The following is a 72089-nucleotide window of genomic DNA, read 5'->3' as shown; positions in this document are numbered from 1 at the left end:
TTCTCTGTGCAGCAGCTCCCCCAGCCCCCCTAATACTCACCTAAGCCCCCTCTCAATCCAGTGATGTGCACTGAAGTCTCAGCTATCCCTGGACTCCTTCTTCTGATTGGCCAGTGAGCCAATGAGAAGAGAGAGGGGGCATGGCCGAGCCATGAATGGACACATGGAGCAGCGGATGCCCCCACAGCCACCTGCATGCTGTGGGGGCACCCGACAGGAGGGAGGTGCCAGGGGAGCCTGTGGGAGACCCGAGAAGAGGAGGATCCAGGCTGCTCTGTGCAAAACCACTGCACACAGCAGGTAAGTATAGACATGTTTGTTATTTTTTTTTTTTAAAAAGCCTTTAGAATAACTTTAATATATCACAAAGAATAATATTTTATAAAATTATTAAATATATATAAATGATGTAATTCATTCAAATTTTCAAATTCAGTATAAAAAAAAATAGAGAGAAAGAGGTTAGTTTTTTCATTATATTCTCCAATCTAATTCACCCCAAAGGTGTTCTATCGGGTTGAGGTCAGGACTCTGTGCAGGCCAGTTAAGTTCATCCACCCCAAACTCACTCATCCATGTCTTTATGGACCTTGATTTGTACGCTGGTGCGCAGTCATATTGGAACAAGAAGGGGCCATCCCTAAACTGTTCCCACAGTTGGGAGCATGAAATTGTCCAAAATGTCTTGGTATGCTGACGCCTTAAGAGTTCCCTTCACTCAAACTAAGGGGCCAAGTCCAACCCCTAAAAAACAACCCCACACCATAATCCCCCCTCCACCAAACTTTACACTTGGCCCAATGCAGTCAGGCAACCACCAAACCCAGACACGTCCGTTAGATTGCCAGAGAAGCATGATTTGTCACTCCATAGAACATGTCTCTACTGCTCTAGAGTCCAGTGGTGGAGTGCCTTACTCCACTGCATCCAACGCTTTACATTGCACTTGGTGATGTAAGGCTTGGAAACCCATTCCTTGAAGCTCTCTACGCACTGTTGTTGTGCTAATCTGAAGGCCACACAAAGTTTGGAAGTCTTTAGCTATTGACTTTGCAGACAGTTGGCGACTTCTGTGCACTTCAGCATGAGCATGAGCTGATCCTGCTGTCATTTTACATGGCAAACCACTTCATGGCTGAGCTGCTGTTGTTCTCAGTTGCTTCCACTTTGTTATAATACCACAGCAGTTGACCATGGAACATTTAGTAGCAAGGAAATTTTACAGTTGGACTTATTGCACAGGTGGTAACTTATCACAGTACCACGCTTGAATTTACTTAGCTCCTGAAAGCAACCCAATCTTTCATAAATGTTAGTAGACGCTGTCTGCATGCCTAGGTGCCTGATTTTATACATCTGTGGCCATGGAGGTGATTGGAACACCTGAATCCAATGATTTGAAGGGGTGTCCCAATACTTTTGGCAATATAGTATACAGTATATATATATATATATATATACACACACACACAAACTCACCTGTGTCCATGAACTTTTTAATCACAAACTCCTTTAGCTTGCTTGCAATTACAGAAACCTGGCTTTATGAATCTGACTTTCCCTCTCCTGCTGCCCTCTCCCATGGTGGTCTCCTCTGGACTCACTCTTCCAGGCCTAGTGGACGGAAAGGAGGTGGAGTAGGAATCCTCCTATCCCCTCAAAGTACTTTTCAGGTCCTTCATTCACTTCCCTCTCTTACCCTCTCCTCTTTTGAAGTTCACTGTATTCGTCTGTTCTCTCCAGTTTCTTTAAGAATTGCTGTGATCTATCTGCCTCCTGGACCGGTATCAAGCTTCCTTGATGACTTCGCTGCTTGGCTGCCTTATTTTCTCTCTTCTGAAATTCCCACTATCATTCTTGGTGACTTCAACATCCCTGTTAATCTTAACACTCCTGCTACCTCTAAACTTCTCAGCCTAACCACTTCTTTTGACCTAAAACAATGGACGCATGTTTCTACTCACGCCAATGGTTAGCGCCTCAACCTTGTATTCTCCTACCTATGCACTCCTTGCAACCTCACCAACTTTCCTCTTCCTCTCTCTGATCACTCCCTTATTAGATTCACTCTCTCCTTGGCTTCCTCCTCCTTGTCTTCCAACTACCAGTTACCCGTAGAAACCTTCATTATCTTCTTAATCTTCTCTTCTTTTTTCAGCAACAGATTGTCTCTATGACAAAATCTCAGCCCTGTCCTGCGCCAACCTGGCCACTTCTGTCTACAATAGTTCACTGTCATCCACCCTGAACACCCTGGCCCCAACCGCTACAGCCCTGGCAAACAGACGAAACCAGATACCTGAAAAAATGTAGCTGTGCTCTGGAGTGTTTATGGTGTAAGGCTAGGACCCAGCAAGACTTTGACCAATATAAATCTGCCCTTCAAAAATACAATTCTTGCCTCCACACTGCCAAACAGACCTGTTTTATCACTCTCATTAACACCATCTCACGCAATCCCCGTCAACTCTATTCTACCTTTAACTCTCTACTTCGTCCTTCTTTACCTCCACCCACTAACTCACTCATTGCCCAGGAGATCGCTAATCACTTAAAAAATGAGATTGATACAATTCGTAATGACATCTCCACTGTACAGATAACTCCCTCACCCTACACTCCTTGTCCATCTGCACAATCTATACTTCCCTTGTTTAACCCAGCTACTATAGAGGAGGTTGGTAAACTGTTTTCTAAAGCCCACCTAACCACCTGCCCCCTGGACCCTGTTCCCTCGCAAATACTACGGTCACCCTCTGGCTCTATTCTTAATTCTTTAACTCATATGTTCATTCTCTCCCTTTCTACTGGCATCTTCCCCAACTCTCTAAAACATGCGCTAGTCACCCCCATACTTAAAAAAGCCACACTGGACCCTGCCAATCTTAGCAATCTATGTTCCATCTCCTTACTGCCTTTTGCCTCCTAACTCCTTGAACATCTAGTCTACAACCGACTGACGTGCCACGTTATTGAAAATAATGTTCTCAATCCCCTTCAGTCTGGATTTCGCCCACAACACTCCACAGAAACTGCTCTCCTAAAACTCACATATGACTTACTAACCACTAAAATCAATGGTCACTATTCTGTACTCTTGCTCTTGGACCTCTCCGCTGCCTTTGACACAGTTGACCACTCCCTCCTCAAAAAAAAACCTCTATTTACTGGGTCTCCATAACTGTACTCTCTGTTGGTTTGAATCTTACCTATCTCACCACACCTTCAGTGTCACTTACAACTCTACTTCCTCCTCTCCAACTCCTCTTACTGTCGGGGTCCCCCAAGGTTCAGTCCTTGGACCTCTCCTATTCTCGATTTACATTTCTTCCTTGGGTCAGCTGATAGCTTCCCATGGTTTCCAATTTCATTTCTATGCTGATGACACACAAATTTATCTCTCTGCTCCTCAGCTCACCCCATCAGTTTCCTCACATATCACCGATTTACTAACAGACATATCACACTGGATGTCACACCACTTCCTAAAATGCAATCTATCCAAAACTGAGCTCATAGTATTTCCTCCCTCACGTGCCTCTTCCCCTGATTTCTCGGTCAGGATCAATTGCACCACTCTCAACCCATCCCTGCATGCCAGGGTGCTAGGGGTAACCCTGAATTCTGAACTATCCTTTCAGGTCCACATCCAATCCCTGTCCAAATCATGCCGCCTCAACCTCTGCAACATCTCCAGAATACGCCCCTTTTTAGCCAATGATACCACAAAGCTCCTAATTCACTCCCCGGTCATCTCTCGCCTCGATAACTCCCTCCTCATTGGCTTAACTGTACATAGGCTAACCCCCTCAAGTCCATCATGAATATTGCTGCCAGGCTCATCCACCTTACCAACCGTTCAGTGTATGCTACCCCTCTGCCAATCCCTCCACTGGCTTCCACTCGCCCAACGAATAAAATTCAAAATACTAACAACTTACAAAGCCATCCACAACTCTGCCCCCAGCTACATCACCAACCTGGTCTCAAAATATCAATCAAACCGCTCTTTTCAATCCTCCCAAGACCTTCTGCTCTCTAGTTCCTGTGTCTCCTCCCCTGCTCACCTTTTCCCGAGCTTCTCCCATCCTATGGAACTCCCTACCCCAATCTGTCCGGCTGTCTCCTAATCTATCCACCTTTAGACAATCCCTGAAAACCTTTTTCTTTAAAAAAGCCTATCCTGCTTCTACATAGTAAACCACCATTTATTTCCTTCATCAGCTTATCCCCCACAGCTATTACCTTTTGTATCACTCAACCCCTCCTCCTAGATTGTAAGCTCTCATGAGCAGGGCCCTCTGTTTCCTCTTGTACCAAATTGTATTGTAACTGTAATGTCTACCTTCATTTTGTAAAGCACTGCGCAAACTGTTAGCGCTATATACAGTAAATCCTGTATTATAATAATATATACACAGTTCTCAGCTCACTGTGCTCAGCTCAGCTCAGCATAAATGAGTACATTCCTTTTTGAAAAGTAAGATTTTAATCAATATCTCAATGAACACAAGAACATTTTCCAACATTTTGACAAAACTGAGTATAGTTTATAGAAATGTTATAGAACATTTGTTTAGCTCATTACATGAAAGAAAGCTTAATAATATAACTTAGATTACAAAATCTTCAGTTTTACTCAAATTGGAAAAATGAATATACCCCACAACAAAAACTACTACATCTAGTATTTTGTATGACCTCCATGATTTGTAAGACCTACACCAAGTCTTCTAGGCATGGTATGAACAAGTTGGCAACATATTGCAACATTAATCTTTTTCCATTCTTCAAGAATTACCTCTTTTAGAGTCTGGATACTGCATGGAGAATGATGCTCAACTTGTCTCTTCAGAATTCCCCATAGGTGTCCGATTGCGTTCAGATCAAGAGACATACTTGGCCACTGAATCACTTTCACCCTGTTCTTCTTCAAAAATGCAACAGTGGCATTAGATGTGTGTTTTGTATCATTGTCATGTTGGAAAAGTGCACAGCAACCAAGGGCACAGAGTTATTGTAGCATCTTCTCTTTCAATATAGAGTAGTACATCTGTGAATTCATGATACCATTAATGAAATTCAGCTCCCCAACTCCAGCAGCACTCATGCAGCCCCACAGAAGGACACTGCCACCACCATGTTTCACTGTAGGCACCATGCATTTTTGTTTGTACTCTTCACCTTTGCGACGCCATACAATATTGAATCCATCAGTTCCAAAAACATTTACCTTGGTCTCATCACTCAAGAGTACAGAGTCCCAGTAGTCTTCTTTCTCAGCATGGGCCCTGGCAAACTCTAGGTGGGCTTTTTTGTGCATGGGCTTTAGGAGAGGCTTCCTTTGTGAACGACACCCATGCATGCCATTCCTCTGCAGCGTACACCCTACTGTGTCATGGGAAACAATCACCCCAGTTTGGCTTTCTACTTCTTTACTAACTGCAGTGAACTTGCATGGAGATTTTCTTCATTATTCTTTGTTTAATTTTTGCATCACTTTTGATACAGTATTGTGATTGATAAGGAACCCTTTGCTGATCTTTTTGTAGCCTCCACCTTTCTTGTGTAAAGAAATTATTTTCTTTCTCAGGCCTTTTGACATTTCCATGTGGTGCCATTGCTGACTACATGAAATAGGAAGGGTTTTTTTTGTTAAGTAATGCCCTTTTATAATCAGCTGTCTGCAGAACACCTGTTTAATGAATAATTAGACTCACCTGTAGTTGAATTCTTGTTAATTATATTGTAAAGCGCTGAGCAAACTGTTGGCATATATAAATCCTGTATAATAATAATAATAATTAGGATTTTGTTGTCTAAAATTTAGCTGTGCTCCTAAGACTTTCATTAGGGTGTATTAATTTTTGCAACATGGTCTTGAATGAATTTGTTAGGAAAAAAACGTATTTGTGTGTGCAAATGAACAAATCTTGTGTGTAGTCAATGGCCCGCAATTTTGGGAGTATTTTGTAGTATAGTGTTGCATAGAAAATGTTGATTCTTAAAGGAAAGTAAAGGTTTTCAAATCTGTTGGGGGGGTACTCATTTATGCTCAGCACTAATATTTATATATATATAAACGTCACCATTAAACTCAGTAAATATATTTATAAAGGTGCTATTGACATGAAATTTTCAGCACATTGGTAACAATCCATGCAATCCATATATACAAAGAAACCAAAACAAATAAGTTCAGAAATTAAGTTATGTGTAATAAAATTGAATGACACAGGGAAAAAGTATTAAACACGCTAGCTGAAATTTATTTAATACTTTCTACTAAATCCTTTGTTGGTAATGACAGCTTCAAGACATCTCCTGTATGGAGAAACTAGTTACATGCATTTCTCAGGTGAGATTTTGGCCCATTCTTCCACACAAACAGTATTCAAATCTTGAAGGTTCTGTGGGCCTCTTCTATGAGCTCTGGACTTTAGTTCTTTCCATAGATTTTCTATGGGATTCAAGTCAGATGACTGGCTGGGCCATTCTAGCAGCTTTATTTTTTTTCTTTGAAACCAATTGAGAGTTTCCTCACGTTTGTGTTTGGGATCATTGTCTTGCTGAAATGTCCACCCTTGTTTCATCTTCATCATCTTGGTAGATGGCAGCAGATTTTTATCAAGAATGTCTTGGTACATTTTTCCATTCATCCTTTCTTCAATGACATGAAGTTTGCCAGTACCGTATGCTGAAAAACAGCCCCACACCATGATGTTCCCACCTCCAAACTTTGTTGGTATGGTGTTTTTGAGGTGATGTGCAGTGCCATTTGACCTCCAAACATGGTGTGTATTATGGCATCCAAAGAGTTAAAATTTGGTCTCATCTGACCAGACTATATTCTCCCAGTATTTCACAGACTTTGCTACATGTTGTGCAGCAAACTTTAAATGAGCATCCACATGATTTTTCTTCAGCAGTGAAGTCTTGCATGGTGAGCATGCATACAGGCCATGGCGGTTGAGTGCATTAATTATTGATTTCTTTGAAACAATTGTACCTGCTAATTCCAGGTCTTTGTGAAGCTCTTAAAATCAATAAATGTTGTGCCGAGTATAAATGATAAACGCTCAATAGTGAAATAGATTAATATATGTTATGTCCAAGCTAACCACCATATACAACATTTTCATGTGTCAAATTAAATCTCCTGTGAAAAAGTGTCCATGAATCAACTTAAATCAGTAATCAGAAAGTGTCCATAGGTCTGCGACTAAAAATCTGTTTGATTATTTTCAACTAATTTCCATGTATTTTGGTGTGCTGAAAACAAATAAAATATTGAAAAAACTCCTAGACATCATGATTTGCCACAAAATGCAAAATTGTCTTCAAATTTATCAAATGTTTTTAATTTTTGGTATTTTTTTTATATTATGGGTTTTTAACCAAATTTTAAGTCCAAACTACTATTAATTAATTCACATAAGTGCATTTAAGATATAAAGCCAAAAAAACCTTAAAGGGGTTGTCCGAGTTATGTAAAAAAAATGATAGCACTGTATATCTGATGGTCAGCAATATATACATAAGCTAAGCAAGTTTTAGGGAAAAAAAATTCTATTTCCTCATTTCCCTAGTTCTCTTGTGGCCCTTTGATGTTATTTGCAGGTAAACAACCTCTGCCCCTCCCCCCCTGCAAAGGGGGTGAATACAAGTGCAGCTCTGAGTGACATGTCTGACTACTGGGATACTCAGCAGCATGCTGTATGTGTAAGCCTCAGCCCTGAGTCTGTGCTTCTAATGGTAGAAGGGGTTAATCTTTCCTGAAGAATGAAGTGGGAGGGAGACACAGGGCATATAGCAGCAGCTCCGGTCAGTGCAGGGGGGCGTGGCCAGCAATGTGACCTCTCGTGTACAGACACAGAGCTGCTCTCTCCTGCAGTCCACACTTGTGCACGAATCATCATCAGGTTCTTGGTTCTAGGCTGTTCACACTTTTTCATCGCAGTTCGTGTTAGCTCGTCATTCTTCAACCGTTATGTTATGGCTCCGCGAAAGTGTATTAATTCATCAGACAGTTTCTGTTTCATCTGTGGTGAATATACAGTGTTGAAGCAACAGCAGAATATTACAGACTTTGTGAAAAAAGTATACTTTGCATACTTTGGACTAAAAATTGGAGATCAAGAAAAAGTTTGGGTGCCTCATAAAGTGTGCAAATGGTGTGTTAAGGACCTCCAAAACTGGTTCAAGGGTAAGAAAAAATCTTTCCGTTATGGGATTCCTATGGTATGGCGAGGGCAAAAGAACCATAGTGACGACTGTTGTTTTTGTTCATGTGATGTGCAAGGGTTTAATTCCAAATGGAAGCTTTCCATTTCATACCCCAATCTTCACTCAGCAATTCGTCCCATCCCCCATGGCACAGATATACCAGTACCCAAGCCCCCTGCTACCTTGGAAGAGATACCTAGCTCCGATGAAGGTGAAGCCATACCTGAACCAGATGACGAATCAAGTTCTGACTTTGAAGATGATGCAAGACCAAAATTGTTTTCTCAGGAGGAGATGAATGATTTGGTAAGAGACTTGAATCTTCCCAAAGATGCCTCTGAGTTACTCAGATCAAGGCTGAAAAGCAGGAATTTATTGTTGCCAGTAGTGTCATCTTCATGGTTCAGACATCGTGAAAAGGAGTTCGTTCCTTACTTCGCCCAGGAAGACAAGTTGGTTTATTGCATCGATGTTGAAGGTCTGATGGGTCAATTTAAAATTCAATATGATTCAGAGCAATGGCGTCTTTTTATAGATTCTTCAAAAAGAAGTCTCAAAGCAGTTTTACTCCACAACGGTGGTTTTTACGCTTCCATACCTGTAGGTCATTCCGTACACTTGAAGGAAACCTACGAGAACTTGGAATTGGTTCTTCGTAAACTTAAATATGAAGAGCATGGTTAGCAAGTGTGTGGAGTCTTGTGCATGCTGCTCGGGCAACAAGCTGGGTATACCAAATACCCTTGTTTTCTGTGTCTATGGGACAGTCGAGACCGACAAAATCACTGGACCAAGAAGAGTTGGCAGCCGAGGGTGCTAACAGTCGGTGAAAAAAATGTCCTCCGAGAAACTTTGGTACCTTTCCATAAAGTTCTTCTACCACCTCTCTGAAGGAATCAGCCTTTCAGCATTACCATACCGCCATTTTGTCCCTTAGCCTAAAAGTAGCCATCTTGTGCTAAGAATTAGTAAAGGCCATCTTGTTTAAATGATAGCTTAAGTTAAGAATTATTTCATATTTGTTAAAACATTGTATATTCTCTGTCTTTAACTTAAAAACTAACTTCCTCTTTCTATTGTATGTTATCTTTTTTCAAGAAACTCTAAGGTTCCTCTTTTGTCTCATATTCTCAAGAAACCTAAAGAACTTCCTTTTTCTCTTAAACTCCAAGTTCTCTTTTTTCTTCTTATCAGGTTAAACTGAAAAGTTAGTGGTGAGGCAGCATCCTGAGTATATGTTAAAAATAAATATTTCTTTTTCTTAAGAACTTGGAATTTACATAAGTGTTTAAGAGTTCAAATATGACGTATATCAAAAATGATTGGCCATGACTGACGCATGTAAAACTTGATTGGTTTATGCATATCTGATATTTGATTGGCTTCTATATTTTATGCATTGTTTGAAGTTTCTTATATAAGCTGAAACACGGAAGAATAAATTCAGTTCATTCTGAGATACCACCTTGTGTCTGCGTTTCCTGTGTGTCTCAGAGTGGGCTCCAGGCCTGAGGACAGTCACTGATCAAGCCTGGGACTGATGGGGGTCAGTGTCTTGAGAGGGATGAGAGTCTAATTCCTTTCAGCTGGGGGCTCGTATCCGGGATGAAATAATCACCCTTCGGTAGGTAATCAATCTGTCTTGCCGTAAGGCTGTGATAAAATTTCAGGCCCTTTGTTGCACTGGACCTCGCATCATAAGACGCCAGTGGCCAGGCGCAGTGTGCTTTTTGGAAGCACCAGGTCTTTTGGGAAGACCAGAGCACTTTGTAGAAGTGCAAGTCTCTTAGAGAAGGGACTAAAGGAGTTTCTTTGAAAAGAAACCAGGGAAAGTCCGGGTTGATCAGTTTTCTCCTGCAATTCTTTGCTTTTCTTCCTATCGCATAGAAGTATAAGATAATTTGTTTGTGTGACACAAGTGTCCAGGTGGTAAGTGTATGGACCAGAGGTCACTGAAGGTTTTGTCAACTTCCGTGTAACACGCCCCACCCCTCCAGCTAAACCTGATTGGTTGATGACCTGGGGAAGGTGAAGGTATGGTGACACTGAGTTGGGTGCCTATGTAAATGTCTTGTTCAAATTGTGTTGTAGGCTTATTGTTAGAAAAAGTTGGACATAGTCAAAGTCAGGATATTATTAGAAGTATTGTATATCCAGGTTATAATCTCCACTTTTGGTCAACCACTAGAGAGAGACCAAATAAATACCTTAAGTCCAGACATTTTTATAAAGTAAATTGTCATTTGGAAGTTGACCCCTGTCTTTTGGGACAGCCTATAGGACAGATTTGTAACACAGACCTTTGCAAGTGTAAAACATGGGGAGTAGTCAAAGTAAGGATAAACTCCCTCCCCCAAATGTTGGTGAAACATGTAAAGATTATGTAGCCCGTATTTGTGGGACAGATTACTATCTAATTAACCCCTGGGTGGATAAATTAGCGGACTGGAGTGAATTAATGGGTAGTGTTGACCCGTTCCCCCGTGATGGGAGTAATAATACTTTTCATATGGATATGGTTAAGGGTCTCTGTTTATTAGATAAACAGGCGTTTCCATGGTATGAGGGAGATCCTGCGTGGGACCAAAAATACATGACCAAGGGAGGACAAAATTGGATAGAATTTGCTCCTCTTTGGTTTCATAGACAAAATGGGAAACAAAATAAAGCCAAAGTTAGAAATATAAATGCAACAAAAATACATGCATTGGAGTCAGAAATAGACAGACCCACACACCCCCTCATGCCATCTCCTCCCCCATATGTCCAACGGCCCACAAAACTTTATCCATCTCTTACTGAAGAGGATATTGATTTTTTAGCCGGACATTATGCAGTCCAGAATCCCACTGCACCTCCAGCACCTCCAGCACCACCACTTTCACAGATCTACCAGATACCTAGTGCAGTTCACATTTCTGCCACACAGCCTAGTACAGTTCAAACTCCCGCAGACTCCCAGGGTGTGGTTCAAATTCCTACCACACAGGGAGCGACAGGGGGAATAGCTGTTTCTTCAACTACTGAAGCAGGTGACTCACTTGTTGAAGAATCCGCTAGTTCAGGCTCTCTGCTGTTCAGAGCAGCTAATAGTCTAGGTATAGTGGACATGCTAAGTCCATCACACACACGCCATAATACCCAATATGGTATTGATTCCAATACACAACAAATGCCCTTCATGACAATAGGAGACAATCTATTGAAGAAACCCATTGAGATAGAAGACATAAATAGGATTGTCAAACACTGTCCAAGACCCACTGTTTCTTCAACGGCTACTGTGAGCTATTTGAAGAAAGCATGTAAAGGTAGAAACTACACACAAGAGGATATGCGCCTTATCCTCGATGGAATATTGGGACAAACGTCCCCTTGGAATTGGGGTAATGTTATGACCATATCCATCTTAGAAGCAGGTGACACTACTGCCACAAATTATCAATTAAACACAGAAGATGGTAGAAACAATATGTGGAGAGAGATTTCTGAGGAAATGGAAAGAGCTTTCCAATCTAGATCCTCCCTCCCTACCGCAGTAGCCTGCAAGCAAAAGTCAGGAGAAACTGTGTTAGATTTTTGGAAAAGGTTTAATGAGACATGGACACAAGAGGCAGGACTGACATTGCAAGACACCATGCATAGCCTACTGATTCAGACTTTCCTGTCCAATCTTAAACCCAGTGTCATGTTAACTGTAAAACAGATGATTTCTGAATGGCCCACTTGTACCAGAGAACAATTTCAACTGAAATTGACTGAGAAAGATGCTGCTGGATGTCTCGAGATACCCAAGGCGGTGGCCACTCATTTTCAGGAAGATCCCTTTCCCCGCAGAAACCCACAGTACAAGAGAAGGGGTGGTTTTAATAACCGAGGTAGAGGCCGGTTTAGGGGAAGAAGAGGGGATAATAGGGGACGAGACACGGGTTGTTTCAATTGTGGGGCTGAGGATCATTGGAGAAATCAATGTCCATATGAAACTCAGGACCACGCCCAGCATAGCCCCTCCCCAGGCCAACCACAAAGGGACCTCCCACAGCAGAATGTGAGGTTTCCTATCTCTTGGCAGACACAATCACAAAATAAATGAAGGTGCCCAGAAGGTGGTATCCCAGCATTCCCGCTTGTCTCTCATTCTTATAAGGAGCAACCCCTTGTATCCTTACATATACAGGGCAAATTAATCCCATTCCTCCTCGACTCCGGGGCCACTCGTTCGAGTCTGAGTGAGGATTATTATAAGGGAGAGGTAATGAATGCTGAACCTTCCATGGGAATAAATGGGATACTTACCAAAACTTATAAAACACTGCCTCTTCCAATTTTTGACCCCATACAGGGGATCACTCTGCTAGATCACTCATTCAGAATCATACCCAATTGTCCAGTTAATTTGTTAGGGAGAGACCTCCTGGGAGAGTTGAACATCAACTTGAAATCCACAAAGAGAGGTGGTATTGTGGCTCACTCTGCCAAAATGCCAATCATCCCTGCCATGACAATGATTACTCAGGATGACCCATTTCCTGCTGGAACAATTAATGACAAAGTTTGGGCAAAAAGTGCCTTGGATGTGGGATCCATTTCCTGCACTCCCTACAAGGCCACACTGAAACCATGGGCTCAGCCTGTGTTTCACAAACAATACCCTTTGTCAAAAGAAAAGGAGGAAGGAATAGCGCCCATGGTGGAACACTTTCTCAAGGAGGGAGTCCTTGAAGAGGTGATTTCACCATACAATAGCCCAATAAATCCAGTTAAGAAGCCGGACGGCTCTTACAGATTTGTGCAGGACCTGAGGGCCATTAATGATCTTGTGATTCCCATTGCCCCAATAGTGCCTGATGTACCAACACTCATTTCCTCCATCCCAGCTGATGCTGAGTTTTTCACAGTGATTGATCTGACAAATGCATTTTTTTCAATCCCTGTTGCCAAGGAGACACGCCCAATCTTTGCATTTCATTACAGAAAGAAGACCCATGCTTGGTGTAAATTACCGCAAGGGTATGTAGATTCGCCTGTGGTCTTCTCTGTTGTCCTCCAGGCTACCTTAAAGCCATGGACTCCTCGCCATGGTTCAGTTTTGGTTCAATACGCAGATGATTTGCTTCTCTGTAGTGTTAATCGGGCAGCCAGCCAGGGGGACAGTGTAGATCTCATGAACTGGTTATGTGAATGTGGTCATAAAGTGTCTAAGAAAAAGCTACAATGGTGTCAGAAAACTGTTGAATACCTTGGTTTTGTTCTCACAAAAGGTGAAAGGAAAGTCAGCCACAAAAGAGCTGCGGCTCTTATGGGTCTGCCCCGCCCATTGACCAAGAAAGACATGCTCACCTTTCTTGGCATGATTGGTTACTGCCGCCAATGGATACCTGACTGTTCCTACTATGATAACATTTTGAGACAAGCCACAGGTTCAGAAATGTCAGATCTTGTAAAATGGTCAGATGATATGTGCAATGCTTTTGTGTATCTGAAAAATGCTATGGTAATAGCCCCTGGTCTTGGTCTGCCCGCATATGACCAAATGTTTCATCTGTATGCTAGGGAAAATTGTAAAACTATGGCAGGAGTCCTAGCTCAGGAGCATGGAGGAAAACTTCGCCCTGTTGCTTTTTTCTCAAAAATGGTTCCAGTACAGGTCCAAGGCATGCCTGCGTGTCTCAGGGCATTAGCATCATGCGCTATGGTGGTCCAAATGGCTACGTCACTCACTCTGGGACATGAGACTACCTTACATACCACCCACAATGTGTCTATTCTACTCAAGAATATACATACCCAACACATGTCAGCCCAGAGACTTAGTGGATATGAGGTTATACTGTTGTCAAACCCTAAGTTGAGAATAAAATATACCTCTCCCACTTCAGGTCCAGCTCCAATTTTGAATGCCTTATTAGGCTTAAAAGGAGAGCAGGATGAAGTTGTTCCACAGCATGATTGCCTGGAATTGATTCATCAGGACACCTCCCCAAGACAGGATATGTCTTCTGTGGCTCTTCCAGAGGCACAGAATGTTTTTGTAGATGGCTCTTGCTCGAGACCCACTGACACTGTTTACCATGCAGGATATGCGGTGGTGCAGTTGCCAGATAAAGTACTTGAAGCAAAACCCATCCCATATCAATCAGCTCAGGCCGCTGAGCTGATTGCCCTTACAAGAGCATGTCAGCTTTTTGAGGGACAGGATGTAAATATTTACACAGATTCCAGATATGCGTTTGGCGTGTGCCACGATTTTGGAATAATTTGGGAAAAGAGAGGATTCATAGCAGCAGATGGAAAATCCATCTCACATTCATCTCTGGTGAAGGCTTTACTCAAAGCCATACAACTGCCAAGATCCCTTGCTATCCTACACTGTAGGACACACACAAATGAACAAACTGATATTGCAAAGGGAAATGCTCTAGCTGACAAAATAGCAAAAGAAGCGGCCCTTACCCAGCCTGCCATGATCCAGATGCCAATGCTCACCCCTGAAATGCCACTGTTGGATCAAACATTGCAGGATTTACAGACATATGCTACCTCCGAAGATATTAAGCAGTGGAATGCAGCTGGTGTGACCAAAGATCCACAAACTGGACTTTGTGTCACAGAGGGGAGACCATGCATTCCAAAGGCCAGTGCACCTCTGTTCATCTCACAGTATCATGGAGTAGGTCACAGGGGATGGCAGGTTACATGTGAACTGCTGGACAATGATTTTTTCATCCCTGGCCTCCCCTCTTTGGTAAAATCATATGTGTCTAGATGCATTACATGCATAAGGAATAACCCAAACAATCCTCACAAGGCAAGACATGAACACCTGACATACCCATCAACACCTTTTACCCACCTACAAGTAGACTTTACACACATGCCAAAGGTAGGGAAAAGACAGGAATATCTTTTGGTAATTGTGGACATGTTTAGCCGCTGGGTAGAGATTTTTGCAACCACAAAAGAAGATGCCCAAACGGTAGTGAAGATCCTCACACAGGAGATCATTCCTAGATGGGGATGTCCACTCCAGATTAATTCTGACAACGGCCCAGCATTTGTGGCCAAGATATGTCAGGATTTGGTGAAAACACTCAAAATTGAGTGGAAATTTCACATTCCTTACCACCCCCAGAGCTCAGGTATAGTGGAAAGGATGAATAGGACCATCAAGGATAAAATTAGGAAAGCTACTGGAGGTACCTATGCAAATTGGAAGAAAGTACTGCCTGCAGTCTTGGCAGACGTAAGAATGACTCCTTCTAAAAAGACAGGTTACTCCCCCTTTGAGGTTCTAATGGGTAGGCCATTTCCCACTCCCTGGGCCAGACAGCCACTCATGGTAGAAAGAGGGGACTTAGAATTGATTCAGGAGGAATATGTGAGAAAACTAATTGAAACTTTGGACAAAGTTGAAAGAAATGTCGCTCGCACCTTTCCTCTTTCTTCACAGGAACCAACTCACTCTTTCCAAGTCGGGGACCGTGTGGTGATACAAGCCCTCCATAGGAATCGGAAGCAAGAGTATCCCTTTGGACCCCCCACTTCTGTGATCGCTGTCACCAGGACCGCTGTCCTGACTGAGGATTCCAAGGCCTGGATCCATGCCAGTCGTGTAAAAAGGGTGAACCAAGCCCCTAAGAAGCAAGACAAAGGCAAAGACACAGATACAGAAGAAGAAAAAGGAAGTGAAGCCGGTGTAAAAGTCTTTGAAGAAGATGACCTTTCGTATGCTCTCACAGTACTCTGGGCAGACATTTTGCTTCCTTGTACTAGCAACCCTGATTGTGTTTCTCCCAGTATGGACAATAACTAACTGTATTTATCACCCTGATGATTTTGGAGGGATTAAGAGTATATGTAATACCTCCATCCAAGCTAGTGACCCAGATAATGCAGAATCAGTGCACACACAAAACTATAGTACACAACATCCTAGTGTCAGAAAGAAACGAGGTCTAACCCGCACTAAGAGAAGGTTGAGAAGAGTGTCCTTTGTACCAGATAAGGGATGGGGGGTACAGGAAACACCAGTCTTGACTACTGAGGATTCAAACCAGACCATAGTGTTTACTCTGACTAAGAACCAGGTGTTTGACCCGACTAAAGTTACTTATGATCTTGGACCTCATAATGTATATATGTGTGGGAAGGATAAGTCATGTGGTGACTGGGAGAATGTATGGTGGACAACAGACCCCCATAAATGGGAGACCAAATCAGCTAGAATTTCCCCAGATGACGTAGGCACCTATCAAAGAATCTCTATAGCAAAAGGCCAAGGGAATATTATTTTCACAATAAGAAACCCAGAGGTCAGAGATAGTGGGGAATATAGGTTGGGAATAACTGTGTCAGGAACAGACCCCTGGGCCAAAGTCATATTACAGGTAAAGCCCTCTCCTAGAATCCCTGTCAGTACCATAGACAATTCATTCCCCAAAGTTAGGGATCGACTGGATAACGAGGTGACAGGAGTAGTGATGCAATCAGAAGACAGATTAAGCATTGAAACTGGTTACTCTGACAAAAATGAATGGATAGAATGGGTGAGATGGACGACTAAGAACAAGGGCCAGGGAGACTGCATTTCATGTGCCAACCCTCGCCCCTTACTTGCCACAGTTCCTTTTTTAGAAGAAGAAACTAATATGTCCTGCCTAATTAGAATGTATAAAGATAACATCACTGAGAAGGAATGTTCTGATTTTGTTAAGAAGTTCCCTGTAACCGGACTAAGAAACTTACCTTTAGCCTCTAAACCGGTACCAGGAAATTTTACCTGCTTTGAACATGATGATGCTAAGGGTAAAGATTTAGGTACATTCCCACCTAATTACTGTATTAAGACCATCCGCACCTCTGCAGAAGGCTACCGGAAGGAATGGTTTCAGGACCACCAGCAGCAACTGTCAGATGTGTGGTGGCTGTGTGGAGATATGAGACTCAGAGCCAGACTCCCCAGCAGATGGAAGGGAAGCTGCGCTCTGACCCATCTTCTCATGCCTTTCTTTATGGTCAAAGTGGAAAATGGGATAAGAAGCTTGCCCATCTTGGAAAAATCCGGATCAAGAAGGCATAAGAGAAGTGCACCCCGTGGTTCCTTTGATAATAGAGTTTATATAGATTCTATAGGCGTACCAAGAGGAGTCCCTGACGAATTTAAAGCTCAGGATCAGATTGCTGCAGGGTTTGCTTCTATCGCTTTATGGGTACAGCCTAACAAAAATGTGGATTGGATTAATTACATTTACTATAATCAACAAAGGTTTGTTAACTATACTAGGGATGCTCTGAAAGGTGTTTCTGCCCAACTTGATGCAACATCCCTTACTGCTTGGCAAAACCGTATTGCTCTTGATATGTTATTAGCTGAGAAAGGAGGAGTATGTAAAATGTTTGGTTCCTACTGTTGTAGTTTTATCCCCAATAACACCGCTCCTGATGGAAGCATTACTAGAGCCCTTCAAGGCCTCCAAATGTTATCTGAAGAATTGGCTGAAAACTCAGGAGTAGAAAATCCACTAGCCAGCCTATTTGAAACCTGGTTTGGTAAATGGGGAACCCTGATGAAAACTATGTTAGTTTCTATAGTAATGGCTGCTGCAGTATTAACTCTGTGTGCATGCTGTTGTATTCCCTGCATCCGAGGTTTATTGCAGAAACTTATTGACGCCACCATTACTAAAACCATGTGGAATCAGTGTCTTGATAAAAGACGTACTAAGGGCCTCAGGTACAAACCTGTAATTAAGGTGTAAGGTCACGTGCGTGACCTAAGAGGGGGTTTGAAGGAATCAGCCTTTCAGCATTACCATACCGCCATTTTGTCCCTTAGCCTAAAAGTAGCCATCTTGTGCTAAGAATTAGTAACGGCCATCTTGTTTAAATGATAGCTTAAGTTAAGAATTATTTCATATTTGTTAAAACATTGTATATTCTCTGTCTTTAACTTAAAAACGAACTTCCTCTTTCTATTGTATGTTATCTTTTTTCAAGAAACTCTAAGGTTCCTCTTTTGTCTCATATTCTCAAGAAACCTAAAGAACTTCCTTTTTCTCTTAAACTCCAAGTTCTCTTTTTTCTTCTTATCAGGTTAAACTGAAAGGTTAGTGGTGAGGCAGCATCCTGAGTATATGTTAAAAATAAATATTTCTTTTTCTTAAGAACTTGGAATTTACATAAGTGTTTAAGAGTTCAAATATGACGTATATCAAAAATGATTGGCCATGACTGACGCATGTAAAACTTGATTGGTTTATGCATATCTGATATTTGATTGGCTTCTATATTTTATGCATTGTTTGAAGTTTCTTATATAAGCTGAAACACGGAAAAATAAATTCAGTTCATTCTGAGATACCACCTTGTGTCTGCGTTTCCTGTGTGTCTCAGAGTGGGCTCCAGGCCTGAGGACAGTCACTGATCAAGCCTGGGACTGATGGGGGTCAGTGTCTTGAGAGGGATGAGAGTCTAATTCCTTTCACTCTCCACATAAAATTGGGATTGATGAATCAATTCGTAAAATCACTTCCAAGAGATGGAGAATGCTTCAAATACTTGGTCACCAAGTTTCCAGGCCTGTCGGAGGCAAAATTGAAGGAAGGTGTGTTCGTCGGACCAGACATTAGAAGGCTTATAGTTGATCTAGAGGTTGTCAATACCATGACGGATCCTCAAAAAGAAGGGTGGATTGCATTTAAAGAAGTTGTACAGAAATTTTTAGGCAATAACAAAGATCCTCACTACAAAAAGATCGTCGGACGAATGCTGAAAGCATTTCAAGCTTTAGGTTGCCTGATGAGTTTGAAAGTGCATTTCCTCCAGTCCCACCTTGACGCCTTTCCTGAAAATTTGGGAGCTGTGAGTGAGGAACAAGGTGAACGATTCCACCAAGACATTAAAGAGATGGAAAGGAGATACCTGGGAAAATGGAGCATTACAATGATGGTAGACTACTGTTGGATGCTTCAGAGAGACATTCCAGATGCTACTCACAAGTGTAAATGCACCAAGAGGAGCCTCACAGGGAATTAGAATCGAGTTTAGTGTGTGTAGGTGAGCTCATTTCAGTTCAAAAAAGGATTTTCATGAAAAAATTGTAATAAAACTTTAATTTTATAAGTCTATTTCCATTTATTTTGAGGTATTGCCTTATTTAACATAGTTACCTAAATTGTCAGGAAACGTGATGTTCTATGACAAAATGGAGGTCATTTTCGGATTCAGCGCACCAAAAAGCATAAAGATTACGTGGAATAACCAATAGCTCTTGAAAAAAATTTTTTTGCAGACTTGTGAAATCAGCATGATCTGTGATAAGTGCTCCACCTATAACCACAGCCTCTTACCAGAGAAATAGACCCCAGGTTATAGGAGGTCTATGCAGGCATATACAGTAGCTGTGTGTAATCCACTTTGTTGCCACTCATGTGGTGTTCCAATGCTCACATGTCTTTCCACTATATAGAAGGACCTCAAATACAAGGATAGGTCTGCATAGTGAAGTTTCACAATAATTTATTAAACAAAACCAAAACAATTCTACTTACAAAATGATCGGTCAAAAATCACATTCAGACAGTAAGCTGCTGGTGCCAGCCCAAGCAAATGACGGTGAGCTCAGCATAGACTCCTCCTCCCCGATGTACGTTTCATCCAAACAGAGTCTATTCTGATGACACCTTCGGTTACTGGGGCCGGCACTTTTGGTGTTCTGTCCAATCACATGGCAGCAACTCAATGCATTTAGGCATCTAGATGTGGTGAAAACGACTTGCTGAAGTTCAAACCAATCATTAGAATGGGGAAGAAAGGGGATTTAAGTGACTTTGAACGTGGCATGGTTGTTGGTGCCAGACGAGCTGTCTGAGTATTTCAAAAACTGCTGTTCTACTGAGATTTTCACGCGCAAACATTTCTAGGGTTTACAGAGAATGGTTCGAAAAAGAGAATATATCCAGTGGGCAGCAGTTGTGTGGACAAAAATGCCTTGCTGATGTCAGAGGTCAGAGGAGACAGGGCAGACTGGTTCGAGATGATAGAAAGACAACAATAACTCACATAACCACTTGTTACAATCAAGGTATGCAGAATAACATCTCTGAACACACAACACGTCGAACCTTGAAACAAAAGGGCTACAGCAGCAGACCACACTGGGTGCTACTCCTGTCAGCTAAGAACAGGAAACAGAGGCTACAATTCTCACAATAACTCACATAACCACTTGTTACAACCAAGGTATGCCGAATAACATCTCTGAACGCAAAACACGTTGAACCTTGAAACAAAAGGGTTACAGCAGCAGACCACACTGTGTGCTACTCCTGTCAGGTAAGAACAGGAAACAGAGGCTACAATTCGCACAGCCTCCCCAAAGTTGGACAATAAAAGATTGGAAAAATGTTGCCAGGTCTGATGAGTTACGATTTCAGCTGCTACATTCGGATGGTAGGGTCAGAATTTGGGCTTAAACAACATGAAAGCATGGATCCATCCTGTCTTGTATCAACGGTTCAGGCTGGTGGTGGTGTAATGATGTGGGGGGATATTTTCTTGGCACTCTTTGGAGCCCTTAGTACCAATTGAGCATCGTTTAAATGCCACAGCCTACCAGATTATTGTTGCTGACCATGTCCATCCCTTTATGACTGCAGTGTACCCATATGATGGCTATTTACAGCAAGATAATGCACCATGGCACAGCTCATATCATCTCAAACTGGTTTCTTGAACATGAGAATGAGTTCACTGTACTGCAACGGCCTCCACAGTCACCAGATCTCAATCCAGTAAAGCACCTTTGGAATGTGGTGGAACGGGAGATTCACATCATGGATGTGCAGCTGACAAACCTGCAACAACTGCATGATTCTATCATGTCAACATGGACCAAAATCTCTGAGGAATGTTTCCAACACCTTCTTGAATCTATGCCACAGAGAATTAAGGCAGTTCTGAAGGCAAAAGGGGGTCCAACCCAGTACTAGCAAGGTGTACCTAAAAAAGTGGTGGGTGAGTGTATACATTTGTTTATTTATTATTGTAACCTTTCTCTCTCTCTCTATAAAAAAAACATATATATATATATATATATATATATATATATAAAGTGTCAATTTCCTCTGATAAAAGAACATTCACTGCACACTGAAGCCAGTCATACATGGACTGAAATTCAGTCAATTCAGCAGGGACTGGCTGAATTTTCAATTCATAAATTTGCAAGCTGGTAGTACAGAAGCTGATCTACCAAGCTGGTTGTACATTTTTCCTTTCAGTGACACCACTGGCACAGAGAATTTTCATTCCTGTCAGATGACTGATTCTGGTACATTTGTTAATTTCAGTGACAAAATTAACAAGGGACATTTGTTTCCTTTCAGTGACCCACCAACCCAGAGACAATTTGACACTGTTAGGCCCATATCTGTGCACCAATTTTAAACCTTTCAGTTTGCTGCAGTGTAGCACAAATATTGGTACTATTTAACCACTTTAACCACAGCTCTGGAAGATTTACCCCTTTCCTGACCAGGCCATTTTTTGTGAAACGGCCCTGCATGACTTTAACTGGCAATTGCATGATCCTGCCATGCTGTACCCAAATGAAATTTATGTCATTTTTTTCCCACAAATAGAGCATTCTTTTGGTGGTATTTGATCACGTCTGCGGTTTTTACTTTTTGCATTATAAATGAAAAAATACAACAATTTTGAATAAAAAAACAATATTTTTTTATTTTCTAGTATAAAACATATCCAATAAAAAAATTTAAAAATCTAATCTCTTCTAATATGTAGGCCAAAATTTATTCTGCTACGTATTTTTGGTAAAAAAAATCCCAATAAGTGTGATATTGATTAGTTTGCACAAAAGTTATAGCATCTGCAAACTATGGGACATATACTAGAATTTTTTTTTTATACTACTAATGGCGGCCATCAGTGACTTATTGCAGGACTGTGATCTTGCAGTGGAAATTTTTACACTAACTGACACTTTGTGGGAACCAGTGACACTAAAAATATACACTGATCACTGTACTAATGTCACTGGCTGGGAAAGTGTTAACAAAGGGTTAGGTATGTGCCTAACTATGTGCTTGGTGTGCACCAGATTGTGCTGATACAAGGGGAAGTGATGGTTTATGTACCCAGCTCTACTCTTACACATGACCGATCGCTCTTCTCTGTCAGAACAGAGCTCTGCCCATGTAAACATAGGCAGAGCTTTGTTGTTCCTCCCTGCCCGATGATCTGAGGGTGCCGACGAACATCCATTCGCAGGGACTTGCAGATCAGTTTCTGCTGTGACATATTTATATACATATAAACATATTCATATTGCAAAGAATTGTGGGAAAAAATTACAACTTCAAAATAAAATGATCATGCCTCTTACTAAATCCCTCGGCATGTCTAATTGTCAAAAAGGGGTCATTTTGGGAGTATTTGTACAGTCCTGGCATTTCAGGACTTCAGGAAATGAGACAGGCTGTCAGTACATCAGGATTGATCAATTTTCAGATATATGTAACATAGTTTGTAGACTCTATAACTTTCCCACAGACTAAATAATATATACTGATTTGGGTTATTTTTACCAAACAAATGTAGCAGATTAAATTTTAATGAAGAACATTTATTTATTTGCAAAATTTTACAACAGAAACTTAGAAAAATTTGCATTTCAAAATTCTGGGCATTTTTTTGTTCATTTAGTAAAACGTAAAAAACCCAGTGGTGATTAAATACCACCAAAAGAATACTATATTTGTCTCAAAAACATTTTAAAAATGTAATTTGGGTACAGTGCTGCATGACTGAGTAACTGTCATTCAAAGTGTGAGAGCACTGAAAACTGAAAATTGGCCTGGGCAGGAAAAGGGTGGAAGCGTTCAGTATGGAGGTAATAAAAACACCTTTACATTTCTTTTTGTCACAGCTGTATTTTTATACAGAGAATGCATTTTATGTTTACACTAGTGGCCATTTTATTACAAAGAAAAACTACCTGAACTAGCATAGAGATATTTTATATAAGAAAAACCCTTCTGGCAGGTACATACACCAGCAAGATATCATAAAATAACAATAAACTGTGACAGATGACCTTTGAGATTTTTAAAAAACAAATATTGGAGTGTACTAGGAGATGCCTAAGTCGTGCACATGACTAATACATGTGGGAAAGCTTTTGATGTATTGCTTTGCACTGCAAATAGCTGACAACTGTAAGCAACATCAATATGAACTGTTAAAATATGTATGGATTCCAAACACTTAAATGTACTACCACATTTTCTTAAATTACATATAAGAAATAAATGACTAATCATTCACCAAAATATATGGGCACAAGCAATACCCAGGTTTCACATTGTATGAATGATGTGGAGAAAACAAACCTTTTGTTTTCCTTATAATCGTAAAGTGGTTCTAAAGACTGAAGGTTTTTTTATTTTCCAAGAAGTTTATTAATGTAGCACATACACAGTAATCATATAGGAGGTTATGCTGCACTTTATTTATGGACTGGACCAGTTGATGTGGAAACACATATCAGTGTCACAGCTGCAACAGGGAGAGGCAAATATTTGCATTTTTAACACTATGCACAGTTGGTGAGCTCAGAGGAGACAATCTTAATAGTAATAATACTTTTGGACTAGAAAGAAGACTTTTAGGACTGACAGATTAGGCAGAGAGCGTAAATCTAACTTGTAGGCCATTGAAATTAACTCCAGTACTCCCTGTCCAGGTGTTTACATAGACCTATAAACATCTCATTCTGAAAATTGGGGCTCCCTTCATCCTGTAGAGGATTTGTCTTGTTCACGAGGACTTGGAGTATTTAGAGGCCTAAGGTTTGTGATTGTTCTAGGCGTTAGGTTTAACCACTTTACTAGCAGGCACTTTTACCTCCTTCGTGCCCAGGCCAATTTTCAGCTTTCAGTGCTGTTGTACTTTGACTGACAACTGTGCGGTCACTGCACCCATATTACATTTTTATCATTTTGTTTTCACACAAATTTTTTTTTTTGATAAATGAAAAAAAGCAGAACACTTTTGATATAAACACGTTTTTCTTCATTTCTGTTCTAAAATTTTGCAAATAAATAACTTTCTTCATATATTTAGGCCAAAATGTATTCTGCTGCATTTCTTTTTGTGAAAATAACCCAAATCAGTGTATATTAGTCTGTAGGAAAGTCCACAAGCTATGGTATATACAGTGGGGATCGAAAGTTTGGGCACCCCAGCTAAAAATTTGTATTAAGGTGCATAAAGAAGCCAAGGAAAGATGGAAAAATCTCCAAAAGGCATCAAATTACAGATTAGACATTCTTATAATATGTCAACAAAAGTTAGATTTTATTTTTATCATTTACACTTTCAAAATAACAGAAAACAAAAAAATGGCGTCTGCAAAAGTTTGGGCACCCTGCAGAGTTAATATCTTGTACTGCCCCCTTTGGCAAGTATTACAGCTTGTAAACGCTTTTTGTAGTCAGCCAAGAGTCTTTCAATTCTTGTTTGAGGTATCTTTGCCCATTCTTCCTTACAAAAGTCTTCCAGTTCTTTGAGATTTCTGGGCTGTCTGTCACGCACTGCTCTTTTAAGGTCTATCCATAGATTTTCAATTATGTTGAGGTCAGGAGATTGTGAAGGCCATGGCAAAATCTTCAGTTTACACCTCTTGATGTAATCCCCCATGGATTTTGAGGTGTGTTTAGGATCATTATCCATTTGTAGAAGCCATCCTCTCTTTAACTTCAGCTTTTTCACAGATGGCATCAAGTTACCATCCAAAATTTGCTGAAATTTTATTGAATCCATTTTTCCTTCTACTCGTGAGATGTTCCCTGTGCCACTGGCTGCAACACAACCCCAAAGCAGGATTGATCCAACCCCATGCTTAACAGTTGGACAGAGGTTCTTTTCATTAAATTCTGTGCCCCTTCTTCTTCAAACGTACCTTTGCTCATTCTGGCCAAAAAGTTCAATTTTAACCTCATCGGTCCACAGAACTTGTTTCCAAAATGCATCAGGCTTGTCTATATGTTAATTTGCAAAGTTCAAACGATGATTTTTGTGGTGAGGACGTAGAAGAGGTTTTCTTCTGATGACTCTTCCATGAAGACCATATTTGTACAAGTATCTCTTTATAGTGGAATAGTGTACCACAACTCCAGTGTCTGCCAGATCTTTCTGGAGGGATCGTGCAGTCAAACGTGGGTTTTGAATTGTTTTTCTCACAATCCTGCGAGCTGTTCTGTCTGATATTTTTCTTGGTCTTCCAGATCTTGCTTTAACTTCCACTGTTCCTGATGACTGCCATTTCTTAATTACATTCCGAACAGAGGATATTGACATCTGAAAACGCTTTGCTATCTTCTTATAGCCTTCTCCAGCTTTGTGAGCGTCAACTATTTTCAGTTTCAGTTTTCTAGACAACTGCTTAGAAGAACCCATGGTGGGGCAAGGTCAGATGAGTCTGGGCATTTAAAACCTTTGAGATTGACATCACCTGGTCTTCCCAGACGATGATTGAGAACAATCCATGACACTGGCAGGTCTCAGCTTGGCAAAGGGGGCAGTGCATGCTATAAATTCTGCAGGGTGCCCAAACTTTTGCAGACGCCATTTTTTTGTTTTCTGTTATTTTGAAAGTGTAAATGATGGAAATAAAATCTAACTTTTGTTGACATATTATAAGAATGTCTAATCTGTAATTTGATGACTTTTGGAGATTTTTCCATCTTTCCTTGGCTTCTTTATGCACATTAATACAAATTTTTAGCTGGGGTGCCCAAACTTTCGATCCCCACTGTATCTAGTTTTTAGAGGCCCGAAAACACCAGGACAGTACAAATATCCCCAAATGTCCCTAAAAAATAGACAATCTCAGGTATTTAGCAAGAGGCAGGTTTTTTGAAGTTGTAATTTTTTTCACAATTTTTTGGATAATGAAGAAATTTACAAAAAAAAAGTCACACTATTTTTTTTATACATATTATCACCAGTCCAGTACAGTGTTATCATATAACTAGTATGGCATTGATCAGGGACACTGAGTGGTGACAGTATGTAAAAAATATATATCTAATTTTTTGAAATTTTTTTAATTTTTAACATTGCACTACTCTGGGGGAGTGATTAGGATTTTGTTTTCACATTATGATTGTTTATACCAATTAATTTAATTGATATAGCAAACCATTTTTACTGAATGACACTGTGATTAGCTGTGATTGCCCAAAGCTAGTCACATGGTACAGATGGGCTGTGATTGGCCCTGTCTGTACCATGTGATCAATGTAACCAATCACAGTTAACAACACAATTGAATACAATGGATGGCATGAAAGGAATCCATCCATTGTTTACAATTGTCATGTGATCTACAGTGAGTCACAGCAATCACATGACACTGGCAGCGGGCCGGTGTAGTGATCAGTCATTGGCTGTGTCTGGTGGGTACAGCTGGTGACAGATCCTACCGCTATGAGCTCTTTTTTTAGGGCCTAAGAAGCAGGAGTTGCACCAAAGAGATATTCGCCATCAAATGGCATACACAGCAAGCATTTTTTACACATGCTCTTCCACATGCTATTACACATTCAAGAGAAGAAGAGAATATCAACTAAGCTGTCAACAACAATGTGGGGCTGAAGGCAAAAAGCTCCAAGTGCTCTACAACTAAGGGTCATTTAGGACTACAGCAGGATCCTTTGGCATAAGCAAAGTTCATTCTCCTAAGGTTTGCCAGACAGATATCACAGCTATGGTAGATTTAAGAGTGAAAATAATAATTGGAAAGGGCTTCTAAACATTTGTCAGTGGGGTCCTTCGTCCTCTGGAGCCTTCTTAGTAGGTACAGTCAGTAATTTCTTAGGGTGGAATATTTCCAGATCCACAGTGGGAACAGCCCACTAATTAGGAAAATCCTCAACAACTGTATATTGGAGTTAAAAGAATTTGGAAGGAGTAAAACTATAGATGCACCAAAATTTCGGTCACCGAAGCATATCGGCCGAAAATAACCCCATCAGCATTTTGCCGTTAGGAAAAATGTAGCCGATGCAGGTGCCAATACAGGACACCAGCTTTTTTTTCCTTCACTAGAGCTCACAGAATTAGCTGTCACTTTCCTCCCAGCTGAAATAAACAAGTTTACTTTTAGTTTATTTCTCAAGATAAAGTTTCCTTTAGCTCCGGGGAAAGTGACAGCTAATTCTGTGAGCTATAGTGAAGAAAAAAAAAAAAGACAGCAATTGCATTTAAAAACCGGCACTGACATATAGGGGTTTATTTACTAAAGCTGGAGAGTCCAAAAGCAGACTCCCTTCTGCATAGAAACCAATCAGCTTCCAGGTTTCATTGCCAAAGCTTCATTGAACAAGCTGAGGTTAGAAGCTGATTGGTTTCTATGCAGAAGGGAGTCTGATTTTGGACTCTCCAGCTTTAGTAAATAAACCCCATAGTGACAGCCAGTGAGATAGCCTCTGTGTATACACTGCTCCCTCACTGTATACACTGCTCCTCTCCTTGTACACACTGCCCCCTACAAAGAGGACCTGTCACTCATATGCTATCACACAGGGGACTATTGGTCCCCTATGTGATAGCAATAATATCATGAGTTAAAAAAAAATAAAAATATACATGAAAGTAGAAAAAAATACAAAGTAATTTGGAGCCTCCCCACCCCCATATACGCAGACATTTCGGATTCAGTTCGGTTTTCAGCCACATGCATTCTGAATTTTCAGTATCAGTTTCGGCACCAGAATTTTCATTTCGGTGCACCACCAAGTAAAACATTTATCAAGAGTAGTCCGGTCTCCATACAGAACAGTAACGTAAGGAGCATACTGGAAGAGTTTAGATGCAGAGGCTGTTCTATTTTAAAGGTGGCTTGCACAGCATCAATAAGTGCTGATATGGCATCTTTAAGACTGGGAGAATAACCAGCTGACTGAGACTCCCATGTAACTAATTCATCCAACAAATATTTGTGATACTCTTCATCAGACAGTACCTCTACAGCAGAAGGATCAGAGACTTATACAGCTGCAGGAATGTTTGAAAAGGGATTCTGAAGGGAAAAGTGTAAAAGTTCTCTTACAGCTTCTGCATTCAGTGACAGTATTTATAGTTGCAAGTTTTGTCCTAAACTGTAGCATTGCTGAGGGGAACTCCTCCCTGGTTAAGGCTAAGGAGATGGCCACACCTTACAGAGGTATGTGGAGGCACTGAGGAGTGTGTTGACTCAAGCAGGGGACAACAATTCAGGCGATGTCAGGTCGCTCAGGAGGAACACTGCAGGCTACCCTGGAACTGTGGGTGGACCATAAACTGGAGAGAATCAATGCACCAGGACTGCTCCCTTTGGGATCTGAAATGTTGTACTGCTTAACAAGGATAACGTATTGAATATCATGTAAAAACTTGGGGTACTTACAACCAGCTTAAAGCAGGAGAGGTTCATTCAATGTGTTAACCCTTTCTGCAGAAATCACCGGCACACAGGACAAACAGTGATGTTTAACATTATTAATAAATATAGTAGATCCCGATGCTCTGCCCACATTGTATGCTCATTAACTATTTGCTGCCCAGCATATCTATATAAACATCCTGGTACTGTTTTTTTAAAGCTGGCAATCAGCTTTCCGGTAAAAGTGATCCACCAGGGATTCCAAGACCACGGTCAGTGGTCGACTGCCTGCAGAGATGGAGGAACATCTATACCTTCATCTCCTCTATGATGAATGAGTGATGAAGATTTTGTCATTTCCAGTTTCAGAGTTGTCCTTCCCTAGCTGTTACACCCAGGGAAGCAGCTGATCAAACAGATCAGTTTTTGATCGGCTGCTTTCTGCTTTGAAGGACAGGAGAGACATCGGGGGTCTAACATACCCCAGTGATTACACCACACATATGAGTTATTGTCACAAATATTGGAGTGAGAGCAATAATTCTAGTGGTATACCTCAGGTTTACTTAGGTACTGTAGTTTGTCACCATTTTACAGGTGTGAACAATTTTAAATCTAGACATGTTTGGTAGGTATTTACTTGGTGCAGCATCATAGTTTATATTTTTTTAAAACTGGGTATTAGATTGTGTTTCTGTGCAGGAAAATTCATCTAAGTGTATTTTTTCCTCCTGAATCTCCTAAAAGCTGACACATACTTTGTTGGAATGCTGGTTATGTGGTACTTGCTTTTGTTCCTAATGGTCATTCCGTGAGCCAGTCATATATAGACATTTGGTCCCTTGGGTGCCCACTGGCTGTCCTTGCAGATGTCCTGGGGCCCATGAATCTGAGGAGATGGTATACATTTTAAATGTTCTATCCTATGTTCTGTGGTGACATATGGAAGATATAAAAAATATCCTTCGCCTGAAGAAGATTTGTACAGAATAAATTGAAATGTGTTGGGTCCCCTGCTGAGGGGCACTTGATGAAGAAATTTTGTTGGTGAACATTTAACAAATAAAATACCCCTGTGCACACCACAATATAAATGAAATAAAATCAAAATCAAAAACTGCATATCCAATTTGTACTGCTGCCAAGTTATACAGTGTCCCATACACCTCATGCAAAATTAGTTTTACAAAAACAATTCAGCGCTGCACATCAATAAATAATGCATTAGTAAACGTTCATGTGAAAATGTCCAACTCTGCTAAAATAAAGAGAAAAATAATAATATTCCATGTTTATGTGCCCTTTAACCACTAGCCTACAGGGCACTTATACCCCCTTCCTGCCCAGGCCAATTTCCAGCTTTCAGCGCTGTCGCACTTTGAATGAAAATTGCGCGGTCATGCAACATTGTACCCGTATGAAATTTTTATCATTGTTTTGTGACAGAGCTTTATTTTGGTGGTATTTAATCACCTCTGGGTTTTTATTTTTCTTAAACAAACCAAAAACCACTGAAAATTAAAAAAAAAAAAAAACATTTTTTCTTAGTTTTTGTTATAAAATTTTGTAAATAAGTGATTTTTCTCCTTCACTGATATGCGCTAATGAGGCTGCAGTGGTGAGCACTGATAGGCTGCACTGATGGACACTGATGAGGAGGCACTGGTAGTTGGCACTGATGGGCATGACAGGCATCACTAATGGGCACTGAAAGGCAGCACTGATACATGGCACTGATATATGGCACTGACTGGCACTGATAGGCGGCACTGACTGGCACTAACTGGCACTGATAAGCGGCACTGACTGGCACTGATTGGCAGCACTGATAGGTGGCATTGATTGGCATTGATAGGTGGCACTGACTGGCACTGATGTGTGTCACTGAAAGGCAGCTCAGATGGGCACTGATATGTGGCATTGATGTGCACTGGTAGGCACTGATATGTGGCATTGATGTGGCACTGATGGGCACTGGCACGAGGCACTGATGAGCACTGACACAAGGCACTGATGGACACTGACAGGTGGCGCTGCTGGGGCTACACTGATCATCAGGGCACACTGATCATCAGGGCACACTGATCATCAGTGTACATGTCCCCTCCACGAAAAGCTGATTACCGGCTCTCCTCTCCAGCTGTCACGCTGATAACCAGCATTTCCCTGTTTACATGTGATCAGCTGTGATTGGACACAGCTGATCACATGACCGAGCTGACATCCTCGGTTCTTTCCGTGATCGGTGATCCGCCGTGTGGTTAATTGTATTCCTTAGTACTTCAAAAACAATTATTTTGTGTTTCACAATTTGTGCCACAACACCAGTAGCAGCTCACCTTGCTTATGATATACAATCAATAGATCATATGCACTTGTCCCTTTAAGGGATGTAATTGGATAAACTAGATGGATGGATATTCTTCTTAGTCCGCTTTCACAGGGAAATATGACTCCCAGTTGGATGACTCAGAAAAAAGGCATATAAAAAAATCCTAGTGCTTTCCATAAAACCCAAATGTATTAAAAATCAGAGGAAATCGCTTTTACAATAAAGGTCCACAAAACTGGTGCACCACAGATCGCTCGCATGTAATTAAAGCCACAAGAGAAGGCATCATGAATAGATGCTGCAGCTTGTGGATGACATTCAAGCGCTAGATTATTAAGTGTTCTTGCATGGCAAGAGCACTTATTGTTATCTCACATATATATTCTTATTCTTATTATTATAGCCAAATTTACCACCCTAACTCCTCCCATAGTTTTTACACTACATAGACAGTAATATACCAAAACGTGCGGATTGTTCCCGATTGGTGTGCTATTACTTTGTGGAACGTTTCGCCGAATGGTTCATGAAATATCACCGTTTTTGTGGTGAATTTGGTCCCATAGGAATGAATGGCGGAATGTTCAAAACTAGAGTGGGAGCTGAAAAATCAGGACATGATTAAGTGTTCTTGCATAGCAAGGAACACTTATTGTTATCTCACAAATATATTCTTATTCTTATTATAGCCATATTTGCCACACTAACTCCTCCCACAGTTTTTACACTACAAAGACAAGTAACATATCAAAACGTGCGGATTGTTCTCGATCGGATTGCTATTACTTTGTGGAATGTTTCGCCGAATCGTTCAAGAAATATCGTGGTTTTTGTGGCGAAATTTTCCCATAGGAATGCATTGAGCAGCAGAGCACAGCTAGAGTGTGCAAAGGAAAAATCAGAAAAATCAGAACATGATTTGTAAACTGCCATCACTCTTTCATTTTCAAGCCCACCTACACATATCTTATATCAAAACGTTCCGCTAACCCTGCTGTCACTAAAAATGTTCACGGCTAGGACATACTCCTGATAGTTTTCAGAATATGACCATTTGTTTGCACCTCACCCCTCCCATTGACTTTCATTGAAACTCCACTCTAGACACCAGAAATTTTAAGGGACGTTTTTAAACTGTGACTGTGCCTTCATTTTTTATCTTTCAGAGACATACTATACATCAAAATTTAGGTCTGTTTCTTGTGATTGTCACAATATAAACATTTTCACGGTAGCATTTATACTTTTAAAACTACAAGCGTTTGAAGATGGCAATCGCCAGTGAAGATGGCAAGTTTAAAAAGCCTGTTTAGAACAGACATGCTGACATTCCTCTCAGAGTGAGTTGTCATAGCAACCCAGCTGTCTCAGCAGAGTGAGCCTACTCCGCCCACTCCAGGTGCAGCAACCAAAGGTCACTCAAGAGGCAGATGACTCACCAGGCTGGACTGTGAGCTTCAAAATACAAGCTGAAATGCATTTCTCACTATCAGGCTTGCAATGTGCACTGCTTACATTTCATCAATCATTTGGTAAAGGTTGCGGCAAGAACACTTTACACAATTTCCCCAGAAATTGTAGATTTTCTTGTTAAGTGTTCTTGCATAGCAAGGAACACTTATTGTTATCTCACATATATATTCTTATTCTTATTCCGTTTCTTATTATAGCCATATTTGCCACGCTAATTCCTCCCACAGTTTTTACACTACAAATACAAGTAATATATCAAAACGTGTGGATTGTTCCCGATCGGATTGCTATTACTTTGTGGAACGTTTCGCCAAATCGTTCAAGAAATATCACGGTTTTTGCGGTGAAATTTTCCCATAGGAATGCATTGAGCAGCAGAGCACAGCTAGAGTGTGCAAAGGAAAAATCAGAAAAATCAGAACATGATTTGTAAACTGCCATCACTCTTTCATTTTCAAGCCCACCTACACATATCTTATATCAAAACGTTCCGCTAACCCTGCTGTCACTAAAAATGTTCACGGCTAGGACATACTCCTGATAGTTTTCAGAATATGACCATTTGTTTGCACCTCACCCCTCCCATTGACTTTCATTGAAAATCCACTCTAGACACCTGACATTTTAAGGGACGTTTGTAAACTGCGACTGTGCCTTCATTTTTAATATTGCAGAGACATACTATATATCAAAATTTAGGTCTGTTTCTTGTGATTGTCACAATATAAACATTTTCACGGTAGCATTTATACTTTTAAAACTACAAGCGTTTGAAGATGGCAATCGCCAGTGAAGATGGCAAGTTTAAAAAGCCTGTTTAGAACAGACATGCTGACATTCCTCTCAGAGTGAGTTGTCATAGCAACCCAGCTGTCTCAGCAGAGTGAGCCTACTCCGCCCACTCCAGGTGCAGCAACCAAAGGTCACTCAAGAGGCAGATGACTCACCAGGCTGGACTGTGAGCTTCAAAATACAAGCTGAAATGCATTTCTCACTATCAGGCTTGCAATGTGCACTGCTTACATTTCATCAATCATTTGGTAAAGGTTGCGGCAAGAACACTTTACACAATTTCCCCAGAAATTGTAGATTTTCTAGTTAAGTGTTCTTGCATAGCAAGGAACACTTATTGTTATCTCACATATATATTCTTATTCTTATTCCGTTTCTTATTATAGCCATATTTGCCACGCTAATTCCTCCCACAGTTTTTACACTACAAATACAAGTAATATATCAAAACGTGTGGATTGTTCCCGATCGGATTGCTATTACTTTGTGGAACGTTTCGCCAAATCGTTCAAGAAATATCACGGTTTTTGCGGTGAAATTTTCCCATAGGAATGCATTGAGCAGCAGAGCACAGCTAGAGTGTGCAAAGGAAAAATCAGAAAAATCAGAACATGATTTGTAAACTGCCATCACTCTTTCATTTTCAAGCCCACCTACACATATCTTATATCAAAACGTTCCGCTAACCCTGCTGTCACTAAAAATGTTCACGGCTAGGACATACTCCTGATAGTTTTCAGAATATGACCATTTGTTTGCACCTCACCCCTCCCATTGACTTTCATTGAAAATCCACTCTAGACACCTGACATTTTAAGGGACGTTTGTAAACTGCGACTGTGCCTTCATTTTTAATATTGCAGAGACATACTATATATCAAAATTTAGGTCTGTTTCTTGTGATTGTCACAATATAAACCTTTTCACGGTAGCATTTATACTTTTAAAACTACAAGTGTTTGAAGATGGCAATCGCCAGTGAACTTGGCAAGTTTAAAAAGCCTGTTTAGAACAGACATGCTGACATTCCTCTCAGAGTGAGTTGTCATAGCAACCCAGCTGTCTCAGCACAGTGAGCCTACTCCGCCCTCTCCAGGTGCAGCAACCAAAGGTCACTCAAGAGGCAGATGACTCACCAGGCTGGACTGTGAGCTTCAAAATACAAGCTGAAATGCATTTCTCACTATCAGGCTTGCAATGTGCACTGCTTACATTTCATCAATCATTTGGTAAAGGTTGCGGCAAGAACACTTTACACAATTTCCCCAGAAATTGTAGATTTTCTAGTTTCTAAACTGCCATCACTCCCTCATTTTCAGGCCCACCTACACAAATCTTATATCAAAACGTTCAGCTATCCCTGCTGCCACTAAAAATGTCCACGGCTAAGCCATAGTCCTGATAGTTTTCACAATATGACCATTTGTTTGCAACTCATTGACATTCATTGAAACTTCACTCTAGATACCTGAAATTTGAAGGGCAATTTCTAAACTGTGACTGTGCCTTCATTTTTAATATTTCAGAGACATACTATGCATCAAAATGTAGGATTTATAGTTTTAAAACTACAACCATTTGAAGATGGCAACCGCCAGTGAAGTGAGCAACTTGGAGCAGTTTGTTTTTAACCGCTCCTCAGCCCTTGCTGTAGGGTGAGTTGTCATAGGAACCCAGGTGTGTGAGCAGGCAGCAGAGTGACAAAAGCTACTCCGCCCACTCCAGTTGTAGACTACTGGTGGAGGCAAGAACACTTCACACAATTTCCCCAGAATTTGTAGATTTTCTAGTTATTATTATTATACAGTATTTATAAAGCGCCAACAGTTTGCTTGGCGCTGTACATTACAAAGGGGAACAGAACATGCGACAGTACAGTAACAATACAATGCAAAACACAAGGGGTTCGAGGGCCCTGCTCCTTCGAGCTTACAATCTAGGAGGGAGGGGATAGTGGTACAGGAGGAGATAGCTGTGGGGGATGGAGTGGTAGGAAGAGTGGAGGAGATCGGCGAATTAGCAGGGGGTGGGGTAGGCTTCCCTGAAGAGGTTGGTTTTCAGGGTGCACCTAAAGGAGAGGAGAGTAGGTGATAGTCTGATGGGTTGGGGCAGGGAGTTCCAGAGGATGGGTGACACCCTGGAGAAATCCTGAAGGCGGGCATGGGAGGAGGAGACCAGGGAACTAGAGAGAAGGAGGTCTTGTGAGGAGCGGAGTGTGTGTGTTGGGTGGTACTTGGATATTAGGTCGGTGATGTAATTTGGGGCAGTATGGTGGACAGCTTTGTACATCAGTGTTAGGATTTTGAATTTGATCCGTTGTGCAATCGGAAGCCAGTGGAGGGATTGGCAGAGGGGGGTGGCGGAAACAGAGCGGTTGGTAAGGTGAATGAGTCTGGCTGTCGTATTCAGGATCGACTGAAGCGGGGATAGCCTGTGGCGAGGCAGGCCAGTGAGGAGAGAGTTGCAGTAATCGAGTCGTGATATGATGAGGGAGTGGATGAGCTGTTTAGTGGTTTCTGGGGTTAGGAACGTGCGGATTTTGGCGATGTTGCGGAGGTGGAGTCTGCATGAGTTTGTTAATGATTGGACTTGGGGCTGAAAGGACAGGTTGGAGTCCAGAATGACACCAAGTACTCTGGCCTGCGGGGCGGGTCTGATAGTGGCATTGTTGGACGTGATGGAGAAGTCAATGGGGGGTGGTGTGCGGGCTGGGGAGAAGACTAGGAGCTCGGTTTTGGAGAGGTTCAGTTTAAGGATGTGGAGCGACATCCAGTCTGAGGGGGTGAGGTGGGGGGTTGAGAGATAGATTTGTGTGTCTTCGGCATAGAGGTGGTAGTTGAAGCCGTGAGAGTGTATGAGTTGGCCAAGGGAGGAGGTGTAGATGGAGAAGAGAAGGGGCCCGAGGACGGAGCCTTGAGGGACCCCAACAGAGAGGGGGAGTAAGGGGGAGGTGGTAGCGTTATAGGTAACACTGAAAGAGCATTGTGACAGGTAGGATGAGAGCCAGGAGAGAGCGGAATCTCTGAGGCCGAGGGAGTGTAGTTTTTTGAGGAGGAGGGGGTGGTCCACTGTGTCGAAGGCCGCGGAGAGGTCAAGTAGTAGGAGCACTGAATAGTGGCCATTAGCTTTGGCGATTAGAAGGTCGTTGGAGAGTTTGAGTAAGGAAGTTTCGGTGGAGTGTAGGGGATGGAAGCCAGACTGTAGGGGATCGAGGAGGTTGATGTCGTTGAGGTGAGAGCTTAGGCGAGTGTAGACTAAGCGCTCGAGGAGTTTGGATGTGAATGGGAGCAGGGAGATGGGTCTGAGGTTGTTCGGGTCATTGGGGTCCAGGGAGGGCTTTTTAAGTATGGGGGTGATGTGTGCATGCTTCAGAGGGGAGGGGAATGTGCCGGAAGAGAGGAAGAGATTGAAGATGTGGGTGAGGGAGCATAGGATGGGGGGGGGGTTTGTAGGAGTTGTGAGGGGATAGGGTCGAGGGGGCAGATGGTGAGGCGGGCATCAGAGAAGACCTTGGAGACCTCCTCGATGGTAGTAAGGTCGAAGGTGTGGAGTGTTGAGGGGGCTTCAGTGTGAGGAATGTTGGGTCGGGTGGAGGTGGAGGTCAGAGCAGTGATGGGGCCGTGGGAGAGGGGTGATGAGGGGGTAGTTGTGTGAGAGGGGACGGGTTTGGAGGGAGTGTGAGCTGCGGGGCTGTCAGTGAATGGCTGTGGGGGAGGGCAAGGGGAGGATGGGTGACAGGACAATTCTGATCATTGGAGGAGAGCAGGCTGAGTTCCAGCATAGCTAGAAAACTGACCACAGTGTATTATTCTGCTTAATTTGGTCAGTTTTACTAGGAAAGCACAGGGACTGGCAGGAACACCAGAGAACACAAACAGAACAGGATCCTTTTTCATACATGTACATGGTACAGCAGGCACATAGAGTACTGTATCAGGAGTATCAGATGTTGGGTTTACATACTCTTTAATATGAATCCTTCAATATAAGCTGACCATACTCTGGCTTCTGGGCCCCATACTTATTCTGGAACTGAGATTCAACATTTTGGTCTGCACAATTGCTTTCTTCCAATCTGTTTTGGTTGGACCAAAGAATCCAACATTTTCAGTCAGAAAGAAGAGTATAAAATAGTTGCAGCCATTTTGTTGGCATATTTGTACCCTATCTCATTGCATTTTATTCAGTGAGTGTAAGATCAATCTGCCATCTACTTCCCTGAGTCCCTTCAAACATTTGCAAATATCATAGAACCCTTCTATGATAGAGAGAGTTTGCCATCAAAACATTTTGGGTTTTGTATGAATATTTTATTTACCATTAAGGCCTTTTGCACACGGGTAAAAAAAAATAAAATGCAGCATTCGTAGCTGCGGTGTAGTGTTTCTTTCTTCTTTTTTTTACAGATCAGAAGAAGGGTGCATTGTTGTCTATTGGACAATGTATTGTAAAAATAGAAAATGTTACTTTTGAGTGCAGTAATTTACATGTATATGTGTGTGTATACCCAAGTACATACAAGCATATATGCATAAATTGAAACCCTCGCACCTAGAACAGGATGGAGAAGAATGATATATACGTAAACATGAACACACATTTACAGTGGATATAAAAAGGCTAAAAAACCCTGTTAAAATGTCAGGTTTCTGTGATGTAAAAAAAAAATAAACAAAGATAAAACATTTCAGAACTTTTTCCACCTTTAATGTGACCTATAAACTGTACAACTCAGTTGAACCAGAAACTGAAATCTTTTAGGTAGAGGGGAGTAAAAATAATAATAAAAAAAAATAATATGGTTGCATAAGTGTGCACACCCTTAAACTGATACTTTGTTGAAGCATCTTTTGATTTTATTACAGCACTCAGTCTATAAGCATGGCACATCTTGACTTGGCAATATTTGCCAACTCTTCCTTGCAAGAACACTCCAATCTGTCAGATTGCGAGGGAATCTCCTGTGCACAGCCCTCTTTGGATCATCCCACAGATTTTCGGTCTGGGCTCTGGCTGGGTCATTCCAAAACTTTAATCATCTTCTGGTGTAGCCATTCCTTTGTTGATTTGGATGTATGCTTTGGGTCGTTGTCATGCTAAAAGATGAAGTTCCTCTTCATTTTCAGCTTTCTAGCAGAAGCCTGAAGGTTGTGTGCCAATATTGACTGGTATTTGGAATTGTTCATAATTCCCTCTACCTTGACTAAGGCGCTAGTTCCAGCTGAAGAAAAACAGTCCCAAAGCATGATGCTGCCACTACCATGCTTCACTGTGGGTATGGTGTTCTTTTGGTGATTTGCAGTGTTGTTTTTGTGTCAAACATATCTTTTGGAATTATGGTCAAAAAGTTCAACCTTGCTTTCATCAGACCATAACACATTTTCTCACATGCTTTTGGGAAACTTCAGATGTGTTTTTGCTAAATTTAGCTGGGCTTGGATGTTTTTCTTCATATGAAAAGTCTTGCCACTCTACCCCATAGCCCAGACATATGAAGAATACGGGAGATTGCTGTCACATGTACCACACAGCCAGTACTTGCCAGATATTCATGCAGCTCCTTTAATGTTATTGTAGGCCTCTTGGCAGCCTCCCAAACCAGTTTTCTTCTCGGCTTTTCAAAAATTTTGGAAGGATGTCCAGTTCTTGGTAATGTTACTGTTGAGCTATATTTTCTCCACTTGATGACAACTGTCTTCACTGTGTTCCATGGTATATTTAATGCCTTGGAAATTCTTTTGTACCCTTCTCCTGACTGAAACCTTTTAAAAATGAGATCCCTCTGATGCTTTGGAAGCTCTCTGCGGACCATGGCTTTTGCTGTAGGATGCGACCAAGAAAATGTCAGGAAAGACCTACAAGAACAGCTGAACTTTATTTGTAGTTAATCAGAGGAACTGTACTGACTTCAATTTAACCTGATTTTTAATATGATTGCTTAATTCTGAACACAGCTACATCCCCAGTTATAAGAGGGTGTGCACACTTATGCAACCACATTATTTTAGTTTTTTATGTTTACTTCCCCCCCTAAAAGATTTAAGTTTTTCAATTAAGTTGTACAGTTTATAGGTCACATCAAAGGTGGAAAAATTGAAATTAGTTATCTTTGTCTCAGTTTTTTACATCACAGTAACCTGACACAATTTAACAGGGGTGTGTAGACATTTTATATCCACTGTATGTGCTTGTACGCATTGTGGGGGGGTCATTCAAATATATTGCTTTTCATCAACTTAAGTCCAGCCAGTGAAGTATATTGCAGGGCTTTTTACCCACACTTTTATTTAAAAGCAATGTTCCAAAACTAACAGAAGTTTACCCTCACAGGGGATTTTCTAGCTCACTGGCTATCTGGACGTCATAGTCCCTGAGTCTGTCTCTGCACAAACTCACCATGTTATCACATACCACTTTGTGACAAAGTGGCCCACTGTTGCTGCACAGGCTCCTGCTTAATTACACACAGTCTCTTAGTACCTCTTCCAGTGATGGTCTGGTCAGATTAGATTGCTTCTCCTTGAGGTGAGATTAGACATTCTCCCAATGCCTCTTCATATCCACTGCCCCTGCAGCAGCTTGTTTCCAGGGGAAGGAGCCCTGAACCACAGACAGATCCCTGACTAAAAGCAAACCAAAAGCACAACCTCCTGCACTCAAGAGAAATGCATCAGCAATGATAGACCAGAGATCTTCAGCTACTCCAATATTGGCAAAACTTTGCAGCCTACTAAGAGCTGGGGAAGCCCAGAAGTCACACTAGAAAACAAAAACAGAGGGTGCACCAGCCTTGCACAATACCTTTATTATAATGATAAAACTTACGTGTACATACAAACAACATAAACTTTCAAGCACCTCAGTATCCACGGTGTCCTGAACAACCTGGTCAACTGAGCAAGTTCCAACCACAAAAATACCCTCAAAATAGCTGATGATTTTGAGGTTGGAAACACCACTGACTCTGAGTAAGAGGGGATACCCCCTTGAAACACGTCAGTCATTTTGAGTATCTTCTTGAGGTTGATACTTGCTCAGTTGACCAGGTTGTTCAGGACACTGTGGATACTGATGTGCTTAAAAGTTTATGTTGTTTGTGAGTACACATCTGTTTTATCATTGTAATAAAGCTAAATGCTAAGGTAATGTGCAAGGCTGGTGCTCCCTCTGTTTTTGTTTTCTACCTTGACTAAAATGGCTATGCACATCTGCACAGTCTGGATGTTTGTTTACTGTTAAATGTGGACCCAGTGCAGGTATTTCCAATTCTGGATAAGCCGAGGTTCACACATTTGTGTGTTATGCAGGCCACATTTGCACAGGCACAGCAGCCCATTCATTTGAATATAACTTGCATATTTTACTCAGGAAGTTTCTGCCAGCAAAATCCTGTGTATATACATCAGTAAATTACTATGTCCATGTGCAGGAGGTCTGAAGAACTTTTAGACTCCCTTAACCATTGGTCTGGTGTTTGTGGTATTTGTAAATGCCCTAGGAAACAAATGTATTTGCCAGGTAGCTTGAACTCAGATCTTGGACCACTACTTGATACAAAAGGATTCAATTCAGTAAGGAGTTCCATCCCTATTATCTACCATTATGCCACTACAGTGTGGACCCTGTACTGTACTGTACTACTGCTAATAAAAAGGTCAAAATTCCTGAGAGACTAGAAAGGCTGGAAGAGTCTGGTTATAGTATTATGTGGCTGTACATTTAGAGTAAAACCTATGTAATGGGCTGATAATTTCCTCTGTTCCTTTCTTATAAAATTTATTAGAGTTTACTTTTAAATGGCAGAATAGTTGGTTGAAATATATATGCTAAATGATTACTGTTTTAGCAGCCAAAGGATTTGTAATATTGACCTCCCAATCTTGTGATGCAGACACCATTGCTAGTCAGTAAAATCATACTGCTATTTCCTGGTTTACCTATTATGTTTCGTGAATCATCTTGGGTCAGCATACTGGACTGTCACCAGTGACTGAGTGGTGGCATTGGAAGTTAAAAATATATCAGAAGCCTTTTTTTCTCTTTAATTATGAGAGAGTACTGTAGAATTTTTTTGCTTTCTGTCTCATTGAGATTTTTCTTAATTCTTGCACTGTAAATTAAACGAGAAATAAGAGGTTATCTTTCCAATGTGAAGGAAATCTCTTCTTGGACAGTTGTCAAGGGAACAAATGTTCCCACTGGAAGATTTTCCTCCTGTTCCTGTTCTTGTAGCAACTCAGAATTTTGGATTTGTCTTCATTTTCATTCTCTGTGATACTGGCGATCAAGACAATTAGAGCAGATCTCCCTAGAGGGGCAGTAGCACTAACAAAACAGACAGTGGTTCAATCCCCTCTACACTCTATCCAAATTTTATAAAAGCTTTGCTTTTAATTAGACTGTATATTGATGAAGCAGGAAAATTAAGTAATTACCTACATGTATCATAGGTTTGGCTGTGCAGTGTGGAAAATGTGTGGAAAATACCAAAATTAGAAACCCTTTGGTAGGTAAAACAGTAACCTACATGTGTACAATATTACAACTGTGTTCCTGTAGCTGTTGTCTTTTTTATCATACTTGCAATCTCTTGCTGTGTGTAAATTCATACTTAGATTTAAAATATATAAACATGCTTTCTAGTTTCTTGTTTGCGTTATGAAGATTCTTCTATCACTTTCTTTTTTATAGCGAAAAGCCATCCAATGTTTTTTTCAGGAGTTAGTGGTTAAAGGTTAGATCTTCAGTTAGGTCATGATTGTTGTTTGTGTCCCCTTAGGAGAAATTTCCTCTTGGTTCTGGTGACACCGAAGACATTTCCATGTGCTAAAGCTTTCATTTTTTCTCAATGGGATTCATAGTCTATTTACTGCAGTGAACCACTGAAACTAATATTAGTTCTGAGCAGATTATCTAAAATAGTATACTGTATGTAGAATACACTCTATATTGGGGAAAGTGGATAAACAAAAATATTTATTTCATGACTCCCACATTCTTCTCAGATTAGAAGGTGATCTGTGGGTGTTTTGTATCTTACCTATTTTGGTTTGTTGAATCTAGGTGTGTCTTTGCTTTATCTGTTATCCAAGGAGGGCTTGTTGGTACATATTTTTTCTAGTCCTTTCTAGTGGAAGGTCAAAGTATGTGACTGTTAAGACTGCACCTAACTTAGACCCTTCTGCTTGTCTACTTGGGCATTCATCTGCATTAATCTGATGGTTGGCTACCACTGGTCATGCTGCGGTTTCTCTTGCTGGGGTATTTGTTGCCCCATCTACTGCTGCTTTTGTCAATTCTGGGTCCTTTTCTACCTCCTGCAGTGTCCACTTTGTCTTTCAGCAGTCCTGATCGCCTTTTCATAGGTTGGCAAATTCTTTGCTAATGTCCTCATACATAGTGTTGTGCACCCACGCAGATTACTTAAGCTCTTTTGAAACAACAGCACAGTACTGGTTGCCTAGAACAGGGTTCATTTCTTGAAGCCAGGGTCCAACTAGCTCTGTGTTCCTAAGTATTCCAGTATGCTGTTTCTTGTCTTTTTTTCTAACTTCATCCTTGGAAACTTCAGGCCCTGCCTTGTGCTGCTACTAGAGTTCTTTCTCCTTGTATACTGTGTTCTCTACCCTGCCCTTGCTCTGCCTGGGCCCACTCTTGTCTCTTTTGCACTGCTACTTTCTCATATGTCTTTTTTTTACATTTTCCTGGAGCTGGCCTTTGGCTAGTTTCAAACAGTAAAACTGGCCATGCATGGATCGAAATTCAGTCGGTTCATCTGAGACTGGGCGAACTTCGATGCATGTGTGGCCATCATGAGTGAACAGAAGTCGATCTGCCAATTGACTTCTGTTCAATGCCCTTTCAGTGTTTTCTCGCTTAATCAAGGCTACATGCTATAGACTGCAGCATTGTTCTGTGTATTCTGATGGCGGAGGAGTCACCAATGGCACAGCGCGGAGGATTCGCCCATTCACATTGAGTGTGCGGATGGGTAATTTGGTCAGTTTTTTCATTCAATCCTCTGGTTAATTGAAAAAGAAGTGACCCATGTATGGCCAGTCTTAGAGTTCTATTTTTAAAACAGTGGGTTTGACTTGCACCAAGCATTTTCTAGTGGAGAATCGATCACTGTCATTTAAACCACATAGACTTGGAAGATTCACCTGCACAGAATGTTTGCTGAATGTCAGATTCTCTGCTTTATAAATATGCCCCTAAGCATGCTCCACATGCCCTGACCTCTGCTATGACTTTGGAATCCAATTACAGCTCTACATTCCTATTTTTATTTCTGCTCTCCCTATATCTATACTGAAATATGTGGCTGTCCATGCACCCTGTGACATCACAGCCTTGCTCTTCTACAGGTTCAGTTTGTTTTGTGTTAGCAGTAAAGTTATTCCTGATGGATGGCTTTTGGCATTGTCTGTGAAAATGTAGAATTTTTTGTTATAACACATACTCCTGAATTCAGACAAGAGACAAACATCATTACACTGCTGAATTTCTGTCTGTCTACATAATAAAAAAAGAGTAGTGAAAACCATGACAACCAGGAATTACAATATTTTTTTTTTTTTTTTTTGTTGCTAATGTCTCCTGAAAACAGGTTAATGTAGAAAATAATGTTTACTTATTTTCCAAAATTAACACAGGTTTTCTTATGTATTATAAGTGTATTCCTAAAACTTTGAAAAACATGTTTAACATTATAGTCAAAACTATCAACTTACCCGCGCTAGGATTGCTCTTACTACACCAGTGTGAAAATAAGTGAAAATACTTTTTTAAAATAAGTGAAAATATTTGTAATAACAAATAATTAGTAATATCATCCACAGAAGTAATAAACAATAAATGCTGCTGATAAACTCAAGTTGACACCCTCTAGATCAAAATCAAAATGTATAAACTCAAAGCACTGCCTCTATAAATAAATAAATAAATACATACATACATATAAGACATAAAAGTTCATATATATTGAGTGTACAAGCAAAAACATCTTCATTAAAGTTCAACCAATAGTGCAGTCTATGATGAAACTGCGATATTCTTACAAGGAGGTTAGTGCAGTAATCACAGTGGCGTGCTCCTCTCCTGTGTTCCCACATTCACCAACAGCTGTGGACTCTTACATATATTGTTAAGAATCTAGTATGCATATACTGTAGATCTTTTGGTATTGCTGGGACTTGTGTTCCCCCTAAATTATTGCTCCTCCGCTGTAATAGCAGAATTCAAAGCCTGGTGTGCTCTCACATTAAAAAAGGAACGGCAAGAGGTGTCCACATAGCATGATTCCATTTTTATTCATATATAAAATAGGTTGCACTCACATAAACTCAAAAGAAAAGGCACAAAACACTAAACCAGAAGTGAGACATCATATGTAAGAAGAAAACTATTTATCCCCTGATGGGGGCATTCATATCACATACATACGGCTTACAAAACAACAGGTCACAGAAGCGATATAACAAAGCTTTCACACTTAGAATCATACACAGTAAATGATGTGTCTCCATTCACCCAACGTGTTTCAGAGATCTGTAGCTCTTTCCTCAGGCGTATCAAGGATTTCACATCTCTATATTATAATTAAATACACATTATACAAATTCTGCAAAACATATCGTATCATATTTGTATTTCATCCATGTATATGTCACACTACTTACAAGTCGACAGCAATGGACATATAGAAGAATCCGCAAACAAAAACAAATGTGGATTTAACCACCCAGCCTAGATGGAGCCAGGAGGCATGGACATCCAAGGCCACCAGATATGAAGGAAAAGAGAATGTGTGTGTAAAGACCGCATATCAATCCTACAATAACATAAAAAAGGAATTAAACTATATTGTTTAAAACTAAATATATAACAAAGTGAATCAGTTGATCAATAATGAAAAAGTCACTCCCATTGTCACTCCTATGTAAGGATTGCTAAAATCCTTACAATGTACATTGATCACCCAGAGGGGATTGTTTTTTTTTTATATGTAAAATTGTTCAGTTGTGTCTTCTAAGCTATTTCAGTAGGTGGTCAGAAACCACTTTTGTGAGGCACATAAATACAGTACCTAAATTCACTGCAGTTGTCCTTTTTGCTTAGTACTTTGCTTCCTTCTCTTATCTGAAGGTGAGTTTTTGGTTGCCACATGCCAAAAAAAGCAAAGGGAAGAGGTGTATACAGCATTAAAAGTGATAATTACTAAATGGAATGGGGATGCCAGTAAGTGGGAAACCTGCAAAATAGAAGGGGTAGGAGGTTGCTGCCAGGCTAGAGCAGTTTGCCTATGGATAGGTGATGGATGAAGCACTCACTGAGCTCTGTTTTCCCCATGATACTGACAGGCTGATACATTTTACATTGTAACACAAAGGAATGGATTTCTGAATGACTCTTAAAAAATGGCAAGTATATCTACTTCTTCTTCTTCCCCAAAAGTTGAAAGGTGAAAAAAAGTCTACGCTAAAACATTTTAATTGCTGTGTTGGAGTATGGCTACTATACTATTATATTTGTTAAAAAACGTATTAGGACAGCGATAAGAAAATAAGCTTCCACTCTTACAAAAATGTACTGGTTTTACTATTTATTTTATATTTTTATCAAGATTTTTTCTTTTTCAGTCAAGATTTCATTCTCATTTTGCTGAGATGGGCTCTCTATGCAGCTATCTAAACTGGTATTTCCTTGGCAACACCTTGGATTCAGTACATGGACTCTGCTGAACCAAAGATTGTGGGCCTGTCTGGAATGTGACCTTGTACTGTGTGAGTCAGCCACCCCGCCCCTCCTTACCAAACAGTATATATTTTCTGAAAGCAAAGGTCCTGGTGAATAAACTGGTGACTGATGCAATTTTTTATGTCATACGATATTTGCGCAGCTGTTTATCAAAAAAATTTAAATGCAAATTTTTAGAAAAAATACGCTATAGGCAATTTGGATTTTCTACCACAGGACTTTAACAGCACAATAGGAAAAATGTATAAAACAGTATATATTTTATTTGTACAAATGATGATTAAAAGAGAAAATTATTACATAAAAAGAAAATGTTGACATAATAAATCCTTCCAACAAAGGTGAAACCGAATTATCACAATACCCATATAACTGGTGGGGTAAACCACATACAATGTTCACCAATAGTAAACCTATAAGTGCAAATTATGTACAACACTACTAAAATAAAGAGAAATAAAGAGAAAAATAATAATATCCCACATGCGTGTGTCCTTTAAATATAATCCTTAGTACTTCAAAAACAATTCTTCTATGTTTCACAATTTGTGCCACACTCCACCACCTCCACTGTTAGCAGCTCACCTTGCTTATTGGCCTACAGTCAATAGGTCATATGTGCTAATCCCTCTGAGGAAGCCATGCCTGTGGCTGTGGCATAAAGTGTAAGGGGCAGAGCTGGTGATGCAAGACATTTTTCTTTTTAACAGTTTGGACTGAAGGAAAAGCAATGATTGTAAGCTATACTGATATGAATGTGGCGTTTAAAGGGAAAAAAAAGAGTACAGGATTATCTAGCCACCCACTCAATACACCACCCACTCCGACGGAAATATCCTAGACCTTGTCTTCTCCAACCGCTGCACTCCCCACAACCTCACTAACACCCCCTTCCCTCTCTCTGACCACAACCTTATTACCTTCTCTATCTCCTCGTCCTCTAACGCCTACCCCTCCAAATGTCATACTACTACCACCCGTAACCTCTGCAACCTAAACCCTGCCCCCCTCCACTCTGCAGCTGATCAACTCCATGACAGCATCCTCCCCCTGTCCTGCCCCAACCTGGCTATGACTGCCTATAACAACGTGCTGTCAACAGCCCTTGACTCACTAGTGCCTTTAACCACACGAAACATCAGACCCCGACCGCTCCAGCCCTGGCAGACTGATCACACCCAAACTCTTAAACGACACAGTCGTGCCCTGGAGCGACTATGGCGCAAAACCAGATCCCAACAAGCCTTCACCTGCTATAAATCGGCCTTCCACACCTACACCTCCTCCCTCCTTCCAACAAATAGCCATGCTTAGTAATCCCCCAATGACTACTTCATCTATCATATCAAACACCATATTTCATACCTCTAAATCACTGTATAGCATCATCCACTCGCTGTATGTGCTTCCCTAATGGTGCCAAAAGCGGCATGCGGTGGGGCGCTTAAATAGCGTCATCAACCAGGGACAGCACCTCCGCCCAGATCAACCACAGTGCAGATGTGAACCGCGCACCCGAGCTGTAGTCGCGCATGTGCCCACACAGCGCTTCCACCCTGACAAACCAATGGGCGGAAATACAGCCCGTCCACAATGAGAGCACGCCCTCCTCAATCCAGCCCCACCACCTTATATCCTGTAACAAACTGCAATAGACATCACCAGAACAGCGGCAATATGTTGTTATTTCTCGGGCTGATTAGCCAAGTATTGTTTTTATACAATGTCATTGCAAGATGTATTTCAATAAATATGCTAATGTATAAACACGAGGTTGTCCGCTTAATGTAACAGTAAAGTCCCAACAGGTTTTGTTTTTCTTTGAAATGTTCTTTAGCAAGAAACATACATTCCACATTAATAATTATGCTACCAAAGTTAGTGTGAGCTGTAAATTGCCGCCAGCATTGCTCCTGTTTCTTCTTGCTAGAGGCTGCCATTTAGCTAAAGCCCAGAGCCCCTGGACAGCAGTAAATCTTTAGGCTTCAGCAGATCAGCCTCTAGTGGCTGACTTCTGACACACTACCAAAAAATAGAGAGCAACTCAAAATTGCACATTCTGAGTTGCTCTCTATTTTTTGGTAGTGTGTCAGAAGCCAGCCACTGGAAGTCAGCTATATCCAGTAATATACTGTCTCAACTTGCTCTGCACGAGCAAGTTGAGACAGTATATTATTGGATTTTAAACAATATATGTAATTATTTTTTAATGTTTTACATAACTATACCTGCAAAAGAGTCCAGCCTGAAGTGATCTAGCAGGACTTAATTTTCTGACTAAAGGTCCATTCTCACTTGCCTTATAACAAATTTGCATAATTAATGAGGCATTACCAGGCACTTATGGAGAGCTCAGAAAGCTGTAGTCAGGCAAAATTATAGCTATAACGACTGATCAAAAAGGGAGAAAATGTAACAAATTTATGTTTTATATATAAGAAAACACAGTGGCTAAATGGTTAGCACTTCCGCTTGGCAGTACTAGGGTCATTGGTTCAAATCCCAGCCTCGGCATCACCTTCCTGGAGTTTGCATGTTCTCCCTGTGCCTGTGTGGGTTTCCTCTGGGTACACTGGTTTCCTTCCAAACACATGCTGGTAGGTTACATAGTTATATAGTTAGTCTGGCTGAAAAAAGACAAAAGTCCATCCAGTTCAACCATTAAAAAAAAAAAATATATATATATATATATATACAGTCATGGCCGAAATTGTTGGCACCCTTGATATTTTTCCTGAAAATCAAGTATTTCACACAAAAAAGGTATTGCATTAACACATGTTTTGCTATACACATGTTTATTCCCTTTGTATGTATTGGAACAAATATAAAACAGAGGCAGAAAAGCAAATATGACATAATGTCACACAAAACCCCAAAAATGGGCTGGACAAAAGTATTGGCACCCTTAACTTAATATTTGGTTGCACACCCTTTGGAAAACATAACTGAAATCAGTCGCTTCCTATAACCATCAATAAGCTTCTGACACCTCTCACCCGGAATTTTGGACCACTCTTCCTTTGCAAACAGCTCCAGGTCTCTCTTATTGGAAGGACACCTTTTCCCAACAGCAATTTTAAGATCTCTCCACAGGTGTTCAATGGGATTTAGATCTGGGCTCATTGCTGGCCACTTCAGAACTCTCCAGCGCTTCTTTGCCATCCATTTCTGAGTGCTTTTTGACGTATGTTTGGGGTCATTGTCCTGCTGGAAGACCCAGGATCTTGGACGCAAACCCAGCTTTCTGACACTGGGCCCTACAGTGCGACCCAAAATCCTTTGGTAATCCTCAGATTTCATGATGCCTTGCACACAGTCAAGGCACCCAGTGCCAGAGGCAGCAAAACAACCCCAAAACATCATTGAACCTCCACCATATTTTACCGTAGGTACTGTGTTTTGTTCTTTGTAGGCCTCATTCCGTTTTCGGTAAACAGTAGAATGATGTGCTTTACCGAAAAGCTCTATCTTGGTCTCATCTGTCCACAAGACGTTTTCCCAGAAGGCTTTTGGCTTACTCAAGTACATTTTGGCAAACTGTAGTCTTGCTTTTTTATGTCTCTGTGTCAGCAGTGGGGTCCTCCTGGGTCTCCTGCCATAGCGTTTCATTTCATTTAAATGTCGACGGATAGTTCGCGCTGACACTGATGCTCCCTGAGCCTGCAGGACAGCTTGAATGTCTTTGGAACATGTTTGGGGCTGCTTATCCACCATCCGGACTATTCTGCGTTGCAATCTTTCATCAATTTTCCTCATCCGTCCACGACCAGGGAGATTAGCTACAGTGCCATGGGTTGCAAACTTCTTGATAATGTTGCGCACTGTGGACAAAGGCAAATCTAGTTCTCTGGAGATGGACTTGTAACCTTGAGATTGTTGATATTTTGCCACAATTTTGGTTCTCAGGTCCTCAGACAGTTCTCGTCTCCTCTTTCTGTTGTCCATGCTTAGTGTGGCACAGACAGACACACAATGCAAAGGTTAAGTGAACGTCTCTCCTTTTTATCTGCTTTCAGGTGTGATTTCTATATTGCCCACACCTGTTACTTGCCCCAGGTGAGTTTACAGGAGCATCACATGCTTGTAACATTCTTATTTATCCGCAGTTGTGAAAGGGTGCCAATACTTTTGTCCAGCCCATTTTTGGAGGTTTGTGTGACATTATGTCGAATTTGCTTTCTTTCCTCCCTTTTTTTGTTTTGTCCCAATACACACAAAGGGAATAAACATGTGTATAGCAAAACATGTGTTAATGCAATACGTTTCGTGAGAAATACATGATTTCCTGGAGAAATATCAAGGGTGCCAACAATTTCGGCCATGACTGTATATATAATCCTACACCCACAGTTAATCCAGAGGAAGGCAAAAAAACCCAGCAAAGCATGATCCAATTTGCTCCAGCAGGGGAAAAACATTATTCCTGATTCCCTGAGAGGTAATCTGATATTCCCTGGATCAATTTTACCTTTAAATGTTAGTAACCAGTTATATTCTGTGTATCCAAGAAAGATTCCAGGCCTTTTTTAAAGCAATCCAATGACCTGACCAGAACCAACTCTTGAGGGAGTCTATTCCACATTGTCACAGCTCTTACTGTGAAGAAACCTTTCCATATTTGGAGATTAAATTTCTTTTCCTCCAGACATAAAGAGTGCCCCCTTGTCCTCTGTGATGACCTCAAGGTGAATAACTCTACACAGAGTTCACTATATGAACCACTGATGTGTATATATATATATATATATATATGTTGATCATATCCCCCCTTATGTATTTATACATGTTGATCATATCCCCCCTTAATCTCCTCTTCTCAAGACAGAATAAATTCATTTCCTCTCTTCTTTCCTCATAGCTGAGCTCCTCCTCACCTCTTATCAGTTTAGTTGCCCTTCTCTGACCTTTCTCCAGTTCCCCAATGTTCTTTTTGTGAATTGGTGCCCAAAATTGAACTGCATATTTCAAATATGATATCTCTCTCTCTGGAGTCTATACCTCTTTTAATACAAGAGAGGATTTTGCTCGCTTTGGAAACGCAGCTTGGCATTGCATGCCATTATTTAGCTTGTGATCTACCAGAACTCCCAGATCTTTCTCCACCATTAATTCCCCCAGTTGTACTCCCCCTAGTTAATTGGTTCCTGTCTAAATTGGCCCTAGTATATGTATGTATGAATGAGAGTTAGGAACCTTAGATTATACGCCCCTTGAGGGTTAAGGACTGATGTGAATGTAAAATATATATGTAACGCGCTGCATAAATTGATGGCGCTATATAAGTACCTGAAATATATAAATAAATAAATATGATCTGGAAAGGCAACCTTCCACATTCCCTATTACCCAACTATTTTAGAAAAAATGTGATTGGATGGACTACTATCAGATGCTACCACTGGTCAAATAGGACTCTATGAGCTCTTCAGTCTCATAAGGTGCAGAATAATACATTCCAACTCATCTAGATTTCTAACAAGGTTATTTTATATGACACATTTTAATCTATTTATATCTTGTTCTTCCTTGAATTTTTAAGGCGAGACTTCTGACCAAGAGACCTTTTTGCAAGCAGATACATGCAACCTAAATAAAGCAAGTTGATACCACACTGCCATCTTCTGGGGAAAATTCAAACTTTGCATTAAAGAAAATCTCAATATGGAATAATACAGGAGATAATGTAGGGATGCAGTATTTCTTATCCTACTTAAAAATCACCAATCACACTAAAAAAAACCCAGACATTTATAAACACTGATTAGCACAGAAGGAAGGAAGGAATACCACACACTGACAGGCTTTCAAAGAAACAGATTAAGATAAATAGATATAATCTCAACTCAATTCTAAAATAAACTGAAGCATTGGTGGTGGTAAGGAAAGGTATTACCAGGGGCGGACTTACCATTTGGAAACTCGGGCACTGCCTGAGGGCCTGGTGTCAGTAGGGGGCCCCATGAGATGCCCCTGGTACCTTTTTCATAGGCTTTTTTGAGTCTGGCCAAGGACACAGGGGCCCCATGACCCCCTATTGCCCGGGGGGCCCCATGAGTTGTCAGTCCGCCCCTGGGTAATACCACCTCACCACCTCAAAAGAGTTGTAAAAATGTGCTTTTTTAGCAGACACCAAACACCACAGGAAATTGTAAACAAGGGGATTTCCAGCTACCTGAAGAAAAACTGTAGTGCAAGCAAATACAGTTTTAAAAAGTAATGCTGTTATCACAATTTGAAGTTGAGTACTGCTAATTTAAAAAATAGAGGATTTGATTGATAGAAATGCATCTATAGCCTTTTTTAAGTTTTGGATATAGTAGGAAATAGTTACATCTGTCAAATCAGGCATGGATTTTTGCCGTAAAATAACTCAAAAGTAGTTAATTCACTGAAAAAAATGCTATAAATAATAAAGTTATATATATATATATATATGTGTGTGTGTTTTGTTATATTTAGCTCTTAAATGTAGTGTTAGTTTTTTATGTTGTTTTAGCACATTGTTTTCCCACAGATTAAGGCCTCATTCACACAAAGCAAATTCACACAAATATTAATGCATTCCCCATGCAAGGTACATGTTTACCTGCACGGGGATGCACAGAGTATTATGTGCATTCCCATGCAGGCAGTCCCATTGATGTCAATTGTGTTGCAGCACTGCACAGACACTGCTAACAATATGACATATTTTTGGCTGAAGGGCGCATGGTCCAAAACGCAGAAACCGTGAGATTGGAGACACACATCGGATGTCATACTGCAGCTGTGTCTGTGAAGCAATATCAAATATGGTCCCACAAGGGGATATACTTGAAACCCAGTGCAAAAGAGCAGGGCCAGTATACAACCCTCAAAAGCAAAGGGACAAGGGGTGATTGGCAATAAATTTCAAGGTAATGTTCATGAAAATAAAGTCCATGTCATATAATAAATCCACTTGGGCTCACATACACATGGATATAACATAGTGAATCAATATGTTCAGTGGAGACATCAATGGATGGCAGCTTCTTAAAAATACTCCAATGGATATAAAACAATAAGAAAGAGGAGAGAGGGGAAGCGCACAACTCTTAGTGTAGCATTAATAAAGGCAATGTACAAAAAAATGAAACAATAACTCCACTTTTGTCGGAAAAAAAATTAGCAAATAAAAAAATAATATAGCATATACAATTGTGACTCAAGTCATATTGTAATTGAATGTTGATAAAAATTAACTTTTCTTTTTCAATCTGCAGTGCTGTAATTTTCTGTAAAATGCAAAGTAATATGGCTGCCTGGAGGCATTTTTTACACAGATGGTATACAGAACTCCCCTAGAAATGTCATTTTCTGCTCGTATGATTGGGTTACCAATTTTTCCAGACTTCTGAACTAAGATACAGTGGCTAAATGGTTAGCAATTCCACCTGGCAGTACTAGGGTCATTGGTTCGAATCCCAGCCACGGCACCACCTGTCTGGAGTTTGCATGTTCTCCCTGTGCCTGTGTGGGTTTCCTCTGGGTACTCTGGTTACCTCCCACACTCCAAAGACATGCTGGTAGGTTAATTGGATCCTGTCTAAATTGGTCCTAGTATGTGTACGTATAAATGTGAGTTAGGGACCTTAGATTGTACACCCCTTGAGGGTTAGGGACTGATGTGAATGTACAATATATACATGTAAAGTGCTGCGTAAATTGACGGCGCTAGATAAGCACCTAAAATAAATAGGATACAAATCACATTTTGAGCATCCCCTGCAAAGGGATGCAGATGCTGACACATTCCTCATTAGAGCCCTGCAGGTGCGACAGCTGACTGATAATTATAAAACAGCTCCCATACAGATTCCCTATGCACATGAATACAGACAAACAAACAGCTCTTTCTTCAGAATAACAAAAGGTAGGAAACTGCAACAAAATTTGTTAAAATCCCAGCAATGTACATAGATCACCCAGAGGGGAATGTTTTTTCTCAACAAAAGTTGAGTTAAGGTGCACTCACATAGACATGGTGTGACACAGGCATTACTCAAAGTTTCCAGCAGGTGGCATCTTTCTGATGATTCCAAATTTAGATGTATGAAGGGTGGATAGGGAGCTGCTCCTGGTTGATGGTCTCATCAGTGGATGTAAAAATACAGTGCAAAAAACAGAAACCAAAAGGGAGAGTGAACTGCTCTAAGTGTAGTATTATTTATTGAATAATACTATAAAAGATAAAAATACACTCACTTTCAGTAAGTGAAGCAACAGGCAACGAATCAAAAACTTCCAGACAGTAACATCATAACATGAGTTTGGATGGATAGTCAGTCCTGGATAGTCATACCTGGATAAGTATGCCAAAAAGCAATAGAATGAAAACCAGGAGGAACTAACACTGGTGCGTATGATTGGAGGACACTGTGACTAGCAGGAAGCAAGGTCACTGGTCAGAGGGGCCGGCCATGATGAAATCACACTTTGAGCATGAGTGGGCAAAGCTACATATTTCAGGTAAGAGTCCCCTTTGTCAAGCACCAGTTGTTAAATTATTTTACTATCACTACTAAGACAGTGGCGATCTCTCTCCCCCTCGCTGTTTTCTGTTTTCCCTGTGCAGGTAAATGTGTCCCTCGCATGGGACACGCATTAATGCGCCCCATGTGAATAAGGTCTAACACTGCACCAGAGCGAGATTGTTGTGTGAATAAAGACCAACAGAAATAATGTAACTATGAAAACATTCTAGTGTACCTCCATTCACAGAACTTCTAGTGCAATGTTAAAAACTATATACATTGCTGAGCTAAGGACATAACATTTCCTCTTTTTTTTAGTGAATTGACTAATGATTTATCTTGAATTGTTTTTGCACACATACTGTATTTACTAAATTTGTGCTACTTACGTCAAATTTGATATTTTACTTTGAAGGAATGCCCTCTCCCCACAAATATCGTATGCAATAACACTTGATGAATTGACCCCTGTGTTCTGTTGAAGGGATTTCCCTTCACCATTTGTCACAGAGACAAAACAAGAAGTGAGGGAAATTCTTCTTTTAGACAAATCCCTATGGTCATCAGTAAGGTTGAGGTTAGGGTTTGCCCAAAGATGAGTTTAAGATTCAAATTAAGGCAAATGGGTAAATTTTTCTTGTAACATAGTAATGTTCTAGTAATTCTTGAAATTGCTTAACCACTTCAGTTCCAGAAGATTTTACCCTCTTCATGACCAGGGCATTTTTTTGCTATTCGGCACTCTGCTACTTTAACTGGCAATTGAGCGGTCATGCAACACTGTGCCTGCATGAAATTTATATAATTTTTTTTTCACACAGATAGAACTTTCTTTTGGTGGTATTTCATCGCCACTGGTTTTCTATTTTTTACTATATAAATGAAAAAGACAGAAAATTTAGAAGAAAAAAAACCCAACATTTTCTATTTTCTCCTCTAAAACATATCCATAAAACATAACCTACACTGTCACTGTTTGTCACTATTGACACTGGCTGGGAATGGCTACCTCTATAGTGAATGCCTTGGCTAAGGAAATCCATGATCTTAAACAACAGATCGACTAGGTGGATGGCCGAATGACTGCCCTAGAATCTTCCAAGACTGCAGTGGACACCAGGCTGGAGGCCTTGGTGACCCACCAGGCCGCATACTGCCGCCATCTTATTGATCTCCACCTCAAGGTGGAAAAAACAGGAATCGGCAGAACAACCTTCGCCTCCGGGGCATCCCAGTGGATACTACGGGACCTGACCTACTGTCAACGGTAATAGCCATCCTTAACCTACTCCTGGACAGACCAACTACAGTGGACCTGGAGCTGGATCAGGTCCACCGAGTGCAGGGCCCCCAGACTATTCAGTCTGCCTCAACTTCACCTCCCCGCCCAGAGATGTCTTATGCAAGGTGCATTTGCATTGCCTGGAAATACTCCACGGGGCCTGGTCCCCGCTGGGATCACCCTTTCCACCTTATTGTACAGCACCAGGGTTCCGCCTTTTACTTGCACTCCCCAGACCAGTTACCGCAGCTATTCCTTTTTCTAGATTGCCCAGCAGTTTTGTTGCCTGACTAACTGGAGTCCCTTCTCTGTTCGGAGCTGTCAAGTCTCCCTTCACCGAGACCTCAGAGGACCAGAACCTGCTCTCACCCATCCAGCAACAACCCATCTAGACTCACTCCTGCCTCTAAGGAAGACTAGCTTTTTCCAACTTTCTCCAAGCCATTGTGCCTGGTCAGGGGAGCACCCCTGGCAGCTGTCTTCTTGCTGCCCGATGGTCTTGTTCTGGTGAACTGTGAGTTTATATGGGTGTACCCCTAGGGGTCCTCCCAGCTTTCCCCCTGAGACTTGGGTATGGCCCTTTAGGTTTCCATCTCAGGTGTGGGTAGAGCTATTTGCCCCTGAACCTTACACTCTACATTTTCTGTGACCTACACATTTGTCTACACAATTGAGGAATGTTTCTCACAGTTCTAGCCACTGCTCAGACTAAGAGGGGCAACTTGAGCTTTATCCTGATGCAGTGACCAGGATGTATTGTTTTGTACCATTTTGTATCATGTTTGTTTGTTTGATATCTCGGGTTTCACTCCAAAGCTGGGTCCTTCGCCCCCCCCTGCTCTGGACCTGTCTCCACCACCAGAGAGGCACACCTTAGAACTTGTTAGAGGTCTTCTTCAACCTCCCCTGAGCTATGAGGTGCCCTTATTCCTGGCAAACCCCCTCTCCTACCTTTAATGCTACCATGGGGGCATGGGACCCCACAACAGACAACATACATACACAACATACAGGCAACAGAGGTATGCGCCTGGTATCGTTATGCTGTTTTTTCTTCAGTATTCCTTATCAGTCAAACTCTGGGAAATACCGGGCTGCTATGCTCCCCCTCTTGCTGTTTGAGATGGGAGGGCAGGGTGCTGAACTTAGCTTTTTGGAGCCCAGTGCATCTCAGAACCTTCTTTGAGGGGGGATCTCTGTTGGAGGGGAACGGGCAATATTTTGGTTAGACCGATACCCTCCTTGCATACGAGGTGCCTTCCTTTCCCTTAGTATACCAGACTGTTTCTGTTGGCTTATCCGTTATCCCTTTAAGTTTGGTATTCGTTATAATGGTGTTCCCTTATGGTATATTATTTTATTTTATGCATTATGTTGTAGGTGCATGGTCCGAGCATCTCTGCCTCTCTAGTCCTGGACCTTTCCATTACCCCCATCAGGGTATTCCCCTGTAGAGCACCTCGGCGCACCACAAGAGAATTAGGTGCATGTTACCTTTAGACTACTCCCGTTTGGTCAACCTTCCTCCTCTCTTTCTTTTCCCACTTTTTTCTTCTTACATCTTTCCCTCTTCCTTGCTCTCCTTTCCTTCTTGTCCCCTTCTCTTTTTTCCCTTCTCTATTTTTTTCAACCCTCCTCTCCCCACCCTCTCTTTCCTCTCCTCTCTTTCCCCTCTTCCTTTCTCTCACTCATCGCCTTTACTCCCCCCCCTCTCCCAATTGGGATCTCCCTACTACTGGCTTTTGTGCCATGTTTTATCCTTACGGTGTCCATAGAGTCACCGATGTATACAAGTTACAGAAGAACATGCTATCTTGGTTTCCCCAGTTAGTCTTTATAGTTAGGTGCCCACGTGATATGTTCCGGAACGTGTGGCCCTGTTTCATGGATACCTCATGACTCATTTGGTGATGTTCTACCTGTTAACTGTTATAGCTCTACAGTCTTGCCTAACCCATATATGATTGTATTATCTGAAAACCCACTTGAGTACGGTCATTTGTTTGTACTCTATTTGATTTGTGAAAATAAAGGAATTACAAAAAAAAAATATTACATATTTTCTGAAAGTAGAAGCCATAAAAATAAATCATAGTAGTTGCAATTTTTGTTTTTCAGGTCACACGACATTATTCCAAACTGTTTATCAAACCCATTTTTTCAGGAAAAGTACAGTAAATTTTAGTGCGCACAAACATAATATCCAGATTAAAAAATATAAAAGATGAGTTTGCTTAAAGTAAATAGATACTAAACATGTGAAGCTTGTGACAACTTGGGGGTTGTTTAGCTCATTGGTAGTGCTTTGCAGTGGTTTCAGTCCACACCAGAAATGCCCTTTCAGGGCTTTATCTGCCAACTTTTAATAAAACAGAAGAAAATATTCACAACAATCAGCTTCCTACGCACGTGTTTTCACCATCAATGCAAACAAAAACCTGTTGCTCAGGCCTTGTGTCTTAGTCCTCCTGGCCATCTAACACAATATCCCAGTGCTTATTCACAAATGCTATACCCGACTATCTTTTCCTGCAGCTCCCTTCTGCTCTGTCTCTCAGGCTCGGGCCTGGGCCTGTTCTGTCCAGCATGTGCAGACATGCATCTCTCTGCTCCCTTGCACACACACTGACTCCTTGTATTGTGGAGCCCTGAACTCTAATCCTGACTCTTCCTAAGAACCCAGCACACACCTGTACCATCAGGGTGCCTGTTGTCTACAAAGCCTGGCCCAGACTGCCTTTTAACATGGCATGACAGGGCTTCAGACTGCCACAGGCTTTAAAAAGGGTACAAAACTATGGTAGACAAAATTGTTCATAAGTGATGCAAAAGCACTTTCAGCTCGTTAATTTAGAGTTAACAGAGATTAATGGCCCTAGAATTACTCTTATTCCAGTATGTGCAGCAAAACCCAATAGATGAGTTTTGGGCCCCCCTATAGTCCTGCACAGCAGACAACACACATTTTCTTACACACTTGCATATTGGAGACAATAAACAGTTCTTGAGCATGTTTTTAGGTTTTATTAAGGGGTATTGAACTTGGATGGGGTTGAGGGGTGTATGGGATGCCCAAGGGAACTGCATCTAAGGACAAATGCCTTAGCAAATATGTACAAGTCCATAAACATCAAAGTCTCTCCTTGTAGAGCTCTCCAGCCCTTCTGGTATATCACCTCAGACCCCAGATGAATTATCCTCTTCACCCAGCTGTCCGAGAGAATCCCTGGGCATGAAGATCCAGAAGCTGCCACTTAACAGTACCAGATGAAGAGCTAGTCAGGTTTCCCACCAGAATGCCCTCTCCCCATATCTGGCCCAGGGGGTGTAAGATTACTTACTCAGCCCTTTCCTGTAAGCTTGTGGGATGGTGGCTGCCTTCAGGCCTTACGCTGGGCTGGCTCCTTTCCTGCTTCCCAGGCTGTCTTCTCTCAGGAATGGTGAGGCTAAGAGATCCTACTGTCCAGCAACTCTGACTGTAGGTAGAACCCTCCCTGGTCCCCCTCCCAGGCTCCACACTCCAGTCCCATGCAAAGCCTCTTGCTTTGGGACTGGCTAGAGTCCCTTAAGTGTTTAGATCAGCCTCTCCTCACCCCCACCCACTGCCTTCTAGAAACTTCTCAAGTTTCTAGAGCAGGGGGAGGTATCAGGGAACTAATCTGCAGGGCCCTCAGCCCTTACCTGGAATGAGCTGGCTGACTCATGCCCAGGCTGCTTTTCAGCCTTATTTCTAAAAAAAAAAAAAACCAGCAAGCTTCCCCTGGCTAACTAAAGGTGCACTACTTAGACATGTTTGTGTGGGTGAAGGTGGGCTGTAAAACATTTGTTTTTTTAATCATTTTACTAAATTTTATTATTTATTTTTAAACGTTTTCTCTTTTCTTTTTTTGACATACTCTTTTAAGGAAACATCAGGGGGATGTTAGACTCCTAATGTCACCTCTGCTCTCCACTGAAGCACGATCTGTGCTCAATTAGCTTCTCACCAGGTCACACAAGCCAGAGAAAGACAGTGATGAATCCGGATATGAGCTCATTGCTTCCAGGTTCGTTCTTCAGAGGGGCAATCAGTGAACAGATGTTTACTCATCCCCCTCAGCTATTATCTGCTGACAACCACCATGGAGGTCCTGGGCACCCAAGAAATATAGGTCAGCCTGGGACACATGGCAGAGTGGGGGGAGGGGGGAGATGGTACTGTACATGTGTAAGTGATAATCTGGTCTTATGAACACCTACAGTGTATTGCCCAAAGTATTGGGACACCCCTGTGTTCACTGTGTTTAAACGTCCATAAATTAATGTGCAAAAATAAGTGCTTTTTGTTATCTTTGTAAATATCCATGTTTGTAAACACCACCACACCATATGAAATCCAGCACTGAACAAATTAAGTGATCTCACCAGAGTTCCATGCTGATAATATTATAAACCAGCTGATGAGCAGTGGCTCTGGGAGCAACGAATGCTGAAAGCCTCTACAACTCTTTAGATGAATCCTTGTATATGTATATAACACCATATAGAACACCATATGAAAGGAAAGGAAGAGGAAGCTTCTTAGTGTAAAACCCTTAAAATAACCTTATTCCATTAAAAAGCATAAGCCGCACTGACAAAGTAAAGTGTCATAGCCGACACTAGCATTGACCACATCTGTGTAATAATCGGATCAGCTCGGGGCTCTGCAAACACCGACAGCTCACCCATATGTGGTGACGTCACCTCCAAGGCCCCACCCTACGCGTTTTGTCTTTCAACATCCTCCAGGAGCGGTGTGTTTAATGGAAGGAGATGACATAAGATGTTGGGTGAAGAGACAAATCTCAAACTCAGAGGAGTCAATGATTTTTAAAAAACCAGAATGGTCCATATAGCATTCATCCTGTATGGCTAGGGCAGCTTGGTCATCCAGAGGGACCCTGGGAACAAATTCTGTTATGATCTCTGATGCATCAGGGTGAGGTTTCTTTTTCTCAGCTTGCATACTATAATATCTTTTCAGGGTGAGATTGCAGACAAACTTATTTAAATACTTGCTGAAATCTTGTACGTGGTTTTAATCCTTTAAGATTGAATAAACCGCTGCAAACTGCACTTAGAAGTGCCTTCCTTGGCTGTTCATTGTTACCAGAGTCTGCTTCCACTCTTGAAGAGCTGCTTCTGTGCTCTGTGTGGTTCCGTGTCACCTAGTCATCCCTTCCTCCATTTGATTCCCAAAATATTTTCCTTCTGGAGGTCATATTGATGCAGAGCGCCCTACAAACACTGTTTTGAGTCAAGTGCTTGCTTACCTTTTTTCTTAAGTGGTAAAAAGGAACTCTAACCACCTGAATTTTTTTGGACATACTTATCCAAACCTGGCCAAAATAAATGTTCCCCTTAAAAAGGAAAACTTGCCACCAGCTTGTTGCACAGTTATTCCGCAGACCAACATTTTATCCAAAGAATCTTGTGCATGTGTACAAATGTCTGCTGAATGGAAACATTAAATTATCCAGAGCAAAATAAAGAGTCCAGGGAAATCTAACAAACTCTCAGCTAAATCAGCATCACCACTTGTGGAATTTGACCCCCTGGACAGATGTTGTACGCCAACCTTAAGGCTCTGGCATACTCTGATAGCTGCAAATGACAGTTAACATGGAGCTAGAGCCAGGTCTAGCCTATCTGATCTGGGATGCAGTAAAAAAAAGTCAGAGGGAACAATGTCAGCACTGTGTATTGTGTAGGAAATCAGTATGCTTCTGTGTCATGAGTCACAACTCAGGAGTAATGGCAGTGCAGGGACAATGCAGAAGTGATCAGGGAACACCAGTATGTTTTGGGCTGTCATTAGATTAAGATGAATAAACAGAATCTATGCCCCTTTACATCAGGTGTCCATAGCAGAGTCCCCTTTTCCATCGGGGTCACCATCAGTGTCCCCCATTACATCATTTTGACAGTGCATGAGGAGAGTCGGTAATCTGCATTCCTCAGAGGGGACATCTACACTGAACATCAGGGCACTGATGATCAATGCCCTTATGATCAGTGTAACCCCATCAATGTCACCTGTAATTGCCCATCAATGTCACATACGAATGCCCATCAGTGCACATCAATGCCACATATCAGTGCCTACCACTGCACATCAATGCCACATATCAGAACCCATCAGAGCTGCCTTTCAGTGCCAACTATCAGTGCCAGTCAGTGCCACCAATCAGTGCCACCTATCACTACAAGTCAGTACCACCTATCACTGCCCATCAGTGCCGCCTATCAGTGCTCATCACTGCCACCTAACAGTTCCAATCAGTGCTGCCTAACACTTCCAATCAGTGCCACCTATCAGTGCCATATATTAATGCTTCCTTTCAGTGCCCATCAGTGATGCCTGTCAATGCCCACAAGTGATGTCTGTCAATGTCCATCAGTGCCACCTGTCAGTGCCTCCTCATCAGTGCAGCCTATCAGTGCCCATCACTGCAGCCTCAGTAGCGCACATCAGTGAAGGAGAAAAATTACTTATTTACAAAATTTTAGAACAAAAACTAAGAAACTATTTTTTCAAAATTTTCAGCCTTTTTTAGTCTGTTTAGCAAAAAATAAAAAACCCAGTGGTGATTAAATACCACCAAAAGAAAGCTCTGTCTCAAAAAGATGATAAAAATTTTGTTTGGGTACAGTGTTGCATGACCACATAATTGTCATTCAAAGTGTGATAGCACTGAGAGCTGAAAACTGGCCTGGACAGGAAGGGGGTAAAAGTGCCCGATAGGCAGAACATCATCCACTGGGGATGTAAGGCTTGTAAAACTGCTGCATTTACCAAGGGCATACTCCACTTCTTAGTGAATTCCACCTCCATAGGATATTGATGAGCAAATCTCTTTGGTGTAGTGAAAACCTTGTTAGAGTGCATCCAAGCTGCCTACACAACTTCCTTATTATGAGGGTATAAAGGGAATGACTGGGTATCTTGTGGCACTCGCTATGATCCCAGGGGTGGAACCTTCAGAGGCGAGGACTCAGGAAGTGGAAACGTTCGATCAGTTCACACCATCTTGGCAAGAGAACCTCTTGGTCTGATTTAAACTTTGACCCTGGAGTTCCTCTGGCACAGATTCCTCAAAAGAGGAGTCTTCTGTTTCCCCATTCTCAGGCCCCCAAAATTACCTGCTTATTCCTAATCTTCCACCAATTTTTGCTCCATAAAGAAATACAGGGGAGAAGTAGGAGACGTCCTCCATTTTCTACAATTTCAACTGTCAGGAAACTAGTGAAGCTAATGCTAATTCTTCTGCAGCTCATGTTAATTTTTCTTCAGCTAATGCTAATTGCCGTGCTGCTAATGCTAATTCCCATGCAGCTATTGCTCGTTCAAATATACCAGCACATAGACAAGCCCAGACTAATATCCAGCATGCATTGACACATAGGCGATCCCGAATTGGCGCCAAGCTGCCTATTTAAAGGAGACTCTGCAGTGTACTAATCGCTGGATGTTCTTCAGCTGCCTGTGACCTGCTTTTACTGACTGATCTGCTGTTGCTGACCCGGCTTGCTCCTGACCTTGCTCTGTGAATTCTGGATTCTGACCTTGACTTGCCTTAAACTACTCTCTGCCTGATCTCCTGGTGCTGACCTTGGCTTACCTCTGACTATTCCCTGCCTGATCTCCTGGTGCTGACCTCGTCTTGCTACAGGACCTCGCTCTGCTTGCTAACCTGGTACTGACCCCGCTCTACCTCCTGACCATGCTGCTGTCTCACGGTGTATGACCCTAGCTCATCTTGACTACATCCCTGACCGTATCAATCACCTGCTATCAAGCTATCGGTACATGTGCTCCTTTGAGCCTTGTACTTCTGTCACCACATTCAGGGGTGCTCTGACCAGAGCTGCAAGGGAAGCCCTCTCATCAACTCGGCTTTCAACCAAGGTATGTGACATCAACCCACAGTGGCGAGTATCCCGGAGAGCTGCAGCTGTATCCCTACCAAGGCGGATGACAAATCCTGCTTAGTTACAGAGGTTAGAGAAATGGAAACACTACATGATTTGTAGGTGTGAAAGTGACAACATCTTCCGCATTGAAAGCGGAAGTGATGTAACTGTCAGGGATCCGGGTATGACCAGAAATGTGTGGGAACACAGGCGTGGTCAGGGCTGGAGAGGTGGAATGGTCAGGCAGGCTGTATGGGTCTGTAATGCACCATCTGGCGGTACCTCTAGCAACCCACGGAATAGGATTCCCCAGAGTGCGGAGTCTAAGTCCCAGTCTGCTTGTTCACCAGGGCCCCTGATGGTGGGGATGGACTTGGAGCAGACAGAGACCAGGTCGCGGCCCCTGAGTGCACCCACCCGTGGTAGAGGGATCCGCCAGAGGTATATTCTGGAGGAGAGCCTGACGTGAAGAGGCGGATGGGTCTGTGCAGGATGGATGGATGGCTGAGCAGAAGCGTAGTCAGACAGGCCGGGTCGGTAACGGTGGGGACAGCGCAGTACAAGTCAGCAGGCACAGAATAGTTGGGTCACTCGCCGGGTCAGTAACAGGAGATCAGATCCAATGAGGGTATCCAAGAGAATAGGGATCAGGGCAGGAGAAGTCAGCAGAGGTCAGGATCAAAGCAGGGTCAGCAACAAATCAGATAGGCAGTGTCAGGGATCCCCTCGATCCCCGCCGCGATGGTCCCGGCGCAGGTGCAGTGTGCCGCCCTGTGCAGGGACTCGAGCATTAGGTCCGGGCCGGCCGCGGCGTTCGAGTTCGCGCATGCGCAGTAGAAGCCGCGGCCGCCCGCTGGGCACCAATGGCAGCGCAGGGCGGGATATTTAAATGGCCCTGAGCTGTCATTCAGTGCCTTCTGGTCTTACCTGTATCCTGTATCTGCGAACCTGTGAATTGTAAGTTGCTGACCCGGATTGTGCTTTGACCTTGCTGTATTTCTGCTGCCCTGACCCTTGCTTTGCCTGACCTCTCTCCTGCATGCCCCCTACTGGATTTGACCTGCTGTTGCTGACCTGGCGTGTGACCCGACCATTCTATGCCCGCTGCCTTGTACCTTGCCGTCCTCTCTGTTACCGAACCGGCCCGTCTGACCTTGCTCATCCATCCATCCATCCATCCCTTGCAGTGGGGTCTGCTGACCTCCTCACATCAGACTCTTTCCCGTGGGAGCCCTTGGCGCATACCACTACCACTGACGGACGCACCCAGTAGCCACGACCTGGTCTCAGGGGGCTCCAAGTCCATCCCCACCATCAGGGGCCCTGGTGAACAAGCACCCTGGGACTTAGACTCCATGCGCTGGGGACGCCTATTCAGTGGAGAGCTAGTGGTACCGCCAGGCGGTCCCTTACAGTACCAGAAGGCCATGACTGAGTCTAGAGGAGGGCCCTCGCCGCTTGAGGAGATCTGCAGGCACCTGTCTAATTTGACACAGGCCGTATCGGCCCTGCAGGACAGATGTCAGCAGATTGAGAATCAATTCCAGACCTGCACTATATCCGTTCCTGCCCCACAGGCCACGGTCCCCGCACCCCCGGCCGTAGCAGCCCCTGTGCCGGTTTCGGGGGCGTCCGCACCACTCCCGGCGGCCGAACCCCGAGTACCCTTACCGGAACGTTTCCACGGGGACTGCACACGCTTCAGGTCGTTCCGTGAGTCCTGTCTATTTTGAGTTACAGCCACGGACCTTTGTGACTGAATCCGTGAAGGTGGGGTTTGTCATCTCCCTCCTGCAGGGTGAACCCCAAGACTGGGCCCACCGACTGCGGGGAAAAAATGACCCTCACCTTAGTTCGGTTGACAATTTTTTTGACGCAATGGCCATCCTATACGATGACCCGCAGCGGGCAGCTTCTGCTGAAGCTACTTTGTACACGCTCCGGCAAGGCCGCCGAGCGGCGGAGGAGTACGCGTCTGAATTTAGGCGCTGGATGGGGGACACACGCTGGAACGAGTTTGTACTCCTGCATCAGTTCCGTATAGGCCTATCAGAAGGCCTGAAAGATGAGCTCGCCCGGGTGGAGGTGCCTGAGACTTTAGAGGACTTAATTGCGCTGACTATTAAGATTGACCGTAGACTGCGGGAACGCAAGTTTGAGAGGTCCGGCCAGGGTCATGGAAATCCCTGGGGTCATTTCAAGGTCCCAGTCAAGCACCTAGGCCAAACATCCAGAACCGGCCACCTGGAGATATCCCTGAACCCATGCAACTCGGCCTGGCACGGCCTAAACTATCTCCAGAGGAACACCAGCGCAGACGATCCCAGAACCTGTGCCTCTACTGTGGTGAAGCTGGTCATATGGTACGATCCTGCCCGCAGAAACTGAGTAAGTGCACCTCTTCTTCCTTGTCCATTGGCAATGTTAGTCCATCCCAATACTTAGTGGTGCCCCTTTCCTTTCAGCTTCCAGAAAGGACCGTGGAAGTATCGGCCATAGTTGATTCGGGGGCATGCAGCTGCTTCTTGGACATTAATTTTGCTCACCAGCAGGGTATTCCTCTCCAATTGAAACAGAAGGGGTTCAATATTTATTTGGTCGATGGTTCCCGGATAAAATCGGGGGTAGTGAACCAGGAAACCCCCTCCATCGCCACTGTCATTGCCGGCCAGCACCAGGAACTCCTCCGCCTGGATGCTATAGCTTCACCCCTCTTCCCAGTCATTTTGGGGCTCCCATGGTTACGGGCCCATAACCCCCAAATTGACTGGGAGACTGGAGTAATCTCGTTCCCTTCCCCATACTGTCGGGTATACTGCCGTACTTCGGGCCCGGGGGTCCCCCAAATCCTTCTGTGCTCTGAGGGGGAAGCCGAATTAAAACAAGTAGTCCCTGCAGCCTACCATGTGTTTCTAGATGTGTTCAGCAAACGGGGAGCCGATACTCTACCCCCCCACCGCCCTTATGACTGTCCCGTTGACCTGTTACCCGGTTCAGAAATTCCTTTTGGGGAATCTTCCCCCTTTCAGAGCTCGAATTGGGGGCCCTGAAGGAATATATCGAGGACAGCCTCCAGAAGGGGTTCATCCGCCCCTCCACTTCACCGGCGGGGGCGGGAATTTTCTTTGTTGAAAAGAAGGACAAAACCTTAAGGCCGTGTATCGATTACCGGGAGTTGAACAGGGTCACGATAAAGAACCGTTACCCACTGCCGTTAGTACCGGAGTTATTCCAAAGTTTAAAAACAGCAGTGGTTTTTACAAAGCTGGATTTGAGGGGAGCGTACAACTTGGTTCGCATAAGGGAGGGGGACGAGTGGAAGACGGCCTTCCGCACCCGCTTCGGCCACTTTGAATATTTGGTCATGCCGTTCAGGTTGTGCAATGCTCCGGCCACTTTTCAACACTTTGTGAATGATATTTTTAGGGACTTCCTGGATGTCTTTGTTATCGTCTATTTAGACAACATTTTGATTTTCTCCCCTTCTTTGGGGGAACACAGAATACATGTAGCGAGAGTATTGGGGCGATTGCGGCAGCATGGGTTGTACGCCAAGGCAGAGAAATGTTGTTTCGAACAATCCAGCATTACTTTCTTGGGCTTGATTATCTCCACCGCGGGGGTCACGATGGATCCTCAGAAAGTCGCTGCAATACTGGATTGGCCTGAACCCACGGACAGGAAAGGCGTCCAACGATTTATCGGTTTTGCAAATTTTTACCGGAAGTTCATCAAGAACTTCTCGGGTCTGGTCTCCCCCATTACTCAGCTAACCAAGCTGGGAACCCGGTTCAGATGGACACCAGAGGCTCAGGAAGCTTTTGAAGCCTTGAAGAAGCTGTTCACCTCGGCACCCATTTTGGGTCACCCAGACGCCGCCCTGCCCTACATCTTGGAGGTGGATGCATCGGAGAATGCGGTAGGTTCCATCCTCTCCCAGAGGAAAGGCACCAAGGAATTGCTCCATTCTGTAGCATTCTTCTCACGGAAGCTTACCCCAGCGGAGAAGAATTATGATATTGGTGATCGAGAGCTACTGGCGATCAAAATGGCGTTAGAGGAATGGAGGTACCTGCTGGAAGGTGCTGTGCACCCCATCTTAATATTTACTGACCACAAAAACCTGGAATATCTGAGAACCGCCAAGCGTCTACGCCCGCGACAGGCAAGATGGGCACTATTCTTTTCAAGATTCAACTTCCACATTACGTACCGGCCTGGATCAAAGAACACTAAGCCAGATGCGTTACCACGTATGTACGAGGACGCCAAGGAGATCCCAGTACCCGACACCATCCTGTCCTCGGGTAACTTCTTGGCCCCTCAGTCGGACCTTCGTTCCAAGATAATGGAGGCATCCACAACCGTCTCTACCCCAGCCGGAGGGCTCCTCCAGAACAAGGGGGGACTCCTATGGAGGGAAGATCGGATTGTGGTGCCGGAGGAAGCCCGAACCCTGGTCTTAGGGCATTGCCATGACCACCCGATGGTGGGGCACTTTGGCCCAGAAAAGACCCTGGAACTTCTCCGACGCTCCTTCTGGTGGCCGGACATGGCTAAAGATTGTAAGGGCTATGTAAGGTCCTGTATCACCTGCCAGAAGAACAAGCCATCAAGAAACAAAGTTTGGGGTCTGCTGCGACCCTTACCGATTCCTGAACGGCCTTGGCAAAAGATCTCGTTAGACTTTATAGTTGAGCTTCCGCCATCACTAGACCACACGGCAATCCTGGTGGTCGTGGACCGCTTGTCCAAGATGGCCCACTTCATCCCGTTGAAGAAAACCCCCTCGGCAGCCGAGACTGCGCGAGTTTTCATTCGTGAGGTAGTAAGGCTGCATGGGGTCCCCGAAGACATTGTCTCGGACCGGGGGGTCCAGTTCACATCAAGATTTTGGAGAGCCCTGTGCAAAGCCCTGGACATCAAATTGTCCCTCTCCTCTGCATTCCACCCTCAAACTAACGGTCAAACCGAAAGGACCAATCAGACCCTGGAGCAATACTTAAGATGCTATACTTCGTTTACTCAAGATGACTGGATGCCACTTCTCCCCCTAGCGGAATTCGTGTACAACAACTCCCGCCACTCAGCGACGGGACAGTCCCCGTTCTTTGCCAACTATGGTTTTCACCCCGTCTTCCTCCCAGATTTGGTCTCGGAATGCCCGTTACCAGCAACGCAAGATGTGGTAACGTTTTTCTCCGCGAACAATATGAAGCTTCAAGAGGCCATCAGTCGGGCCCAGGAAGACTACAGGAAGGCATTCAACAGGAAACGGAGGGGAGATCTGGTGTTGCGGCCTGGGGAGAAGGTTTGGCTAGCGACGTCCAGTTTAAAGATGCTTTGCCCGTCGAAGAAATTGGGACCCAAATTTATAGGCCCCTTCTGCATTAAACGGATGGTCAACGAAGTGGCCTACGAACTCGTCCTTCCTGACACACTCAAGATCCACCCAGTCTTCCATGTGTCCCTGCTGAAGCCAGTAATCCCAGATGCCTTCCCTGACCGAGAATATAGACCTCCGGAAGCCATAACGGTCGAGGGAGAAGAAGAATTTGAGGTGGAATCAATCCTGAAGTGCCGAAGGAGGGGGGGCCAGACCCAATTCCTAATCAAATGGAAGGGCTATGGCCTTGAGGACAATTCTTGGGAACCAGCCCATAATGTCCATGCACCTAGACTTGTCCGGAGGTTCTTTCGCAATCACCCGTGGTGGAGAGATCGGGTGGGCATCCGGAGGTTGCCCGTAGGGGGGGGGGCAATGTCAGGGATCTCCTCGATCCCCGCCGCGATGGTCCCGGCAGTGTGCCGCCCTGTACAGGGACTCGAGCATTAGGTCCGGGCCGGCCGCGGCGTTCGAGTTCGCGCATGCGCAGTAGAAGCCGCGGCCGCCCGCTGGGCACCAATGGCAGCGCAGGGCGGGATATTTAAATGGCCCTGAGCTGTCATTCAGTGCCTTCTGGTCTTACCTGTATCCTGTATCTGCGAACCTGTGAATTGTAAGTTGCTGACCCAGATTGTGCTTTGACCTTGCTGTATTTCTCCTGCCCTGACCCTTGCTTTGCCTGACCTCTCTCCTGGATGCCCCCTACTGGATTTGACCTGCTGTTGCTGACCTGGCGTGTGACCCGACCATTCTATGCCCGCTGCCTTGTACCTTGCCGTCCTCTCTGTTACCGAACCGGCCTGTCTGACCTTGCTCATCCATCCATCCCTTGCAGTGGGGTCTGCTGACCTCCTCATATCAGACTCTTTCCTGTGGGAGCCCTTGGCGCATACCACTACCACTGACGGACGCACCCAGTAGCCACGACCTGGTCTCAGGGGGCTCCAAGTCCATCCCCCCCATCAGGGGCCCTGGTGAACAAGCACCCTGGGACTTAGACTCCGTGCGCTGGGGACGCCTATTCAGAGGAGAGCTAGTGGTACCGCCAGGCGGTCCCTTACAGGCAGATATGCAGGAACACAGGGTACCAGGTACAGGGGCTCATGGGAAACAACACCAAGGCACTGATTGCAGGCCTGGCCATTGCTTAAATACACCTCCTGCAATCAGCCTCAGGTGATGGCTTGATTGCAGGAGTGAGATTCTGGCTGCTGAGAGCACCCGCTGGCCAGCAATGGTACTGCAGCCCACAAGACAGGTGAGCCCCAGCACCACCTGTGCTGAGCCCATTCCTGACAGTAACATTCTTTTGCTTCCGCTTGTGTAATGAGACAGCTAGCTAACAGGTGGGAAACCTCACTTTTCTCATTCACTGTGTGACTGCAGAGCTCAACCTAAGTCTTCCTGTGAAGACTGATATGGAGCTCTGCAGTACTTTTGCAGTAGCTGTTGTCTTATTCTAACTCACAATCCTGCAAAATGTCCTTTAGTCTTTTTCGGTCAGTTGACCATGTCAACCGAGCTTATGTTTATCAGACGATGTTTTCCCAGAAACCTTTTATGCCGTTATTTGATACTGTACCTTGCGACACGGCAAATACATTGGCAGCTTCAGTCACAGAGGCTCCAGCTAAGCGGGCACCAACAATTTGCCCTCTTTGAAGCTCAGTAAGTTCTCAAATTACTTCATATCACTAGCAGCACACGCAGTGAATGACAAAAGTGAGGTTTCTCACCTGTTAGCTAGGTGTCTCATTACACAGCAGAAGCAAAAGAATGTTCCCTCACTTCCACTTTCAAAGCAAAGCATGTTGTCACTTTCACACCTGCAAATCATGTAGTGTTTCCATTTTTTTGTATAACCCATATGAGCAGGTGTCCTGGAGGAAGCTAAAATACCTGACAAGGAAAGATGTTCAGAACCAGTTGAAACTCCAAATCCTCAGGGAAGTTGCACAAGGGAGGCTACCTCTAGGATCTTCCTGACTTGACGGATGGCCACCATAGCTCTGGTTTAATGAAATCAGACTCTGCACACACATAACACAGCCCACTGCCTCCAATGTGAAGGGTAAGGAGCCAGGGCCATAAATAAAATATCACTAGTCCTCCTGTACAGGGCCCAGACCAGCAGGGGGGGCCAGGCAGCTGGGTGAATCAGATGTGGGCAGAGTGTGATCAGCTTGGTGGGGGGGGGCAATTACTTGAACTTATCCCCTGTATGGCTCTCTCTGCAGCAACTGAAAGCTGGCTTCTTCTCCTCACCCTCCCACTGTTTTTTAACTGCTGCAAAGAAAGCCATACATGGGATCGGTTCCAATAACTGCCCCCCTGCCACACCCCTCACCCCCCCTGTGCACCATACATTTCCCTCTGCTGCCCAGGCCCCCCTGTGTGCCCCCACCCCTGCATTGCTGCCGGATTCCCACCTCTCCTTCCCACTGGCAGTTGCAAGCACACAATAGGATCCTTCTGGATGGAAAGTGGGAGAAGAATCCGTTAAATATATCACATTTACCAGTCTGTCTTTTCCTAAATGAACACAATGAGTGATTGGTACTGATCACTCAGTGTTCATTCATAATTGAAGCATAGTAAACTGTGTGTGTGGGGGGGGGAAACTGTCAGGTTGGCTTTATGGGGCCCTGTGGTTTCTAACAGCAGCCCTGTAAAGAGGTCTAATGCTCCCGCTCCTTCTACTGACCTGCGCCTGCAGCAAAGAAAAACTGAATAATGTGCATATACATTCCACCTCCACACATTCCTGTACAGTTCACAGAATACAGGCAGCTCCCATGTGCCCCAAAGGGGTGAAAGAGGGAGGACCACTATAGAGAAGCACTCTAATAGAGGAGCTAGAACACTACCCCTCAATAGGGGCTATAGTCATCTATGGATACCAGTAGGCTACTTGAGCATTTTTTGTTTATTATTACCTTAAAATCCTATTTTTAATCCAA

This window comes from Staurois parvus, unplaced genomic scaffold (assembly GCF_062004578.1).
Source record: "Staurois parvus isolate SC_StPar_1 unplaced genomic scaffold, SC_StPar_1.0 ptg000104l, whole genome shotgun sequence".
Classification (NCBI taxonomy): Eukaryota; Metazoa; Chordata; class Amphibia; order Anura; family Ranidae; genus Staurois; species Staurois parvus.
This window is presented reverse-complemented; position numbering follows the sequence as displayed.